Source organism: Papaver somniferum, unplaced genomic scaffold, assembly GCF_003573695.1.
Source record: "Papaver somniferum cultivar HN1 unplaced genomic scaffold, ASM357369v1 unplaced-scaffold_84, whole genome shotgun sequence".
Taxonomy (NCBI): domain Eukaryota; kingdom Viridiplantae; phylum Streptophyta; class Magnoliopsida; order Ranunculales; family Papaveraceae; genus Papaver; species Papaver somniferum.
This window is the reverse complement of record NW_020651415.1, coordinates 1049443-1121531: the sequence shown is the minus strand read 5'-3', so window position 1 is coordinate 1121531 and position 72089 is coordinate 1049443. Positions and strand designations below refer to the sequence as shown.

Here is a 72089-nt window from a genome sequence, read left to right as displayed (position 1 = left end):
TAGTCTTTTTTTCTTTTCCTATTCTGTTATGTATGGAACGCGGATAATCTCAGAAGTCGTAGAAGACCAAGCTTATGTTAAGCTTAATTTATGGTGCTATTTGGCGACTCCTTAGCGTAAGTATCCATACGTGCACACTATTACCGGAGTTGACCAATCAATCAAACTTTTATAGGTAAGTTATAACCAAATTGGTATTAGTACCAAGAAAAAAAGAAAAAAAAATGGTATTAGTATGTTTTGGTTATAAATGATCTTCTGTATCTTCACAAATCAAACCACTATCCATCATATCCAATCACTCATGGAAAAAGCTTCTGTTGTAGCTATTGGTTTTCTCTGTGTTATGCTGGTGGTTATCCAATCCGGGTAAGTACTACCAATCCAAAAATTTAACGTTAATGTCTTTCTCTTTTTAGTAGCTTACATACGCCAAATATATTTTTCTCATGTAATGTTTTCCGACATTTCTAGCTAGGCTTACCATATCGTTACACTTAACGCAATTTCTTATGCTGATTTGTGAAGATTATTTAGGAAGACGCCATATGGATTGAAGAAAACTAAACCAGAGTTCATCAGAGTTAATGGCGGTGAATTCTCTGCAGATATTGATAACTTTATACAAAAATACAGAAACCAGTATGTACCATTCTAATCTTTTTACTTTGATATATAAGTTTGTTCAAGAGGTTTTATCATTTATTTTTACTTTTACTAATCATTAAATAATTGTTTGGTGATTTGTGAAGATTATCGAGAAGATTGTTGAGGAAAAATAAAGCAGAATATGGTGATGGTTTCTTTGATAATGGTAACTCAATAGAAGAATACAGACAGCGGTATGTACAATTTGGATTTTCAGTAAACTCTGTTACTTTTTCTGAATTTCCTTTAATAATTCTTATGATTGTGCGCAGTTATGCCAGTGATAGAGGTAGTACAGGTGCGAGCGGGGACTATTATGATTATGGATTGTGTAATGGCGTGAGACACGATGGTCCATTCTCGTCCTGTGATCAGTGTGTGGATGCTTGCGCCAAGATATTTACTAAGCCATTGTGCACGTACGATTCTGTTAGCAAAGGAGCATATGTCTGCACATGTTGCATATGAAAATATAGAGTTAATGGAAGACCGCACCACATGAGTGTCATAGCTACAACAAAATATCCACAACTGCCTTTTCTCTTTAGTTGTTTAGGCTATCCATATAGGTTAGAGGAAAATTTATGTAAATTTATTTTCATATGGAAGGAATTACAACATAAAGATGTATTGAATTGCACAACTGCGGGCAACAAAGCCGACAAAAACTCATGAAAGATGTATTGAATTGCACTTTTGCCGCTTTTCTTATTTTGGAAGCTCGATAGAGATTATGACCAAATCTAGCAAACAATTGATTTAAAATTGTATCACATTACTGATTTATTATCCTACTAATTCCTGCCTTCCCAATCACATTGGCAAGAAAAAGAAAGTAAATGTACGAGAAATCATTGAATGATTAATGCACAAACCATAACTAACAAAGCACATTTAGTATGTAAATGTTTCTCTAGTTGAACAATAAAGTCTCTAAAACTAATAACACCACACCCGACCCATCACTCAAAAGTTTTATTAAGTTTTTTTAGATTGACAATCATTCAGAAGAGCTCAAGAATTGTTTTCTATATTCGGATAGCATTACTTGAAAGGTAAACACGCCAGTGACTAGGACGGACAATAGCATCAGACACTTAAGCAGATAAATGTGATGCCAAGCACGGCCTGTTTAGAATATACATCATACTCGTGCATCACTCTAATTAGCAATCTCTGGTATCCTAGACGGCTTACTGTTTGATGTATATCATTCCATTTCTGCTCCCACTCAGGGGCGGAGCCACATGGAAGGGTGGGTGTGCACTTGCCCACCCATCCCATATGGTTTCCAAGCCCAATTTTTCATATTTTAGCCGGATATATCCATTTTTACCCATTTTGCATCCCCTTAAATGTCCACCCATTTATAACTTGCCCACGCAATTCTTAAAACCTGGCTCCGCCCCTGCTCCCACTATCTTGTTAAAAAGCCTACAGAAATGGCCGAAAATGAAAATAAAAATTATCTTGCAAATGTAATAGGTATAAATATCACAGTAGAGTTGGAAGCCCACTCTAGGAAGTAATACATGATTAACCACAAGAAATTAGCTCTCCCCCCTCTTAGCTGAGAGAAGACCCTTATTTATAGACATTTCCTGAAGTGCGAATGTCAACCATGTGTCCATTCCTATTTTTCCTTATCTTGTCTCTGTCCTCACAACTGTACATGTGTACTTTAGATTCTTCTTTATGAATTGACGTGACTTGGATTGTGCAGTACTTGCCAATAGGAAAGGGTCACTATAGCGCTTCATCTAGGATATGGGGAGACTTCCCCAGTTTTGGATAGAATACTCTCTAGCATCTCCTCTTGGATATGGGGAGGCTGACATCCTCCTTTGGTGTTTTCCAGGTATGTACAGAAAACAGCAAACGAATAAGCCTATTTGTAATCTGAGGCCAAGATAAACTCAAACTTAGAGAAGACCGAGTATGTTGTAAGCTTAGTTATGCTCCACTTTGTAGGTAAATGTTGAGACGTGCGTCCCATCTTGGAACATCACCGATAAAATATACAAAGTCTACTTTAGTTTTTATGTAGATACATACCAATTTGTTATTTGCTGCTATAAATGTAGCTAACTATATATAGTATTATGAATCCGTAGGAATTTAATCATGGCAAAAATCTCTGCTCTAGTTATGGGTTTCTTCTCTGTTGTGTTGGTGGTTGTTAATACTAGCTACTAGAATGTTATTCATCTCCTTCTTATGTTACTAGCTTCCTTAGATAGATATATGGATGGATATGCAGATTCATATGTGTCTAAAGTCATTGTATATTCGTTGAATGCAGTTATGCCAATGGTGGAACTGGTGGGGGTATTATGAAAATGGATATTGTTATGAGGGCGAGATACATGTCCGAAACGCGGCATCCTGTCGTCAGTGTGTGAATAATTGCACAAGCATATCTGCTTTTGTGTCTGCATGAGAATCTGATTCCGGAACATATGTCTGCTGCTGCATATGAAGTATATATAAAGAAAGGCCACGCAAGTTTCCCGGCAACAGCAACAATGGCTTCCTTACCTTTACTGTTCACTTGTTTTTGAGTTTCATGTTGAACAGGTCGGCTTACTTACTAGTTTTATCTGCCTTCTCTGATTATCGATTGTTGTTTGAATAAAACATTAACACTACTATGCTTGGTTTTAAACTATTGTCATATAATGCTGTTATCTAAATAATGATCTCCCCCGGGTGAAAACCTGAATGATTAACCACCAACTAAGAAATATCATGATATTATTCGAATGTATATCACCCGATGTAAATATTCGAATTTTTTATCCAAAAACGTAACTAATCAGTTCGAGTCCGACTTTTTCTTTTTTACCATGTGATCACTGGGAAAATATCATTCACCCATTTGTTAACAACATCTTTATAATCAACAACATCTTTATAATCGAATAATAAGTCATTAAGAAAAAAAAAATGCTCCTACGGTACTTGCTGATTTTTTTTTCTTTTTTTCGAAGAATGTAATTTATTAAATTAAAAATTAGGTTACAACTTGACGCGGATATATAGTACCCACGAAGTCACCAAAAAAAATTTGACTTATAAAATCTGGAATTGCCTGGTCCCAAATTTTGGTTGAAAAGTTCCCCATTTGACTTCCATCTGATGCATTATTGGTCAAACCATCTGCTGCTTGATTCCCTTCTCTGTAGTTGTGGTATAGTAGTCTGATAAATCTGTTGCATCATAATCTTTATTTCTTCAATCATCCCTGAGATATGTCAAGGGGGAGGATATGGAGATGTGATGAAGTGCAGAAGGTTCTTTGAGTCTGTCTCAAAGAGAACTTTTGGCCATTTCCTTTATGTAGCTATTATTGATGCAAAAATCATAGCCCAAGTTTCTGCAGTTAAGGAAGTTGTAATTCCCAAAGGTTGAGCTAGAGCCATGACTTTTCCCGCGTTGGAGTCTCTACAAATGAAACCTTCACCCGCTAAACCGGGATGACCCCTGGTCGCTCCATCAGTGTTGATCTTAATCCAGTTCATGTTTGGGGTGAACCATCCTACCGAGATTGTTGAGATTCTTTTGGTGTTTCCTGAGTGGTTCAATATTGGAGAATCTCCCGGTAGAACTGGAGGTAAGGATTGTAGCGCCTCCTAATATTCTTTTTGTTGTTTTTGAGCCGCCCAAGCAAGGATTTCTGTTGCTGATGTTTGCTTTTGTTGGTATATATATTAAATCATTCCTAACTAACCATAATGTCCAGAATAGAAAATAGAAAAATGAAAGGACTGATGTTGGTGCTGATTGTTGAAGGATCTTGGAGATGCTTGTATGAGGTGTTAAAGCAAAAGAGAGTCAATTGTTGGGATTTGATGTGTCTGGGGTTTGAGAGAATAAAGTGTTCCAAAATATAGTTGTCGTTGGACAGTGAATTAGCAGGTGAGTTGTAGACTCCGGAGCTAAATTGCATCTGGAAAAATGTCAGAGTTGGTCAAATGGATGTGATGGAGGATATAGAAAGTTGGTAACCCTCCATTGATTGATTTCCACAAGTAAAGATGAATTTTTGGTGGACACGGTAAGGTCCACAGGAATTTGGTTTGTGGGAGGGGGGTGTGATTAGGTTGACTATGGGTTAGACATTTGTATCCCGATGAAGTAGTGTATTTTTCCGATTTTGAATGGGGCCAAATAATTTTGTCTTAGGTGTTATCTTTGGGTAGGTGGTTATTCATGATTTTCTGGGATACAAGATTGGGTAGTGTATTTATTTTTCCTGGTTTTCCAATTATGAGTGATTGGATCTATGATATCATCTACCATTTGGAACGGGTAACATTGGGTTAGATCTAGGTTTGGGGTATGTGGAATCCAGTTGGATTCTATTTGTGTTGATAGTCCATTTCCAATACGATGAAATATCAGTTGTTGCATGGTAGGGACAATTGATGCTAGTTGTCTCCGTTGGGCGCTGGAAGAAGATGGTATGTATTGATCCCCTGTAGAGTTGGTTATTGATTGAGATATTTTTCACTGAGAAGACTTCCACGGATGGAGTTAGGTTGTTCATGCAAATTCCTGATTATTTTCATGAGAAGAGCTTTGTTATGATCACTGCTTTTCCTTATGCCTAATCCTCCTTCAGATATTGTTTTTGTTACCTTGTCCCAACCTATAGGATGAAGATTTTTAACTGAAGAATCATGTCCCAGAAGAAATTCCTCGTTATACGATTTATTTGTTTGTGGACATTGACGGGTAGCTTTTGTGTTTGGATAAGGTGATTTGAGATTGGGATTAGGGAGGTTATAATGATTATTAATCTCTAGCTTGGTTTACGCATTTTGTCATCCATCCTTTAGCTTTTCGGTCTAATCTTTGTAGGAGTGGCGTAAAGGTGTGGTTAGATGCTCTTCCTTGTTTGAATTGGACTCCTAGATAGATTTGAGATTTTGATGTTTCCAGCATATCAAAGAACTGTTGAAAATTACTAACCTTTATCTAATCTAATCACGGGTAATACATGATTACTGATTTAGAAGTATTGATTACCTGTCCTGCTGTACCTACCGATTTATTCACCGCGTACCTACCGATTTATTCACCGCGTAAATATTATCAATAACTACTGCTTTCAGAAATTGAGGTTTTCAATGACATAGAAAAATGACTCAAATGGAAATTTTAAATGTTAGCAAGTAAATAGCAGTGGGTGCATATGTCTGCAAATGTTGCTTACCAAAGAGTTTCTTACCAAAGAAATTGATGAAAAGCCATACAAGTGTCACCACAAAAACAACTCCCCTTTATTTCCTTTAGTTTTCCATGGTTTTGAGTTTCATGTTGAACAGATTGTTTGACTACTTTGATCTAAGGAAAGATAAAGATGTGCGTCTTACTCACATTTAGATTCGATTAAAAGTATTTATTTTTTTTCCTTCATTTTCTCTTTCGAAATTCAGGGTTATACCTCTTCAAATTTCTGTTTTTGTCTTTGACCAATAAATTTCTATCTGAGTTTGCTACAAAAGCAAATATATCATCACCCAGCGGCTTACCACTATATTATAATGCCATCTGTACACTGAATGATTAATTACCAACTATTATGAATAAAATATGTATAAGTCTGTTAATCATTTTCTAATCAGATAGCCGCCTAATAAATCCCGAAAATCTTTGGATTAAGCTGATTAAGAGAAAACAAAATAATGTTCAGATAAACGAGGCTGAAATACAAGCACCGCCGTTTAGACCTTGATGGTAGTCGAGATTTTCCTCCAATTCTCCATTTCTCCTTGCAGTTAGTGGGAACTTTCAAAAGCAAGCTACAAGTTTTCTCTCAATCCCTTTTGGTCTCCTTTGAACTTCCATTATGCATCTTTTTCTTACTTTTTAAACGTCACGGTTTTCTTCTTTAAAATCTGGAGAAATAGCAGTGATCCAGTACATTCTCGAAGGAAATAATAAATTCGACGTATTAGACTAGACTAAAAAAAGAGCAAAATTACTCAATACCCAATGTGTCGCAGTTCATAGTAAGGTGATAAAACCGTTAAATAATACTACCTCCGTCCCACTATTAGTTGAACGAATGTAGATCAACTAATAATGGGACGGATGTAGTAATAATAAAAAATAAGCCTAATTGTAATCCGGGGCAAAGATAAGATCAAACTCATAGAAGACCGAGTATATTTTAAGTTTAATTTCTCCGCTTAGCAGAATCTTTTAGATAACAATAGAGACGTGCGTACAACACATAAACTCACAATTAAAACTAGATGAACGTTGTCATGGTGGGAGGGCCGACCGAAAAAATTGACGCAAAATTAAATTTTGCACCTACAATTTAGTTTCGTTGTAATGGCACGGAGTCGAACTTGTAAATTTTTAAAGCGAAATTGTAAATGTTAAAGCAAAGAGATGTTCAAAGCCATCTTGCATGGGCGCCATCCTGCCTTGCACCAAGTCAGTGTTGCACCATAATGGTGCAGAATCTTGCAATCCTTCCATGCATACATGCATTCCTTGCTGCATCACAACCTGAGCCACTATCCATTCTTTTCGTTGCTTCAACTGCAATCTTTCCAATTCATCCAGCTCACTTCACACCACCATTCTAGCTCAAGCCATCTAAAGTGCAAACAAACACCACCATTTCATGGATAAAGTTAGAACTTCCTAAAGACAACATAAATATAACCCCACCAAGCATAAATCAAAATGAAAAAACTATGAAATAGAGGAACCTATCGAATCCCAATAATGTCAACACACTTGGTTTATCAGTTTGATATAGCATTTCCATGCGAAAACTTGAAACAAACAGGATTGATATAAAATGTAGGCTAGTTGGATCCTCTGTATTCAAAATTATGCATGATAACATATAAAGGTTTTTCTAAAAATATAGTAATAACAAAATTCCTAGTCTGTTAAAGCAGAAAAACATTGCTTAATGCTTTCCACCACCACCACCAAGATTTGCTCCCTTAGGATGGGCACTCTTGGCCACCTTACCCTGAGTCTTCTATGTCTTGGACATTACTTCTGCTTTTCAGTTTCTAGCTTTCTTTATCATACTTGGATTTCTTAACTCTTAACTTCACTGAAAAAAGTCATAGAATAAAAAAGGATTATATGCAGAAATAGGTCTGTTCTGAACCCTCACTTTCGTTTCTAGGCCAGTTTTTTTATTTATTGCTACACTAGGCAAGTTAAACGGATTCCATCCACTATAACTGTCTCGGTCAATTTATCTCGTTGACTTGTCAAAATCTCGCCGAAATATCATATAGGGAGATCTCATAGATGTGGTGAGATTACTATACTACCCTTCCTGTACGTGTAATAGCAGAATAGAAAGAGATTGATTCTCACCTTCTTCTTCCTTCTTCTCTCTGGTTCTCTCTGGTGCATGTAAATCAATTTTTTCTTCTGCTAAAATCGAGAGACAACTTGGGGATTTTTATCATATCAAACCTAATTAACATTAATCGTGGTTGTTTATAAGAGATTGAGTCACTGGATTGAAGATTTAGTGTAGTGAAGATGTTGAGACGAAAAAGACAGTTTAAGGAGAGGTTAATCACAAACCCACTTCTGTTTTTGATGAGTTTTATCTGATTGTTATATTTATTGACTTTTTGGTGATGAAATTGGATCAGATGTAGAGGAGACTCAATTTCTTAAGAAAAATAAGGTGTTACAAAGATGAATTCATCGTCTGGTGGTGGTATAAATGAAATTGAATGAAAAAAATATCAAGTATTGGAAATGGTTCAAAAATGGTGTCTACAAAAGAGGAGGTTATAATTGTAGAAGAAAGTGTTAGAGAGATAGTTATTCATTTGGTGGTAGAATATTAAGGTGTGGTTTGAGTGTTTGGGACAGATTAGGAATATGGGTTGATGTTAAATTTGGAATTCAATGCAGGGAAGGAGATACAGGGGGTTCACGAATCACCAGCAAGTGGATTTCGTGAATCGCCAGCAAGTGCATTTCATGAATCACCAGCAAGGTGTTTGAGAAAATGCGTGAGAGACAAGTTCTTCCTGAGTTGAAATCTCTGTGCAGCAGCTGCAAACAAGGTAAAAAAAATTGAAATTGTATCGATAACAGATTTTTTCATTGATAGTCCTTTAGTCAATGCTAGCACTAATTGATGAGGCGTAAGGGTGAAAATGAATGAATTTTCTCCGTTTTGTTCTACTTCTGTAGCAGTGTATTAAGGTTGTGACGAGTCTAGGAAGAATGGGTCGAATTAGTTGAGTTTCAAGGTGACAAATCATGAAAGAAAACAAGTTTTGAGCTGTATTTGCTACCGGAAATCAACCACTACTCTCATTAATTTTATATGATGTATTGTGTGGAATTTGCAGGAATTAGTGTCTGCATATGTTTAGGAATATTTGGTTTCCCTTGAATGTGAAATTGCTCCAGGAAGGAGATAGAATGGGCTGAAGAATCCTCAGGAAGATCAAGACTGTATCACCAGCATAACGTACAGAAGGTGTTTGTGGAAGTGCCCAAGTGATCAATTTTTGGAAGATTTAAGTTCAGTTGCCATTAGTTTCTTGAACTATCATTGTCGTCAGTAAGACAATAGTTCTGGTGGGTATTTGAAATGAAATAGGAGAGGGTTTAAGATTTTGATAAGGCAAATCCAGAATATATGATTTGCATGAAAAAGTAAGGCTGACGAGCTTGTGTTGTTGAATCTGTGCAAGTGATGTAGTTGCAGTTGAAGATGGAGGTGCAATGGTTATCAGTTCTGTTTGTTTGGTGCTGCAAAAAGTAAGCTGTGGGTGTTCGTGAATAAGTTTGAGATGTTGAAGTCAAGAGTACAGGTTTAGTGCCTTGCAATTGGTTGCAGGCTAGACTTAGAAGCTGAGACGGTTCTGGTGGTTGCTGACAGGCGAAGTGGTTTGATAGAAGTCTTGAACGATCATCTACAATCACAAGATGAGTGAACCCAACGACTGAAAGGACTAACATGTCTTTTTAAGTCCTGTTAACTGCCCAAGTGGAGGTTAACTTTCCACCCTTTTTGGTCAAATAAGGCCTAGTTTTGCAATAAATAAAAAAACAGGCATAGAATTGAAAAACACAAAAAAACAGGCATATTTTTGTAAAAAGCCCAATAAAAAATCAGTAAAACAGAACCGCATCAACAAACATTAAGTTTTAATGTCAGAGATTATGCAGTTTGATTAAGAAAAGTGAATGCAACAAAATCACACCGAAGAGCAGATTCACGAGCTGCATCTCTGACTTCGGGTTTCTCGGCCCTTCTCTTTTGGATCACCTCCAGAGTAGGGATTCTTGGTTACACATCCTCTTCTTTAATGCCTCTGCAGCGATGTACTACAAGAAATAACAAAAAGGATATCAGTCACAAAAAAAAACACCGTGCGTCACATAAAAAAATTAGTAACTTGGAAATTACTTGATCGTATTGTAAGCTTCCATGATCGTTCATGCCCATGGCAGAAAATTTATAGAACGAAAGGAGAACCATAGATAATTACCTTCTTGTGTTGCCTCATGTACATGTAAGCTTTGAGGGATTCAATTTGTTTTGGAAATACCTCTTACATTTTGAGTTAACAAAAAGGAACACCTACCAAGCAACAAAACCACTACAAACTCATCACTCAAATGGACCATTACAGGAAAAAACTTTGACAATCCAGTTTCAACAAATAACAACTAATGTAATACAAATACTACACCTGGGAATCACCCCAGATAAATCTAATACCTCAGTCATGGTAAATCATTGCACCATCAACTCGACAAAGTTCAGTCTTGTTAATTCACAACAATCCAATATTAACACCAACTTTACCAGCCAAAAACCCTCATCTCTATTAGTCTAAATAGCTGTAAATCAACCAGCTCACTCCACACCACCATTTTTGGCTCATTACCAACTTCTACACAACATCTCCAACAAAATACAACTGCTAGCAACCACTCAAACTTCTATGTAATGCATTCGCAAATGGTATGCAATCATTCATTCCGTTCTTTGCCAACAAAAATTAAGTTTCAAATCCTCCTAGAACAACATCATCTTAGTTCCTGCTTTAAAACATGAACACAAACCCTTGACAGCAAGCACATAATCACCACCATGAGCATCTATAACCCAGATCCATATGCATTCTAATCCATCACATGCATTTCAGTTCAGTTCAGCTTGCAGTCACCATTGCCATCAAATTCATTAAAACCCATTTCAGTTCAACATCTCTTCTTCTCGATCGACAACTCAATCCACCACAGAATCATCTCAACCAATCACTACCACCATCAAACCTTCTCTGAAATCCAGATTTGTTCCTTTAACAACAACAACAACTTCAAACCCTAATTTCCTACTTTATCACATATCCTTACTCGATTTCAACTTCAACAAATCAACAGAACCCATCACAAATCGAACCATCAACTCCTCTATGTGAACTCAATTTCATCAAATCTTCAATTAAGTTGCAGCGCCAATCTCCACTGAGTCTCTTCTTCGTCTTAAATCGACAATTAACAATACCATCTTCATCTGCTTCTTTCAAATCAGCACCCATACCATGACAGCAACCCCTTCTTCTCTCGTTTCAGATTCAACGGCTGCTTTTCTTCCTTCTTACTTTCTCATATTCATATTCAAATAAAACCCTTTAATTCTCCTTCACTTCTTCTTAATTTGTCAGCAGAACTCATTGATTTGCTCATAACGAATTGATTTTTTTGAGAAGAAGAAAGAAAGGGGGAAAAGAAAGGGAAAAATTAAAAGCATAATGATTTATTTGGTGGTGTTGCTAGTCTTGGGATTCGAACCCAGGACCTCTAACTCATTTGTGTTTAAAAAGTTAAACCTACATGTTTTTGGTAAATCCAATTTTTTTTTTTGTGAAATTGGAAAATAAAATCATGTTCCATTTGACACAAAGTCACCATATATAGAGTCCCAACTCGCTTCGTTCGGTCGGCCTAATAAACAGAGTATACTTAGTTTTTATATAGATAAATTTACCAAACGAAACAACCATTGGTATTCGTTTTGTTGCTATAAATATGCCTTCCTATCTGATATGAATCAGTAGGAATTAATCATGGCGAGAAGTTTTTATGTAGTCATATGATTCTTCTTTGTTGCGTGAAGGATTGACCACCAACTAAGGAATTTTAAAATCCGCCTAAATTTGCAGCAGAAATATCAGATATTATCCGAAAATACTTAACCGATATAATGTTTTCAAAAAATTTATCCAGAAATGTATTTAGCTGTTCTGTTCACCGAATTGGAGCGTAAATATCACTTACCCCGTTTCTGGTCGAACAGTAAAGTCGTTAGGAAAAAAAATACTACTATGCTAGTATGTTTATATGCGGCAAGTAAAACTGAATTGTGTACATCCAATTATGGATGTTGGCCAACCATCGTGGCCGAGCCAGGAATTTAAACTGGAGGGGGATAAAAATGTAGATGAGATTTGGGCGGACTAAATGCTTGATATATAAGGTGGGATAAATATAAGGTGGTGTTTGGCAGCTTTGACATCCTAATTTAAGTTGGATTATCCATTAAATAACCGTATATTGTGTTTGTACGGGTGTTTATTCCATGTCAAGATAAGAATAGTGTATCCTATCTAAATTTTAGAAGGCTAAAAAGGTGGGATTTTAGAATTCCATATAAATCCTGGAATACCTTAATCCTTTCCTGGATTAAACAATTATTTTTATAACCAACTATTTTATTTAAATTTTTCTTATGTTCAAAACCATAAATTTATATGGTTTAAATTTTTATTTTATTTTTAATTAGTTAATTTAGTTTGTATACAAGTCTCTGGACAAACAACAAATTACATTAGCCCACAATGGAAAACAAATACCATTTAAAATAATCATTATCATAATAATCTTGGATAAATCATGAAATACCCTAACCAGGGCAACGTATTTCATATCCAAGTTGCCAAACAGACCCTAAAAGAAAAGTTTCAGGGTTTTCCAAACGTTTTAGAGTAGTTATTTTGTGGGTGGGGGGCTAGAGCTAGGGTTTCATTTGCCCGTTTACAACACAATAGCAGAAAAACACTAACAGATCACCGTTGTCACAGTAGAGAGGACCGACCGAGAAAAACAACACACCGGTATGCGTAAGGGTCTTATAAAGTTAAAATTGATATGCATCCAATTTATGGTAGTTTACATAAATTTCTCCCATTTTTTATGCTTCTAGTGTGGTGATTTGCATAAATTTATCCCATGTGTTGCGTATTTTTTGTGGTGTTTGCATCAATTTCCTCATGTATTATCCATCTTTTGTGGTGCTTTGCATAATGGCTTTGCATCAAATTTTAAAAGTCACCATCGAATTTTCGCAGAAACACTAAATTTTATATTGTTGTTTGTACTCGTTCTGTAGAATTTTTAAAATCCTTTCCAATGCACGGCTTTTCAAATATATTATATTAAGGTTTAGTTGTCAATTATATCCCTGAAAAATAGGATGTATAGACTTATAATAATTAGACTAAAATGAGGGACATTTTAGGCTTTTCATGTCCCAAAGACTGCCACCAAATTCATTTCTATTTTTTTTATCAAATTAAGAATTTGTGTTAGATTTCATTTGATAAAAAAATGGCCATAAAAAAGACTTCCTCTATACGGACCCTTCGAGCCCTCCGTTCGATCGGCCCAATTAATCGATCATCTTATAATATAAAATGCCTAAAAGAAGAACAATCCTAAGGAACCAATTATCAGGGAGAAAAGTTTATTCCGAAAAATGAATTACAAAAGAGGAGAATTCATTTAACATTGGAAAATGATTCATCCTTTGGAAAATGCGATCAAAAATCGATTACAATAAAATAAAATTACTTAGCAAAATAAACCGGTTAAATTAGCAGCTCATCTAACAAAATGAGTTGTTATTCCAGAGTTGATTATCTAAAATGAACTACAAAATTAACTTTTCTTATCAACCGAAATGAACAGTCATCCAACAGCTCATAAGATAAAATTTAGTCACAGCCAATATTATGAATCGTGAGGCTGCTTGCTCGAGCACATCTAGTACTTCAACTGCATGCGTATTATTCGATTCTGCAAACTCAGAATATGTCTGCACATGTCGCGGATGAAATGTCACACAGGTGTCCAGGCAGCAACAACTTCCTTTTCTTTCCACTGTTAATTGTTATTGATTTTCATGTTGAACAAGTCCGATTTAATTGTTTGGTTGTTGTTTGAAAAACTAAATAAAAATGCGATAAAAATAATACTGTATTTTTGGGAAGTAAGGGATGGTTTTGATATGAAAAGGTTGGATACCAAGGAAAAAATGTGAAAAAAAATTTTAAACTTAAATCAGTGATATCATCATCGAATAATTTTACCACTATAAATATATTAGTCATAGTGTATATGAACGTTACCCCATAGACCAGCGGGCCGATGTCCAGACCAACACGTTACATAAATTTAGGCACGGACCATTTAGATCCTACTCGTGCTTATGCCACCTTATCTATCTCTTTCTCCACTTCTAATCCAATTTAAACAAACCTCTTCATTCTTTCTTACAAAAACTGGGAAACCACAGCACCAAGGTAAAAGTTTTCTCTCAATGGATTCCTTTTTAGTCTTCTTTCAACTCTCGTTACATGCATCTTCTTCTTACGTTGTAGATGTCACTGTTTTGTTTCAAATTTTCATAGCATAAAGTTGGGATTTTTTGTTTGGGTTATGATTATCTGAACTGATTCATTCGTGTTTCTCTGAATAGTAATAATGTGATGGGTGTTGGTTTTATGAATGTATGATGAGGGTTTTCCCAATTTATGTTTTTTAAGCAAATCAGGTTGTAGCTTGCTATCGCTTAGTAACTGTTTGTTGAAAGGTCACAAAGAATTTTTTTCTTTTTTTTGCTTGTACTATGTAATTAGTAGGTTTATTTACACACCCTCCATCTGCGTTTTCAAGTTGTGGGTAGTAGGAAATTTTAGCTTTGAAGTAGAGATAGCAGTGTATGTCAGTGCCAATGTTGGTGGTTCTGGTGGTTGTCTAAGTGAAACACTGTATCTGAGTGGATATAGCCAAGGAAACTCAATTTTGGTGTTTACATGTGTGGGTGGTAGAGAACTTTACTGTGAAATGAGGTGTTTCAGTAACCCAAAACACAAAACCACGAGAATTCGTGGCAGAGCCAGCATATGTCATGGGGGTTAATTGCCCTCAATGACAGCTTCCTTACAATGCCTATCTTCTCCTTCTAAGGTTTGATTTTTTAATCAATTGGCTAGTTTTCTCTTTTCATGAACTAAAATCCTGATTGAAGGGGATATATGAACAAAGAAGGCACCTAGCTTTAGAAGGTCAAAATAGGCTTGCTGGGCCAGCAGCCATAGAGGCAGTTTTCCATGGTCTATGTTGGCTCTGCCACTGGTTCAAGTGGTGTTGAGTTCAGTAGTAAAAACAATTCTATGAAACTTATAAAAAAAAAATTTATTGGGTTTAGGTAATGTATCCTATGGAGTGGTTTGAAGGTCTATCCGTCGAAATGTTCTCTTTGTAAAATAATACTAGCCAGGATCTTATTAAACCCAAAAATTGTTCTAATTTAAAAGAATCTGCATAGTTCAGCTATGCAAGTTTTGAGGAGCTGTGTAGTTCAGGTACGAGATTGGGTTTCATGTATTGTGTTTTTGACCTGGGTAGGAAGTGTATTGGGTATCAAGTGGAGCTCAATCACCACATTTTCTTTCTCTGTTTTGTATATGTGTGGATATCGAATTTTTGTTGCTTGGTTTACCAAATGTATGATATTCTTCTCGATATGCAGTGCGGTAGTTTTGAGCTGCTTTCTGTTTTAGAAATATTTCATGCGTTACTTCTCTGTCTTATTAAACCTATCAAAAATCATATTCGTACCTAAATGCTAAGTCGCTTTGGAGCTGGTTTCGGAGCATCCTAATATTAATATGTAAAAAAATTATTCACGTTGTTACATTTTCTAATCTTCTTGTAATCTGTTCTGATATTTCTCTGATTTCTTCTTCATTTTTTTGTAGTTAAATCTTGATACGATTCATCAGCAATGGCTTCCTCTTCTCTTCTATCTCTCTCCACATCATTCCCAACCACCAGAGTAACAGGAGTGCGTTCTCTCACTTCATCTCCATTCAAGGTAAGTACAATATCTCTCAATCTCGCTCTTCTATCCGTGTCAGGTTCTAAACTGAACATATTTCGTTTGTCGTGTAGGGAAATGTAAGTACACTCAAGACTAGTTCATCTCAATTCCCATCCCTTAGGGGTAAACAACAGCAAAAATCACTCCTCGTAAAAGCATCATCTGCTTCGATCCCTACTGCTGTAGTTTCAAGTCCAAGACTTAGGTTAGACAATTTAGGACCACAGCCAGGTTCGAGGCATAGGCAAAAGAGGAAAGGAAGGGGTATTGCAGCTGGACAAGGAAACAGTTGTGGGTTTGGTATGAGAGGTCAAAAATCAAGATCTGGACCTGGTATTAGAAGGGGTTTTGAAGGGGGGCAAATGCCTCTTTACCGTAGAGTCCCAAAATTGAGAGGAATTGCTGGAGGTATTACTTTCTTAATCTGCTTTCATGTATTACATCTTAATTTCTTTCTTGGTTCTTTGTGAATTTTGGATTATAATAAATGGGTTTTCGGATGTGAATGAATTTTTTGAAAATAATCTGTATGGAAAAACTGTCTCGTTCTACTTGGTCAAATACCGTATTTGGGCTGACTTTTTTTTACTTAAATATTGTTACAAGATGATACTAATATTCTCACTTTCGCTTCAAGGTATGAAAGCGGGTCTACCTAAGTATCTTCCTGTCAACTTAAAAGACATAGCTAGCGCTGGGTTTAAAGATGGGGAAGAGGTATCGCTAGAATCGTTGAAGTCGAAGGGTTTGATCAACCCATCTGGAAGAGAAAGAAGATTACCTTTAAAGGTATGTGAGACCTCACTATATCAGTTGCATATTTTTTCTTTGAGAACATGGGCTCTTATAAACGAATACTCTTAGAAGAAAAAAAAGGCTCAATCCAAGAAATGTTGCAGATAGTTGTCATGTAGTCTCACAGTGCTCTCACATATTGTCATTGAAAAGCCGATTTGTTTGGTGTTACACATGCAAATTGCAAAAGTGGCATCCCTATATTTATTATTCTTCAATGTCCAAGTTATGTTCTCGGGTAAATTTAAGCTTAGCTGATATGTCTTTCACTTAACAGATTCTAGGGACTGGCGATTTGGAGGGCAAGCTGATCATCAAAGCTGGTTCTTTCTCAGCATCAGCGAAAGAAAAGCTTGAAGCTGTTGGTTGCACTATGACTGTACTTCCTGGCAGAAAGAAGTGGGTAAAACCATCAGTTACCAAAAACCTAGCACGTGCTGACGCATATTTTGCCAAAAAAAGAGCTGAAGCTGGCGCTGCTGCTGAGGCGACTTCTTGAACATATTAGAAACGGCCGAACCATAAAAACCCTGTGAAGTAGAAGGATTTTTCACTCTTTCTAGTGTAAGTTCTTTTAACATAATGTTGTAATTTGATATGATTCCATCCATATGTTCACTGAATACAATCGAAATTTTTTTCAAAAAAAAATCAATTTTTTTAAGTTTTGACGATGAATTAACGTAAGTCGATTTTAGGGTTAACCAGATTAAACATCTGATATATTAACCATTAAATAAAGAACGATTTTTTGGACACTACTCAAAAATGGAAGGGGATTACTCTTCAATTTTTAGGTGGATATTAGAAGTAATAATGAGACCCCTTATCTAAGTTTCTTTTAATACCAAACTTGCGCTTGGTAATTAAATTAGTGAGTGCAATAATTAATTAGTGTTAGTGTAATGAAGACACGGGTACGACATCTGAAGAACATGTAATCGAACTCATCTGCAAGTGTAGTTCGGCAAATAGTTGTGAAGACACGGGTAGCCGAACTCAACTTTAATGGAGTTTTTGCTTTCAGAGAAAAGTTCGGCTAGGAAAAAAAATCGATGTAACCAAACTCAATATATAGGTATTCAGAGAAAAATTCGGTATGGAGAAAAAATTGCGACGTAACCGAACTAAAAGTTCGGCCAGGAAAAAAAGTTACGACGTAACCGAACTAAAAGTTCGGATGGGAAAAAAATGCGAGGTAACCGAACTTTTCTCTGAAAGAAAAAACTCCACTAAAGCTGAGTTCGGCTAGTTCGACAAACTGTTTCACATAATTCCTAACTGAACTTCTCTATGCAAATTCCATTTTCAACTCATTTTTTCAACCAAGTAATGGGTTTGTGGAATTTTTTTTAATCGAAACGATGAAGCGGAAAGAAGAGAAGAACTTTTTTAGGTTATATATATATATATATATGTAAGTTTATTAAATTAGTTTAATTTTAATTATGTTAATGATAGGTTAATCATTTCCACATTTTAGGATACCCCTTATAAATATAGGGTATACATTCCTATCACAAAGTAGTCCCCCTTCATTTTCCATTAGTCCCAAAAAAAATAAAAATGGTTCCTAAAGAATAGTTAGTCATGGGTTTTTCATTTTACTTCACAATGTCCTATTTTATCACCTAATGATAGGTCCGAAAGGCCCAAACTAGCCGGGTTACCGAGAGGGGCATTTGCCCCACCTAAAAGAGAGAGAAATAGATGTATTTGGTTTTGTAGTCAGCCGCATGTGCACCACGTAGGTGAACCCTAATGGTTTAAAAAGAAAGAAAAAAAGAAAACCCTGAACTGTGTAATCATCATCTTCTTCTCGATTTGAGGAGATCCCCAGATTTGAGATCAAACCATAAACAAAGAAAAAGATGGTATTTTTCTTTTGTTGTAATCATCCATGAATCCGGAATAGTAAGTATTCTTAACAGATTTACTCCTCTTCTGCTACAACTTGTTTTTCTTGTAAAGATTTGTTTTATTTTTATGGGAAATTGTTGTTTGGTGCTAGTAATTGTAGATCGGGATCTAGGGTTTTGATTAATACCTTTAGTTTCAATCTGGGTTCCCTTTGATTCCTTCAATTCTGTATCAACTGTGTAAAAATTGGATAGGGTTTCAAGGTTTTTTTTTTTGTTTCAATTAGTTATTATTATATGTTGATTCGTGCAATTGGGATTCAAAAACTGATCTTTCAGGTTTTTAATTGAACAGATTTTGTCAGGATTGGTGGTGGAAATATATGATTTTTTATGGTTTTGAATTATGTGTTAATGTTGCTGTTTTGCAGTGGTTATCTGTTCAAACTCTTGCTTATCGGAGATTCTAGTGGCAGTAAATCATGTATTCTTCTTTTTTTTGCTGTAAATAATCATCTTATCACATTGAATGACACTTCTGCATGAGTTATTATGTTATGTAACTTGAGAATCTCCACCTACACCATACTAGCATAATACAGATCAAAGACGTTTTCATATCATCGTTTGAGCTTCTTTTTTTTCAATATACTGCATTTAACATTTCGAATGTTTTTGTATCGGAAATGTTCTGTGATTACTTAGGAATACATCGTTTAACATTCATATCGATGATTGTAATCTACTACCTTTACCATTTTTATTTTTATTACGTAGCATGACTCTTATCTAGAATGTTTCAGGACAATCACCAGCAGTTGCTATCGTGGTGCACACGGCATTAGTTACATATAAGCAGTGTATGTGGGTGCCAGTGTTGGTGGTCTGGTAGTGCTGTAGTGCTGTAGTGAAAATAGTGTATTTCCGAGGTTCAAATGTGTGGGTAGGTGTAGGGAAGGTCTACTAGAACTCCTATTTTCCGTCTTTACATATATGTGTGGAAGAGAAATTTAACTGTGAAGTAAGGTGTTTTAGTAGTCCAGAACACAAAACCACGAGAATCTGTGGCGAAGCCAGCGTATGTCATGGGGGTTAATTGCCCCCAATGGCGTCTTCCTCCCAATGCCTATTTAGCCTTCTAAGGCATCTAGCTTCAGAAGGTCAAAATAGGCTTGGTGGGCCAGCAGCCATGGGAGGCAATTGTGCTTGCCCTGTGTTGGCTCTGCCACTGGTGCAGGTGGTTTGAGTTTTGTAGTAAGTTCTTTGATACTTTACGAATTTTTGTTGTTTTTTCTTGGGTTTAGGCAATTATCTCTTATGAATCGGTTTGAATTTCTACCCATGAAAATCTCTTTGTAAAATACTAACCAGGAACTTATCAAACCCGGAAAACTATACTAAAATTTGGAAGAATCTCGGTGCATATTGAATATTAGATAGCAGTTGGACAGTAGTACTGTAAATGCCTCCGACTTATACAGTGGTGTGTATTAGTAGTAGATCTTGGATCATTTTGTCCAGAATTGTCGAAAATGTTGGAGATCGGTTTTGGCTTTAAATGCTGAGGAGTTAGGACTATCTAATTGGGATGTACCTACCTTTTTGGTTGGTCCCTAGGTTTTCTTGGCCCATCTAGCATCATTGTTTGCACAATTCGAGTTTTCTTTGTTCAACTGTTCTTTTGCATCAAGAATAATATGTGTTCTAGTTTTAGACGCTAGTGTGGTGGTGTATGTAGATTTTGTGGAGTCCCATAGATGTGATTCATCCACCACAAATCCAATTTATAGATTTGTGGGCAACGCAATCTCACACTAAAACAGGACTAACATGGCTCGGGAAGAAATGAAATTTGTTAAGATGTTTTAAGCACAATTCTATGGATTTTTTTATTGTATATAAATGAGTGATTGTTTTAAAATTGCTGTGCTTATTGACGGTCCGGTGCTGATTAGATGTCTGCCCCATCAGCACCTAACTTTTTCATAAGCTAGAGTTTATGTAGCCTCTTTGTCTTTCGAACTTCCCTTGGACTTGATAGAGAAGAACCACAACTTGGCTTACATTCTGTCTACCTTATAGTACCCTTGCAGTGAAGCTTTTATAATTAACCGGGTTGTACAGTCTTGCTCATGCTGGAGGAGAACCAGGAGAAGAATTAATCGAGTTGTTGGGTGTTGGGAATGTTTATTATGTGAAGGTGTTTCACGTTAGGTCTGTTATCATCCCTCGAAGGCTGCTGCCTCTTAGGTCTGTTATCATCCCTCGAAGGCTGCTGCCTCTTGAAGCCTATTTTAGCCTTCTAAGGTTTGTTTTTTTTGGTCAATATATATCCTAATATCAAGGGTACTTATGAACAAAGAAGGGTACTATCCTCAGAAGGTCAAACTACGCTTTGAGGGCCAGCGCCAAAAGAATTAGTTGCATGTGGCCTATGCCGGCTTTGCCACTAGTTCATTTGGTTTCGAGTTTAGTAGTATCAGTTGTTTAAATCTTGTGAATTTTTAGTTTTCTCTTGGGTTTAGGCAATTAAACAAGAAGAACTAGGAGAGAAATTAAACGAGTTGTTGGGTGTCGGAAAGGTTTATTATGTGAACTGAGGAGTTCACGTAGGGTCTGTTAATATACCTCGAAGGCTGCTGTCTCTTGAGGTCTATTTAAGCCTTCTAAGGTTTTATTTTCTTGGTCAATATATGTACCCTAATTTCAAGGGTATACTTATGAATGAAGAAGAGAACTATCCTCAGAAGGTCAAAATAGGCTTTGAGGGCCAGCGCCAAAAGAATTTGTTGCCTGTGGCCTATGGCGTCTCTGGCACTAGTTCAATTGGTTTTGAGTTTAGTAGTATCAGTTGTTTAATTATGAATTTTTCGTTTTTCTCTTGGGTGTAGGCAATTACACAAGAAGAACTAGGAGAAGAATTAAACGAGTTGTTATGTGAAGTGAGGAGTTCATGTAAGGTCTGTCAATATCCCTCGAAGGCTGCTGCCTCTTAAGGTCTATTTTAGCCTTCTAAGGTTTGAGTTTTTTGCTCAATATATGTACCCTAATTTCAAGGGTATACTTATGAATTATACTTATGAACAAAGAAGTGAATTAGCCGCAGAAGGTTAAAATAGGTTTTGAGGGCCAGCACCAAAAGAATTAGTTGCATGTGGCCTAAATAGGAAATAGTTTTTGGTTTTCTGTTCTGCCACTAGTTCAATTGGTTTTAGGTTTTGGTTTTCCTCTTGGATTTGGACAATTACAAAAATTTCTCTGTGTAAAATACCAACCAGGATCCTATCATAGTTCAGCTATGCAACTTTGAGGAGTTGTGTATAGTTCAGGTGTGATATATAGTGTTTTTTACCTGGGCAGGAAGTTTATTGTTTCAAAGTGCTGGACATTCTAAGTTCCTTCGGATATCACCAGATGTCAAGAAACTATGTCATATACACCAATGTCTGTAACAATTCAATTATTTTTACTGTATAAATGATGTTTGTTTTCGGATGGCTGTGCTTATTGACGGTCCGGTGCTCTGATTAGATATCTCCCCCATCAGCACCTAACTTCCCTTTGATTTGATAGGGAAGAAACACAACCTGGCTTACATTCCGTCTAATCTTATATGGGCATATATAGTACCTCTAACTTCGATGATCTTAGACTTTTACGTTCTATTAGACTTTTGTAATTGACAAAAATTGCTTTTTCCAGCATCTATCAAATTATGCAAACAATGATGCTAGTAATTACCCCCGTCTTGTTTTACTGCTTCGATGTTCTGTTATATAAAAAGGTTAACATCTCCCTTCAGATTAGTGGGCTCACGAAGTCATAGTTTTTGGCATAATTATCCAGGAACATTAATATGTCTATATGTCTGACCTAACTTGAAATTCGCCTGTTGTGGTCATGCAGTGGGACACTGGTGGACAAGAACGTTTCAGAATGATCACCGGCAGTTACTACGGTGGAGTACACGGCATTATAGTAAGTTACATATAAGCAGTGTATGTGGGTGCCAATGTTGGTAAATACTATATTTCCGAGGTTCGAATGTATGAGTGGGTGTAGGCAAGGTCTATTGAAACTCCTTACTTTCAGTCTCTACAATGTATGTGTGGAAGAGAAATTCAACTGTGAAGTAAGGTGTTTCAGTAGCCCAGGACACAAATCCACGAGAATCCATGGCGGAGCCAGCATATGTCATGGGGATTAATTGCCACCAATGGCTGCTTCCTTCCATTGCTTATTTAGCCTTCTGAGGCTTGATTCAAGGGAATCTATGAACAAAGAAGACATCTAGCTTTAGAAGGTCAAAATAAGCTGTGTGGGCCAGCAGCCAGGGGAGGCAATTGCGCATGCCCTGTGTTGGCTCTGCCACTGGTGCAGCTGGTTTTGGCAATTTTCAGTTTGTAGATCTACCCATCAAAAATGATATCTTTGTAAAATACTAACCAGGAACTTATCAAACCCGAAAAACTATACCTAAATTATAGAAGAATCTGAGGAGTCCGCTATGAAAGTTTTGAGGAGTTGTATTGTTCAGGTATGCTATACGAGTTCATGTATCGTGTTTTTGCTATGCGAGTTCATGTATCGTGTTTATGATATGGGTAGGGAAGTGTATATTGGGTATAAAGCGGAGGGCAATCACCATTTTTTTTTTAAATTATTTTTGTGTGAAGGGAAATTGAACTTTTCTTGCTTGATTTACCAAATTTAGGATGATATTTCTTTCTTTGAATTGTACAGAAAAGTTGTTCTCTTACAAAACTGAAATTGTAGTTACGGTCATTGACAAGATCAAAGCTATAGACAGATAAAGTCGTGCAAAAATGAAATCGTGAGTAGAAAATTCTCCGTACCTTTTATGTGAAATGTGAAACTGGATTTTCTTCACCCACAATTGCATTTTCTTCTTCGGCACATGTATGGTGGTAGTGGTAGAGAATTTTAACTGTGAGGTAAGGTGGTGTTTCAGTAGCCTGAAAAACATACAGTGAGGTACTGGTCAAGTAATTTAGAATCCCTACTAGTTGACGATTGACTGCTTCCTCCCAATGCCTTTTGCCTCCTAGGGCTTGATTTTTGGTCAATCCTTGGCTAGTTAGCACATGTCATGGGGGTTAATTGCATGGCCCCCATTGGCTGCTTCCTCCCAATGCCTATTTTGCCTCCTAGGGCTTGATTTTTGGTCAATCCTTGGCTAGTTTTCTTTTCTCCGTTAATTTAAACCCCAATTCAAGGGAATATATGAACAAAGAAGGCATCTAGCTTTTGTAAGGTCAAAATAGGCTTGGGGGCAATTGCCTGTGTTGGCTCCGCCACTGATTCAACTGGTTTTGAGTTCAGTGAAATGTTGAATTCCAAAAAAACAAATTTGTTTTTATCTTGGGCTAATGTGTCGGTTTGAATTTACTTACCAAAATATCCTCTTTTTAAAATTTGTAATATACTTACCAGGAACCTATCAAACTCGAACTATAATTAGATCTGTAATGCTAAGTTGACTGTGGAAATTTCTCGGGGAAAATTCCGGGAGACAGCCTCTGGGACTCATCTGGAAAAAACAGGGAGTTCCACTGGGGCTGTGTTTTTGCCACATGGGCCCCAGGGGCTGTCTCTCTCGGGATTTTCCCTAAGAGATTCCCACGGTATGTAAGGAATTATTGTAGAATAAGAAAATCGACTTGTTAAATGCAGTATTTTGTTTGAATTTGTTGTGCTTTAATATTGTATTGTGCCAAGATGATACTAATGTTCTCACTTTCGCTTAAAGGAATGAAAGCGAGTTTGCCGAAGTATCTATGGTTGGTTTATAGATGGGGAAGAGGTATTGCTAGCATCATTGAAGTCATAGGGTTTGATCAACCTATCTGGAAGAGAAATTAGATTATCTTTAAAGGTACCTGTGACCTTACTATATCACTTGCATTTTTCTTCTCTGAGATATGGGTTCTTACAACCGAATCCTCTTAGAGGACACGAAGTGTCAATCCTGGGAATGTTGCAGATAGTTATCATGTAGCCTCACAATGCTCTCACATGTTGTCATTGAAAAGCTGAATGATTTGGCGTGTTGTGCATGCAAATTGGAAATACAAATTGGAAATCCTGGGATATATTTACTATTATTATTCTTCAAGGTCCAAATTGTGTTCTGGGGAAACTTAAGCTTTGCTGATGTCTTTCTCTAAACAGATTCTAGGAACTGGCGATTTGAGTAACAAGCTGATCATTAAAGATGGTTCTCTTTCAGCATCAGGGAAAGATAAGCTTGAAGCTGTTGGTTGCACTATAACAATTTCTCCTCATCAATACACTTTGGTTAATTGAAGACCTAGGAAATTTGAGCTTTGCAGATGTCTTTCACTAAACAGATTCTAGGAACTGGTTGTATAGGGTTAATTCTACAAAATTGAAGCTTGCAGAAGTGAACTTCCCCGAACCACCCTTGAAAAATTGTTGAAGTCGAAACAGATTCTGAAAACACAGTGGATGTATCACAAAGGCCAATTCAACATTATATGGTGGATTCATAATTTTATTAGAAGTCTTGTTTCAGTTTTCAGCAAAGTAGGAGTCGGAAATGTTATTACGTCCCAAAAGAAAAAAAAAAGGTGGCAGACATTTCCATCTAATGTAGTTAGGACTGAAAAGCTCATTAAAGAATGGGTTGATTCGCTACTTGCATTAGTTTTCAATTCCTAATAGACACGGAAGGAGCGATTTCATCCCAATGAATTTAATTTTCCTATCGAAAGAGGAAAAAAAAAACGATCAACAATGAGTGTGGTAGCTCAAAAGTAACAAATTTATGATCACGATAACAATTAGTTGCATTCCATTCTTTGAATGTTCATGCTTCCAATCAAGTCGTTCGATGTAGGTATGTATCAATGGCGCATTGGACATGCCTAAGAAAATTCGACGTAGGTATGTATCAATGGCGCATTGGGCATGCCTAGGAAAGTAATCTATACAGGTATTCAAGTTAACGGAGCTTTCATAAGCTTAAGGAAAGTACGACATGAGCCTAATTGATGCACTCTTGGCACGAGCAAGAACAGTGCATGTTTCAGCTATGCCTAAGCTAAGAAAGGAAGCTCGAAGTAGGCTAACAATGGCTTATGCGCAAGTTCAAGGATTATATTATGCCAGGAAAGAACTTGAAAGCTATTGATGTATAGCACCCCGAAGCTAACAGCTGACTAATCCAAGAGATTAACTAAATAACGAGGTACTAAGAATCTAAAACATTTACTTAAACATTTAATTAAGAAATCTGCTATAAAATTTATCCCAAAATTAGCCCCGTTCTGAAATACGTATATACAAGAACTCCTCTCAAACGATACATATACGATAGTCATTTGGTTTACAGATAGAATATACAACATAATAAACATAACCGAAGTTAACCAACTAACAGACTCGACACCTCAAAGCTTTCACAACGCAACTCTGATCTGTCTCTGAAACTGAAAGTGGGAATGGGTGAGCACATCATCCCTAAAAGGGGTGCCCAGTAAAAATAACATTTAACTTTCAAGTAATCATTGGAAATGTTTTGAAAAAAATTCATGTTTTCCCTAACACTAAAATACAACCAATTCACAGAGGTAAACAATCATGTATATGGAACTAACTCCTTCCAAACAATTTATATAATATGGTAACTCGTCCTGCACCTAGATAGCTATATGGTGACTCGTCCCGCACCTAGTCATTGCATAAATAGGTATAAATGAAGGAGCAGTATCCTATATACCACAGATGGAAATTCTCATTTCCAAACAATCAAATGGAAATTCTTATTTCCCAAACAATTCATAAAGACGAACAAAGCACTACGATTCCTTTCCAAGCAATGGAAAGATTAAAAGAAATAACATAATTTTCGTAATTCAAAGTTAAACAATGCATGGAAAGCACAACCAAACAATGCATGAATTTGTTAAACATGAACTTTTGTAAAAGAAACAATATTGGTTACAAAAGAGTTAAATATAGATTCTCACCTCTTTTGATGACAAGCCACGCCTACCTCGAGATCCATGATCCACTGGTTCATCATTTGAATCGATCGTTGTTAATATAGACTAACTTTTAATCACACAAGAATTCTAAGAATCTAGCCAAAATGGCTCATACAAGAATCATACAAGTCTATCTAATGGTTCTAAGCCCATTTATGACTTTCCACCTTTTCATTCTCCATTTTTATCATAGCTAAGGTTTACTAATTCAATTAGGTTGGTTCTACAATCCATTAAATAAGTCTTAACAATATCTACAACTTTGTAGAAGGAATCAAAGGCTAACTCGGACCATAAGGGTCTGAAATATCAAACTAAGAATACAAGATACTAAGCCCAAGTTCTCTAAACAGGCCCATTAAGTTAGGGTCCAGACCTCTGAGTCAACTAACAGTCTTTAACGGTCAACATACGGTCAGAGGATGTAAACTAATAGTCAATGTCTAAGTCAAGGTCAAAGTCAATGGTCAACTGAGTCAAATCGGTCAAGGTCCACTGAGTCAAGTCTGGTCACTGAGTTAACTCAATCAGTCATCTAAGTCAGCTAAACAATTTGAGTCAGCTAAACTGACTAGGATGACTAACATGCATGCCCTCTATTTCATCTTCACTTCTATTCTACCAGGCTAAAACACAAATATCAAATAATTCATTTAAAAACAACTTCACAATTCAATCTCAAATACAAAATCTATTACCTTAATCTGCAGTTGCAAGCTTTCACAAAGTACATTGCTAGAACAGCATTACAATCAACTTTATCTCATTCTCTACCCTCATCCCAAAGTCTCAACCACATAATCTTCTTTTGCTGGATCAAACACCTTATAGTTCAATCCACTAACTGCAGGTCATCTACAAAACTTATACACATCCATTCTCTACTCAATTCTAACAACAGTGAATTACCACACATCTCAGATTCATCTTCTTTTTATAACCACCATTAACTCAGCTTCTACTAAATTCATTTCACCCTCTTAACTGAACTGTCAAACTACTCATTAAACCACAAACACACACATAACAACTATCATTAAAATAACCCCAGCCACTTTGTTTACCACAACAGCCTCCAACAAACCATTTCTATTCATTTCCCACTTGCACTTTTTGCAACACAAACCAATACTAGTTCTCATATATTAGACCATGTATTACCTCAATCTATATCAATTCCATTGGTAATACAGATACAAACCCAATCCATAAGTATAGCTTCAATCTTTATTCATTACCTCTATCTTCTTAGACATACAATGCAACACGATTCTCTTATTCAGTTTCACTAAAATCCAATACAAACCTCCGTAATCAAACTCATATCATTACTCACAGCATCAACACATTCTCATGATAAAACATCCAACTCAAGCCTCTTCCCTGCATCCAACAGCACCACCAAGTTGAGCTATATCATCACATTAGACGAATGTCTACCAATCCCGTTAACCACGACTTCAGTATAATTACATCTCAATTCATCTAATATTTCAACTCCAGTAATCATGTAATTACACTAAGCCATCTGCCAGTTAACTTAAATTGCATCTCAAAACAGTATCAACAACTAAACAGTTTCATCTCCATCACATTCTCCATTTATCTAACTCAACTATGAACCCATTATAATCACATAACTTTAATATAAGAACCAAATAACTTTGCTAAGTTAACTGAAATGAAAAATTACCTCAGAATGATCTTACTCGAGTAATCATCTCAAAACTATAAACACCCAACAACCTTCATCACCATCTTTGATTTACGTAGGAACCCTAATTCACCGATTCTTCATCAGCAACATCTATAACTGATAAATTAACACAAAACCCATCATCAATCATCCCTCTGAATATCAATTCTATCTTCTCTGGGTTTAATATCTTCGAACTCATCTCTGAATCAACTCAGAAACCCTAATATCAAATTCAGATCACTCTTCAACCTTATATTTTAATTCGTAATAAACCCAACTTAATTGAATCCTCTAAACCGTCGTCTTCATCTTCTAATTCAACAACAGATAAAAACATCATCACTACTACTACTCCAAGTTCTTCTCTACCTCTTATCGATAACAAATCTTCCATTTGATCTGTCGAATTCGCCAGAGAAAGAAGAGCGAGAGAAAAAGAGAAAAGAGAAGAAGAAAGAAGAAAAAACAAGATAAGAAAGAATAAGAAAGAAGATATGAAATAATGCATCAAGATTAGCCTTTATGGTTTTAAACCCTTCGAAGAACAAGGGTAAGTTGGAATGATGTGGAAGCTAAGTTTTAAGGTAACATTCCTCCTAAGCATGCTTGCAAAAGAAAATAGACGTGTATTTTCCTGATGCGAAGATGAGTTTTAAGGTCCGGTTAGTAGCATCAAATCGGCGTATCAGGGAGTTATGGCATGTGCAGGGTGGTGCGTTAGGCGTAATTTTCCGGTCTGTCACATAAGTGGTGACGAATGTTGTTATTGCTTCGGCAACATGGAAATACAGGGGCAACAAGGTTCTTCAGAATATTACACCTGATCCTGACAAAGTTGGTTCATAAAATTATTGAGATCATTTGCTAAAATCAAACAAGTAGTAAGGCTGGTATCTACTCAAGATAGGTTGAACATTTGGTGGTATGCTCCAGTAAATGGAGTCTTAAATGTTAATTACGATGGTTTGTTTCATGAATTAACTAAACATGGTGGTATATGCAAGACTAATTCTACGAAATTTTGCGTGGAAATCCAAATGAGAAAAATGTGCTTTCTCCAAAATGAAGCACTAAGTCCGGAATATTTAGGATTTCTTGGAGGTAGGATTCATAGAAAATGGGCTTAAAAACTGAAGATGGCAGCAGTGAACTTCGAAACAAATTCTGAAGTCCCAGTGGATGCATTCAATGAAATGCCAATTCAACATTATCTGGCAGATTCATAATTTTACTATAGATGTTATTTCAATTTTTCAGCAAATTAGAACTTGGAAATGTTATTACATCCCAAAACAGAAAAATAATGAGGCAGATATTCTATCTAATATGGCTAAGAATGAAAAGCTGACTAAAGAATGGGTTTGGTTCTCCACTTGTAATAGTTCTCAACTCTTGATAGACATGGAAGCAGTTGTTTCATCTTAATGAATTCAATTTTCTTACTCTTTTTTTTCTTCTAATTAATAGGTTGGTTTTGTTTTTAGAGAAAATTAAGGAAATTAAGATAACTAATCATTGAAAGCGGTCCTCATGACACTTTTCAATAAAAGAAGTGAAGTGAAATGGTCCCATGACACTTGTCATCAAAAGAAGAAAAGTGAAATGGTCCACATGACACTTGTCATCAAAAAATAATAAGAGAAAAGTGGTCCCAGAAAACTAAAGTAACATTTGACTTTTCCAATTAGGAAACCTGCCAATTTTTTTGAAACATCTATTTATATAAACCAGCCTATTATTTAGGAACGAAGGGAGTAATAATAAGAAAGAAAAAAAATGATTGCGGTAGCCCAAACATAATGAGTCTACAAATCATGATCAAATTCCCTTCGCAGATGCAAGATTTCCATCATAAATATCTATCTACAGGTGACCCGATATCTTCCATCATGATTCAGTGATTTTAAATTTTCACTCTGATCCTAAATCTACAACTATGACTCAAATTTTTCAACATAGTCCTAAATATGATCCATAATCTTCTAACGCATTTTCCGTTATGACTTATATTCGCTCCATAACCTAAATCATATCTCATGTTCCGAATATACACTGTGATCCAAAATCTACCACAGTGACCCAAATTTTTTACTATATGGTCCTGTATCTATGTTCAGGATGTCCCATAATTTACATTGTGACACGCAGTCTGTACGAACAACTGAAAGTCTGAAATACCAAGAAAATTGGAAAATACTCTCAGTCTATTCCTTTTTTACATAAAAAAAAAGATCTTATTGATGTGTCACTGACGCCACGAAATTAGTCCCTGGTATTCAGCCAAGGACCCGTCAGGAGCTTTAACGGGTTCATCACTTTTCGATCAAGGGCTTAGGCAGGTTCCTATGGGGATGGATAACCCACCCATTTTCCATGCTAGCTGGCCTGAAAAACTGGCCGAGCTACTATGGTAAAAACGTTAAGCGATTGAGTCTCCACCGTTCCGTTGATTTTAAACCTCAAACGGCTCGTTCTCCGAGAACCGAGAATCGAAACCCTTTTCTAGTAGCAAGTAACAGGTAGGGTAGGAGACAATGTTAACTCCCAAAATAGGACATAGTTTTTACGCTGGATTGCCCAAGCCTTGCACAACCCACGCTATGATGGGCAAAAATCCTTGACGCTTACCGCGCCGCTCTTTTTGTTTTTGGCCCGATGAAGAGTTGATTACCGTGTTTAAGGATTTACGAATTCTCGACCCTTAACGCGGAGAAAAAACTCCCATCCGACCCGGGTTACAGGGATACGGGGATTCGCCTTCACAATCCTGCCTACTGTAGGGATACAGGGTAAATTCCCTTTCCTCAACGACTCTTTCTCCACCGCTATAAAAATGTGACATTCACACCAAAAAATTACACAAAATTTTTTACAAAAAAAATTCTATCTTTATCTATCTAATTCTTCACATGGCAAAGTTTGAATCCCAACTTGACTTGGCTACCCAACTTGATTTTTCCGGAGTGGTACTTGAAGCCGCCATTATTAAGATATGTGAAGGTTATAAAGAAATAGGTAAAAACCAAAGAAGTCTACAAGTTTTGGATATTAACCAAATCAAACCTCCAACTAAGAAAAAACAAAGAAAGTTCAAGGGAAGGAAAATTTGAAGGCAAAGAAGAAGATCAACAAAGGAAACTCCGTTCATGAGCGCATTGATTGGAAGTTTGGTGAAATGAAGAAGATAAACAAGATGAAGAACATTGTCCCAAATTTTTACTTCTAAAGTCTTTATTGTAATAAGTTATTCATTATCTAGATGAATGAAGAGGCACTAATGTAAATTAAAATTTTAAACTTTTAATGAAGGATGCACTAGTTTTATATTAATAATATCTTAAAATTAAAAAATTTGATATAAATGATAGATGCATCATATTTGGGCAGCTAATCTAAATTGGTCATATTTGGACAACACCCTGAAGATAAGATAACAACCATCAACTTGAAAATATTTTTTCACTCTGTTGCGCCATTCGAGCTGACACATTTGCCCCACATCAAATGCGGATTGGCCATTTCGTCGGTTTCGATAGCCTTTAATAAGTGCAACAACAAACAACTTCACATCATTGTTGATTATTCCGAAGCGATGATTTAATCCATTTGCATTTTGATTATTGAGGTTCAATATTTCTTCCTGAAATCTCTGAAATATGCGACTCCATACCATCTCTTGATGTTGGTGTTGTCCATCATTGGTCATATCTTGTATAACAAAAACATAATTCCTGCAAATGGATTGATCTTCAGATATGTTAAATTTGCGAGCTCGAACACGAACATACATATTGGATTTGTGGAGTGAAAGAATGGAGATTGAAGAAATGGTCTGAGTTGAAATGAAATTTGATATTGTATTTATAGGATGATGAAATTATGACCATTAGATGAGATGATAAAAACAGTCGAGTCTAAACCGTTGGCTCTGGAGGTTACACCTATCGATTTTTTCTACACCGAACGGTCGAGCTTATCATCAACTTGATGAATTAATTTTAGGACCTGGCCTGGCCAGTTTGCTAGTTTACCAGCTCCACAGTGAGGAGTTTGCCACACCGGCCTTAGATGTGTGGTGGGTGGGGGGACTTGCCCAAGAAAAAAGAAGGAAAAAAGAAGTTGTATATAAAATTGGTTTTATAGTTAGCTGCACGTAGTTATACCGTGTACGAAACACCGACGCACTTTCTGTCTTTCTCTCTTAAAAACTCCCCCTTTTCATCTTCTTTCTTCTTCTTCTTCTCAATTTGAGAAGACCCCAAATTTGAGATCACACCAGAAACAGAAGAAAGTACAGATTTTTTTCTTTCTTTATCAGCCATGAATCCAGAATAGTAAGTAGTCTTAACAGATTTACTCCTTTTCTTCAACTTTTTTTTTCTTGCATAGATTAGTTTTTATTGGTGTTTTGGTTTTGGAATTGTTGTTTGATTGTAGTAATTGTAGATCGGGATCTAGGGTTTTGACCAGAACATCTTATTTCAATCTGGGTTTCTTCGATTTAGGTTAGATTACTTGAATTGTGTGTTAATTGTATAAACATCCGATTTTTAGGGTTTTTAATTTGAGCGAATTTGATCATAATTTAGAATGATCTAGGGTTGGGAAAAGTATATAGCTTTAGTTTCAAATTTGGGTCTTTTTTTTTGTTTCAGTTTATTGAGGATTGTATGTTGAATTATGAAATTGGGATTCAGAAACTGATTTTTAGGCTTTCAATTTTGACTGGATTGGGATTAGAATTGTGTGTTTTCAGGGTTTTTAATTGTGTTTTGTTGTTTTGCAGTGATTATCTGTTCAAGCTCTTGCTTATTGGAGATTCCGGTGTCGGTAAATCATGTCTTCTTTTGAGGTTTGCTGTAAGTAATCATCTAAACGCATTGAATTGTACTTCTGCATGAATTATTGTGTATTTTGAGAATTTTAACCTCACACTTGGGCCATACTAGCATAATACGGATAGACTGTTGCAAATTTGGGTTCCTTTTCAGCTGTTTTTTCTTATCGGCTGACTGGCTCTTACAAAGTGGCAAACACTTGTCTCATCTCTCTGTTATCACCGGAGATTACTTAGAATAGAAATTATAGAACGTTCAAGACCAAGTGTGCAACAATTCTATATTAGCTGCGTGAGATCTTTACCATTTGTATTTTTGTTTCACAGGATGATTCTTATCTAGAGAGTTACATCAGTACTATCGGGGTTGACTTCGTAAGTACTTTTAATGTCAACCAGGAATTTGATTTTGTTTAAGTTGTGTGTATGTGCAGATTTTGTAATATCACGTATTTTGTTTTGTAGAAAATCCGGACAGTGGAACAGGATGGGAAGACCATTAAGCTTCAGATTGTGAGTTCCTTCTTCCGTTGATAATTGTTTTCTACTGTTTGTAAATTGCATGGTTTTCACCGTGCAATGTAAACATTGAAGGATGTGTTGTTGTTACACTGCTCTTGAATATTACATAGCAGTTGGACAGTGATACTGTAAATGCCGAAAATTTATACATTGTTGTGTATTAGTCGTAGATTGTGGATCGTTTTGTGTAGAATTGTCTGAATTGTTAAAGATCAGTTTTGACTCTAAATGCGGAGGAGTTTGGACTATCTAATTGGGATTTACCTTTTTCCTTGGTCCCTAGGCTTTTTCTTGGTCCGTTTAGTATTATACTTGTGTCGTAATGTTAACATTTCCTGTAAGGTTATTGGGCTCAGTCATAGATTTCTGGCACGTTATATTATCTGGGAACATTTGTATCTCTGAGCTAACTTTTGAAATTTTTCGTTTGTGGTCATGCAGTGGGACACAGCTGGACAAGAACGTTTCAGGACGATCACTAGCAGTTACTACCGTGGTGCACATGGCATTATAGTGAGTTACATGTAACCTTTATCGATGCTTTACCCCACCTCAAACAAGTTACTTACCGTTAATTTTTCCAGGTAGTGTATGATGTCACTGACCAGGAGAGCTTCAACAATGTGAAGCAATGGCTAAATGAAATTGATCGATATGCTAGTGAGAGTGTCAATAAACTTTTGGTTGGAAACAAATGTGATCTCACAGCAAACAGGGCCGTCTCTTATGAGACCGGCAAGGTAATTTAAATCCAACCCTTAACTGTTGAGTTGGTGTCCGATACATGTGTGTTCTTTTCCTTTAATCAATCCTGATAGATCATATGACTCATGTTATCTTCTCCTTTTTATGAAATGATATAGGCTCAGTTGGCATAATCTTTGTATGTTCTTTGTGGTGGTTGTCTTCTTCCCCCCTGTCTTGTGATCAATAAGAGTTAGAGTGAAAAATAATCAAGTCTTCCATGTCCAGTCTTGAGAGATTGTTGCTATTTGCATGCACTTGTTGTTGCAAGTGTGTAAGGCTGAGTATTTGCGGGTGAAAAGACTGCTCTCTTACCCGACTGTCACAGGTCCAAATGTGGTTCAGGGAACTCTTTCCACCCGTACGTATTCACCCTTACTCACTTGCAACAAGTGCACTCACCTAAATCTTTAGGTACTTATGAAGTCTTTTCTTCTTTCCTCTCTCTGTCTTAAGGCACCCCATACCGCATTAGCGGTTTGCCATGCTACTAACTCACAGAATCAGCACCAAAGCAGCAAGTCACTTACACTATGTAGTGCCTATCACGCAAAATACTAAATGCAGGCTGCATCCCAGCTTTTGAAATGGTTATCGATCCTGTGAACTAAACATGTTGTCTCAAAATTGTGGTTATATAGATGTTTTTACGTTTTGTTTGTTTGGGATGCTGCCTCTTACCCTTGTATTTTACTCTCGCATGATTGAGCAACATGTTTTAACTTGGTTTTGTTTCTGTCGCTGTTAATTAAGGCACTTGCTGATGAAATTGGGATTCCATTCCTGGAAACAAGTGCAAAGAATGCCACTAACGTCGAACAAGCTTTCATGGCCATGGCTTCTGAAATCAAAAACAGGTATATACAGATGCAACAACTATAGTTGCCAGTAGTACTTGCTCTCGTAATTTGAACAATTCTCTGTCCATTCATTCTAAACGTTTGCACCCTAATCATACAGGATGGCAAGCCAACCAGCAATGAACAACGCAAGACCTCCAACAGTCCAAATCAAAGGACAACCACTGAACCAGAGCAGTGGGTGTTGCTCCTCTTAGATGAAGAACAAAGTATTACAATGCAATACGCCAATACCTCTCTCCCATCTTCTACTGCACGCATGTAAAACTAGCTAGCTAGTAGGTTTCGTTGTTTCTCTTATTCGTTGTCAAGGCACTTAAAACCAAGTTTCTCTTTGTGATTTGTTGTTTCTTATTGTCATTGTAATTTCATTCTTTTCTCTTTACTTTCTATACTATTTCATTTAAACATTGGGGGCCTGTACAAATCAGGAATATGATCTTATTCAATAGCAGCATTCTTTCTTTGTGTTTATATTCGTTTGGTTACATATCTTCTTGTAATTTTTTTAGTGGAAGTGAAGAAAACCCTGTAACATCCGTAATATTTTCCTGAACTTGCCGAATTCGGAATTTCAGATTTCTGTAGTGAATAATTCTCAGGGATCATCTGGATTGAAACTGTTTTCCACTGGGAGTCTCTGCTATGTGAATGAGATCTCCCATCACGTTCAGATGTGAGTTGAACAGAACGATCTTTCTCTCCTTCCACAGCATTATTTTCTGAAACCGACATAATTTTTATAACAGACGCTCAACAAAAAAAAAAAAAACGTCAGACCAAAATCTCGTGTCTTTGTTCATATATCTTGATTGAATCTTACAGGTAGTGATCCATCCCATAGCCCCAAATTACGGGTATCCACCTCCGATCCTATGCTGTCTGGATTAAGCTCTTGCTGTTCCTCATAGAGCAACACTACCGTCAGAAATTTATGATGTCCAATAGGGAAATTTATGTGTATGGTCATTCGTTTGTAGAAGTCAATCAAGTCATGCAGATGAACCCAATAGGGATCTCCCCCTAATTTGTGAACTTTTTAAAAAGAATTGCTTTTTATTGTTTTACATACAACCTGTCCTTGTCTTAATTGGTGGACTATTTATCAGCTTAATGTGAAGCAACTCCATGGATGGATTTAGATGAATCGTGCTGGAAAATGGCCTTTAGACAAGTAGCAAAACCTGCACCTTGAGGTAAGACGGCTTTTCAGTTTTTAGTTTATTCGATAAATACAATCTCTTTGTACTGAAACTCCCTGTTTAGCATCTTGGATTGACTAAACAACTTCATAATTGGAAAAACGGGAAATTACATGCTTACAGCAACTTGGATTATTTAAACTATGCATTTACGAATGGTTCCAATGTGAGTTGTATAACCAATTAAACATCGCCAGCTATTCCTTATTGAACTGTGATTATTGAGTTTTCTACACAACATCCATCTTACACAAACAACTAGCTACTTGAGATTAATACTTAAGTTGCTTTCTTGTTTCTTCATTTTGTTCAATTTCTCTTCTTCACACAATGGAAGATATACTTATGAGCGGTGCCACAGGAATCCTGAAGAAACTGGCTGGTGTTGTTTCCAAAGACATTGGTTTGGCTTTGGATGTCAAAGATGACTTGAAGAAGCTTAAAACTATGTTGGAAATCGTTATGGCTGTGATGGCCGACGCCGAAAAAAGGCAAGGAAAGGAAGAACTTGTAAGACTTTGGTTGAGAAGGTTCAAGGATATCGCATATGATGCTGATGACGTGATCGATAAGTTCTCCTATGAGGGCATGCGCTGCGTTGACATAGAGGATAGCTCGATGTGAAAGCACATGACAGTTGATAAGTTATGGTGGGATATTCTGACGATACTTCTGGAAGATATCGAATTATGCTACAGATACCTTTGTATATATGCTTACCATATAAGCTAATGTATTCTGGATATTTTAGGTATTAAGTATCAATCAACATTGAATGTGATTGAATCCAATTGTAACACAGCTGTACACATATGTAATATCATTCCATTATAAGTACGATTTCTGTGACTCTTCAAAAGAGCATAGAGAACCATTATTTTACACTCGAAGCATAAGGTCCTGAAATTCGCTTCATCTTCAAACCCTTCACTTAAATTTCGTCTAAAAATGGGTAAAAAGATAAAAGAGATCAACGAAAGATGAAACGAAATTACCGAAGATATGGAGAGTTTTTAGTTGGAAACTACTGCACCTATTCCTGATGGTGAAAGTATCGAACAACTGGACCGACAAGACGCATCCCATGTTATCGAGTCAGAAATTGTAGGAAGGGAGTATGATGAATCCCAGATAATTAAACTTTTAACAACCAATACCTCATCATCATTTGCCAATTATAATCAGTTGCACAACTGGTTTACAATAAGGAGTTGGTAAAGAAATCTTTTGAGTTAACAATGTCGGTCCATGTGTCTGAAATTTTTGATATTGAAATCATCTTAGTAAATATTATGGAGTCCATTACTGAAACTAAGTTTCAGAGGGTTTCGAATTTCTAAGTATTAGTAAAAAATGTCCAAGAAAAGTTAAAAGGGAAGAAGTACCTGCTAGTACTTTACGACATGTGGAATGAAAACTCAGAGCAATGGGAGAACCTCAAATCTGTGTTGCTCGATGGTGCTTCAGGGAGTAAAATATTAATCACTACCCGTAATGACCAAGTTGCATCTATTGTTAGGGGGAGTATTCCTCCTTACAATTTGGATCAATTAGAAGACGATGCATGTTGGTCTATTATCAAGCAAAAAGCCTTCTCTCCTGGTGGAGAAGTTGATGCTCCAAATATGTCAGACATAGGAAAACAAATAGCAAAACAATGCGGTGGTTTACCACTTGCTGCAAAATTTCTTGGAAGTTTATTGCACCTAAAAAAGAAAGAAAGTGATTGGATATCAATTAGGGATGATGATATCTGGAATACTCCAGATAACAAAAGAAAAATCTTATCAGTATTAAAATTAAGTTATAATAAAACAATCTGATGTGAAAAGTAAAAGATCGGTAGAAGACACTGGACGTGATTATTTCAGAAATCTGGCGTGGAACTCATTTTTCCATGATTTCGGGAGGAACGAATTAGGCGACGTAGAGACCTGCAAGATGCATGATCTTGTGCACGATCTTGCAGGAGATGTTTGTGGAAAGAATGAATTGGTATCTCTCAAGGAAAGTGAGTTGGAAGATGTTTCTGAAGTTCGTCGGTTACGGTTAGAACTGGATGAAAAAATATCAACAACATCTTTGAAAAACTTAAGTAATGCAAAGAAGTTGCGAACGATTTTTCTTCTTCAAGGTTCTAAAAATGACCCTTTTATATTCACAAAAATAAACATTTGCGTGTATTACATGTGGGTCAGTCTGCAGATCCTGACTACCTAGAGTTGCAAGCTTAAACACTTGAGGTACCTTCACCTTTATTGTCTTGATCTAAGTGAAGTTATTTATGATCAGTCCATCAGTAAACTTTATAATCTAGAGCCGTTGGTATTGACTAATATGAATATTGGTGTTCAAAATCTTCTTCAAAAACATTCAATCTTTAAAAAATTTAAGACATCTTGAAGTCTCGTGGTCGTATATGGAAGAACTACCTGATTCTGTCACAAGTCTTTGTAATTTGCAAACGTTGGATCTCAATCATTGCGAGTTAAGAGCTTTACCTGAGTCGGCCACTGGTTTAAAGAATCTAAAATCTCTTGATATTTCTTTTAACCCTATTGAAAAACTACCTGCTTTCATCATTAACCTTCACAATTTGCAGACACTAAATGTCAGTAGCTGCGAGAATTTAAAATCCTTACCTGAGTGTGTGAAAATTCTTCATAATCTGGAGGTATTAGATCTCAAAGATTGCTTACTGATAAAAACACTACCTAAGGATCTTGGGGAGTTAATTCATTTAAGATACCTTAGCCTATCTAATACTGACATCACAGTATTCCCCGAGTCTTGTGCTAACCTCGTGAATATTGAGCATGTGTTTTTTCTTCTTGTAAGCTTCCCAAAGAGATGAATAATTGGACAAACCTGAGAAAATTTTATTCCTTGGATTCAATATTAGTGGGTATGGGGAAACTAGTTCGCCTTGAAGAACTGACTTACCAGGTGACGGAAAAGATGATAAACGAGACTGATCATAACGAGGGTATGGAAGAGTTAGGAAACCTAAACTTTTTTGACAAGCTAACTATCTTTCTTCTTGGTAATGTTAAAGATCCAAATGATGCTGAGAGGGCAAATATTAAGGGAAAGCAAAACTTTCGTGAGTTGACTCTACTTTGGGGAACGGTAGAAGAGTCCTCGGACACGATGTGGGACGAGAAGTCGTGTAATTTTCAAGTATTTGAAGCCCTCGAACCTCATACTGGTTTGAAGGATTTGGAAATTATCGGGTTTTTGGGGTGTAACCTACCCACGTGGATGTGTGTTCCATCTTGTCTTCCATATCTGGAAAGCTTGAAACTGAGAAACTTCCGGCAGCTATTGGGCAGCTCCCACGTCTTAGGTATCTTGATCTGGACAGATTGTCTTTCGAGTGTTTGGATATTGTTGGATTTCCTTCTTTCACCAATCTTTTTCTTACTGATATGTTCGATCTAGAAGATATTTTTGATTCACATCCTTGTCTTCAACAACTGGGGATAAATGAATGTGAAATTCTGACAGAGGTTCCTTCATTTCCTTCTCTGCGAACGTTGAAGTTAGACAATATTGATCTCCAGTTAGTAAGCTCAGTTGGGAGAACCCATACCTCTCTTACAAGTCTTTCTTTCAAAAATGTAGAGGAGCTCATATACTTCCCAGCAAATATACTCCAAAACAATTGTAATCTTCAATATCTGGAGATTTTAGAGTGCAATCAGCTTCAGGGATTTCGAGTAAATGAAGACGATGACAGTGACGACGAGGTTACTCTGTTAAGCTCAGAAGTCTACACCATCTCTCTTCAGGAATTGGTTTTCAGAGATTGCGCAGCTCTAAAGTTTCTTCCAGAATTACGAGGGTGGACTTCTCTTCAGAAATTAACCATCTTCAATTGCCCACAAGTGAAGGAGTCTTTAACTTATGATCTCAAATCTCTCTCTCCTATCTGGAAGGACTGTATGTTGATTTTATTCAAAAGGACGAGCAGGAGGAGCCAGAAGATTTATCTGACCTGATTAATTTGTTGGAATAGCAGGCACTCTCTCTTTCTCCCTACCTCTTTATAATTTCATTTTTGGTTCCTCAAATATAAATTTCTGTTACCATCTTCAAAGGTTTTAACTGATAATTCGTCAATATTTCTGGCTTCCGAGTTGATTTGATTTGTTGATTTAGTATGGGTGGTGTGTTCTGCTAAGATAATGTCATTTAACTAAATTAGAGTCGAATACATTTTTTTTTCTTCCAATACTTCCATGATTTACTTTTGTTCGTGTTGTAGGTGTAGGAACGGCTAAGGAGAGACATAAAAGTGATACGACGTATATATGAATTTATGTTCTGTCATTGATTTCAATCCCATGCTCGATCTCTTCTAGTGCAGCTTGCAGGTATGTACCTGGATTGCTTATCTTTTCTTTTTGTGTCTCCTGAGTCCTGATTATTTGACGCATGCTTGTTTTGTATGCTATCATCCTGCAGCTGAAAACAAGTGGATAACATGCAAAATTAGGTATCCCAGAGCAGCTAAAAGGATATGAAATGCCAAATAAAACTCGAGTATTCTTACACCATTATTTGAGTGAGGATGAAGTTCATTCGTCCATGCCTCTTTCCCTTATTTGTATCATTGGTTTTTCTGCTAAATTTCCGTGTCCTGTATGTTTTTCTGTCTCATCAGTAAAGTAAGGTTTTCTGTGAAAAGAAGTTGGGTTTGAGTGTTCCACTATGCTACCAGTTCTTTCTTCCGCTGTGAATCACCATTAAAGATGGGTCATTTTCATTAATCCCCTGTAAATGTTTAACCAAGTCAACCAAGTTACTTACTGTTAATTTTCCAGGTAGTGTATGATGCGACTGACCAGGAGAGCATCAACAATGTGGAGCAATGGCTAAATGAAATTGATCGATATGCTAGTGAGAGTGTCAATAAACTTTTGGTTGGATACAAATGTAGTTCGGTCTTATGAGACTGGCAAGATAATTGCAATCCAACCTATGACTGTTGAGTTGGTGTTGGGTACATACATGTTTAGAAACAATATTGTGCAAGTTTCCATTAGTCAATCCTGACGGATCAATAGATCAACTATCACGCAAAATGCTAGATGCAGTCTGCATCCTGGATTTTGAAATGGTTATCATTTATCAATATCGCAAACTAGACATGCTTTTTCAAAATAGTGGTTATCTAGATGTCATTGCAGTTTGTTTGTTTACGTTGCTGCATCTTTCTCCTTGTATTTGACTCCTGCATGATTGAGCAACATATTACATATGTATCGCGAACATATAAACCACCAATTTAATATATACCAATATATTAAGTCACACGCACTTGTGGTACGTGTGATGAATCATCACCCGGGAAACATATAATCTCCGCCTCACTTGGGTGGGCATAACATCGGTCTGGCCCTGTTATTCTCCACTTACTAAAGGTGAAAATTTAAGAATCCGAATTTATCATCCAATATGAGGTAGTGCCAGTCCGTTTTGTTAATTTATTGTCCACTTACTAAAGGTGAAAATTCGTCGAGCAAGTGTATACTGAATTAAAAAAACCAAAGAAACATCATCATGGGCTATATAAACCACAACATCTTCATTCTCTTCACCAAACTACAGATATTGATAAATCATCAGTCCGTCTCTGTACCTGAATTTCTAATTTTTTCTTAGGAGGAAGCAACAGATTGTAATGGCTCAAATTCATAAGGTTGAAGGTCAATTTGTAGCGAAGACCCATGCTGATAAGTTATACAACATGATTACTCGTGGTGCACCAACTCTTCCAAAATATGTTCCTCAATTAGTTCACAAGTGTCAAGTTCTCCCCGAAGAAGGAGAAATTCGTCCGGGTAGTATCTATGTTTGGGACTACGCAGTCGGTACGTAAATAATTAATTCTTCTGGGTAGTATTTTAGGAGCCACGTTGTCCACATATCATGGTATTTATATTATACGATGTCCATATATTGGGAGGCTATATAGCCATTTCGAGTAAGTGACCTCCCATGGAAGCAAAACCTGCATGGGATTTGTCTGTCCCAGCTATTATAATATATAGGCACATACTTAAATAACCCAGTTACACTGATATATAACTAGTAGAGAGCATGCGATGTACATATATTTTTATTTGTCGGTGTATTTCAAGTATAAAATTTGTCAAATTTACCCATTTTGTTGCCTGGTAAACAGTCTTAGTCGATCTTAATTCATGATAACAGGCGCCACAGAGGGCATATTATCTCCCGTCAGGACGAAAAACAAGGTAATAGCGGTGGATCACAAAAATATGTCAATAACTCAAACAATGTTTGAAGGACACTTTACAAGTGATTACCCAAGTTTTGATGTCACTATTGATGTTACTCCAATCCACGGAGGAGGGAATAATAAAACCATGGTGAAATGGTCATTCAAGTATGAGAAAGAGAATGAACATGTTCCTGCACCAACTTCCTTCATAAAGTTCTTTGAAGTATTTTTCAAAGAGTTGGATGCTAAAATGCTAGAGCACGAAACTTAGAAAGAAATTGGTCGAGATCATGACTAGCTTTACAAAATATTGAATCATATATGCATGTTTCCATGGTCAAGCAATAACGCAATGCTATATATTTCTAGAATGTAACGGTGTGTACGTGTTTGTATTTGTATTTGATGTCTAAATATATAAGACATTTAAATAAAGTTATAACAATCTAGTTAAGTCATTCTCAAGTAGTTTGTCTGGTGACCAGAAGCCCAAGTAATTTTGTTTTGCTTCAAACAGAATGTACTTTTTGTTTACACAAACTATCCTTGAATTTAGTTTCCAATCAAATTTTTGACTTTTTGATTTATTGTGTAAATAAAGGTATCCAAATTTTCCACGTGTATCTTTACAATATTGTTTTGCTAGATTTTTTGTTAAGTAGATAAAGGATAGAATTAGGAAAATTTCCAACTGTTTAACTAGATTTTTTGTTAACTTCGTATTTTACCTCAAAAAATAAAACCTTTATTAGGATTTGGAAGGGGAGGTTTTTAACTTCAATACGGGTCAAGGGGAAAACACATCGCCAAAACTGTGAGATTGTGTGAATATACCCATGTGAGTGGATGCTCCCTGTATAGAAATATTTACATAGGATGCAAGAACACTTGAGGGAACTTCACCATACTTCAGGTAATTCTCGACGATCCAATATTATTTTTTTTGTTTTGTTTCCAAAATTATACAACGCGTATATTCTCTTGCATCAGTAAAGGGTTCGGCTAGTTGATGATAGCCCTTTTAAGCCGAACTCTCTTCTGAGACTCCAACTTTGATGAGTTCGGCTTGTTAGTGATATCAATTTCAAGCCGAACACTCTACTGAGAGATTAAATTTGATAGGTTCGGCTTATTTATGATATATTTTTAAGCCGAAACTTATATGTTCCAAATTTACTTTCCTTTTCATCTTGTCACTTCATATCCTATTTTAATTTTAGATGTAGGTGTGGGTATATGACCATTTCTCGATTTGGAATTGTCCAAACAACTTGAAAAATATGTCGATTGGGTTGATACACTTCCAACATCCGCACGGTACAAGTTTGAGGACGAGATCAAAAGGAATACAAATCAGTTATATATGACTCCAATCTTGTAATTCATGAATCCTCCATTAACAAGAAATCATATATGACTCCAATCTTGGCATTCATGAATACTCCCTTAATTGCTCTCCTTATATAGTTAGGTAGAGGTGTCTGATGCAATTGATTCAAGTTTTCAGTCATGCATTTGTATCTTGATGCTGCGGTTAACAACCCGAATCAGTGGTGAAGCCAGAAAATTTTTGTTGGGTACCAAGGTTCCATAGTAGAGGCACAATGCACATTTGGACAGTCAATTTATTAATGTGAAAATAATCAGGAACACCCATCTTCGTAGCAAGATCATCTTTGAGGGAAGGAGAGGAGTTTGACGATTTTTTTATTTCTTCGAACACTTTTTCTCTTCACAGACCTATCTGAATTATCAGTCATCCATATAACATTGTTCTTTTTACGATTGTATGTAGAAGTTGTGTTATATTCATAATCAGGAATTGGCCCATCACAACATTTTTCCTGATTGTGAAATGAATTTCTAATTGTACACTGAGAAGCAGGTTTTATTACTTCTTTAGACATCAATATAAAAATGTTATGAAGTTTTTCATTCCGTAAGAGAAGATGACATCTTTTTTCGATATGACCCTTTTTTCCGCAATAATAACAATGGATCAGAATGTTTTTAACTATTCTCAAATGAGCATTCCTTGAAGATTGAAAACCAGTGATATTTGTTGCTGAAAGAGGTTTAAAAGTTTCACTACCAGTGATATTCTCATATTGAGAAAGGTTTTTACCATGACCCAAATTTATCTTACCAGTACTTGGAGCATCTATACCTTAATAGCCCATACCACGTGTATCACGATGTTCCCAACATGAAAGATAATTTTGTAGAGCTAGAATTGAATCTTTTCATATTTTATTACAGAGATTTAACCTTATCGAGAGCAGCAGAAAGGTCAGTCTTCAATTATTTTTCTGGGGAGAGAAAACAAATTTCTCTATCATTGAAACAAGTTTGTTGAGAGTCATACCTTGCTTTGCTTTCTGCAAGTCTTTTTTCAACACAAAGAGATTTCGACGAAGAGTTTCACAACGTACATCGTCCTCGCGATGTTTAAGAAGAGATTGCAATAAAATATAACCACAATCATACCCCTTAAAGAGTTTTCTCATTTTTCTGTTTTCTAGACAAAGAGGAGTCAAAAACTCAGCCAAACAAGATGTTGCCTTCTTTTTCTTTAGGAGATGATCACAAAGATTGATGTACTGTGAGACTTCCTCATCAACATCATGTACCTATTTTGAATCACTTTCATCAGAAAGTTCATCCAAATGTTCATCTAAGCATGCTTTCCAGTTATACACAGATTTAGATGACAGAGAAGACGTGAGAGATTTATCAGGAAAAACAAGAATTTGGACCAAGTCAGAATGTTTATGAACTGATGATGCGTTGTAAGAGATATTATCGTCCATAGTCAGATCGCTATAAGCACAGAGTTATGAGGTCTTAAAGGAGTTTGCATGCTCTGATAACAATTGAAAAAGCAAGGTCAAACAACCACGCCCAATATTTCGTTTTGGCAATCTGTATGGTCAAACTGAGAAATATTTTCTAGATAATCAACTAGACAGTTAGACTCAATCTTTAAAAAAGTATATCAAAGAGTTATATCTCAATTTCTCAATTCAATCAGCAATCAAACAAATAGGAATTTGCGAGCCCGATTGCATAAGAGAAATAACTTAGACGGTATGTCGGCATCACAAACCAATATCCAAGTGTCAATCAATTCAATCGATAACCCAAAGGACGGATTCAAGAACTGATTGAACTTAGCCTACAACCTGTGATATTTCAATTATATAAACAAACATAATGCGGAAAGGAAATAAGACCAGAAATTTTGTTAACGAGGAACCGCAAATGCTGAAAAACTCCGGGACCTAGTCCATCTTTGAACACTACATTGTATTGAGTATCTACAGACACTGTCCTACTACCAATGCACTTCAGACTGGAATGTAGTTGAGCCCTAACCAATCTCACACTGATCAAGGTACATTTATACTCCGTACGTTTCAGAACCCCAGCAGGATTCTACGCAGTTGATTCCCTTAACTGATCTCATCCGCAACTAACAATTGCTACGACCCAAAGTCGAAGACTTGATAAACCAATATGTCTCACACAGAAAGTCAATTGATATAGATAAATATGTCTCCCACAGAAATACCTATGAGTTTTGTTACGGCTTATGATAAATCAAGGTGCACAAGAACCAATAAACCGTACTTATATTCTCGAAGAAACAAAAGAAAAAGATGATGGGTAATGAAGATTCTTCACGAAGAAACAAAAGAAAAAGATAAAAAATTATGCGAAAGGTAGGTTTCACAAAAATAAAATCAGGGTTTCACTCTATGTTGACAAAAAAAAGAATCGAAATCATTTGATTTCATCATGCAAATACATATTTAACAAAATCAAATATTAGGGATTCAAATTTTATTACCTGGACATCCCTTTCTCCTTTCCATTCGACGCCATGGATGAGATATCTTCTTTCATCTATAATTGATTCAATTAAATCATCAACTACACCCACTGTCCTATTGATTCAATCGAATCGCCTTTTCGGAAACATAGCAGAGGAGAAGAAGAAGAGTATCGGCTGGAAAAATAAAGAGAGTGGGTATCCAAAAAGCGGAATACTTTATCAAAGTTCCCCAAAATCTTCCATCTCATGAGTTTCTATCTGGATTACATTACTTGGCTTTCTTACTAGGATTCCCTGAAACATGACGTACTGAAAACTGAAGAGTAAATGTGATATATACGTGCATGAACCGCATTGGGACATTGTCAGGTCCGGCAATTTTGATGAAACCTGTTTTGAGACATACATTTATCTAAGTTCGGCTGAAAAGTTATTAGCCGAACCAAGTCAAAAACATAGGTTATCAGCAGAACCTTGAGCATGGCTCACAAAATTTGAGTACGCCTCAAAATATGTTTCATTTTGATTGATTAATTCAAGCCCACGGGAGGAAACTCCATTTGGGATCCTATATTTCATTGGGTTTTTCAAATTTCAGGTAATGAAGTAAGTATATACTGTAATCTGTATATACACGTCTAGTAAAGACATTTGTAATGATGAAGCCCATTATAAAACTTGCAAGTCTTGAAGTCCAGCATGAAAAAGCAAACAATGCAGATATATGTTAGTCAATCACAACAAGAGTCACATTGAACCAAATTCTGGCGAACCAGTGTCCTTAATACGACATGCATCTCTTATTTTGCGGACATGGCACTACAAAGGAAATAGAAGATGAAACCATTTGGAACCTCACTCAAGACGGTAAAGTCACTGTAAAATCTCTATACAACAAGTAAAACATCGACATAACAATCAACTCAACGAAATGGACTTTTATCCGGAAATTGAAGGTCTCCCCCTCGATTAAGATGTTTATCTGGAAAATGGCTCATGCTATAGCGAAAGAATATCTGCAATATTTGCGAACATGAACACGACCTGTCGGTTATGTCATATGCACAATGAATTTTTAACTCGTATCTCTCTTGATTGTAATTTTGCAGCTCAAGTTTGGAATCACCTAAACTTTAGAATTACACATGTAAAACAAAATGCTATAACTTGTCATGATTGGTTAAATAGTCTATTTAATTCGAAGAGCAGAGACGGGGAATACCTGGGTCGTGCGGAATTTTGTAGTACAATTTCACGGCATATCTGGAAACTGGAAAGCCAGATGAAACAAGAGCATGAGTAACAAAGACCAAAACAGCTGGGTTACTACCAAACAATAGTGAAAGACATAAATGATTCTTTATATGTGAATAATAACAACTATGATCTCTCTCAAACTCTCTTCTACAATCCTATGCAGGATGAAAATCTAAAAATATCTATCAGTTTCAACAGCTATCCAGGTTTCATTAGCATGTTACCAGATATCTGGTAGTGCGACTCGACAATGAGACTATCAAAACTTTGACAGATGATGCAGGTACATATAGAAAAGCTAGAGGAGAATACTCAGGGGTGGAATTCAAGAGAACTCTTTGCGCAGAATGGACGCTAAACTGCTTTCCAGTGGGCAACTGACATCACATGGGTAACTTCAGCAACGAAGCAAAACTCTTGGTAAAGTTGGTTAATCCACATTCTTCGTAGTAATCGCGAGTCTTTCCCCTGGATCTTTCTGAATATTCAGGCATTATTGGTCATATAGCAGTTCCATTTTAAAAGAAGATGGTCATATGCAAATTGGTTACAGAATCCATTGAAAGAAGACTGGAGGTGTAAAAAATATTTTTCTATTTTATTAATACAAAAGTTAGGTGAGCAAAACTCATAACAAAATAAACAAAGAGACAACACTAGTCACTAGTACAGCTTACAAATGTATATTCTTGCTTCTTCAACCACCTATATCTACTGGCTTTTTCCGTATATCCATCTTTTCTGTCGAACCAGTCAGTACCAATTTTGAACACAAACCACCAAGAGAAAGTAAAACACAAACAGCCTAGACTAGATGGATCACCGTATCCGCTTGCGACCATTTCTAAAGAAACCAAGAGAAGAAAAAAAAATTGTCTGTGCAATGGTCGCTTACTATTTTTCTCACATTTTATAAGAGATTGCTTTCCTCTTTCATTAATTAGAACAGCAGTTTCTCTGGCTTGAATTTCCTGATGCATCAGCAACGTTAATGGTGGTACCTTGGCCAGGGAGTCCGGCTGATGCAGCTGCTTCCTGGGCTGCCAATGCCTTCTTGCTTACAATGTGATAGATTTCTGTCAAAATAGTCTGAAAAGCCTTCTCTATGTTTAGTGCCTCCAATGCCGACGTCTCAAGAAATGAGAGTCCTTCCTTTTCAGCTATAACTTGAGCATCATCCTCATTTACTGCCCTGAGATGTTTCAAATCTGATTTATTACCAGCCAGCAGAATTACAATGTTCGAGTCAGCGTGATCCCTAAGTTCACGGAGCCACCTTTGCACATTGTCAAAGGTTTGCCTCTTTGTTGTATCATAGACCAAGAGTGCTCCCACAGCTCCTCTGTAGTAAGCACTGGTGATTGCTCGATACCTTTCTTGACCTGCTGTATCCCATATCTGAGCCTTAATTGTCTTTCCATCCACCTGTTTCAAATTACAAAACCAAACACCATGTCAGCTCTGAACCTTGTACTGCATATAAATCACAAGCAGTAGAACTAATTACATTTCAAAATCCAGCTACAACTCTATCCAATTAAGCAAAAATAAAAATAAAATTGGGTATTAACTCTAAAATAATAGGACGCTTAATCATTTAACGTTTATCATCTAGTCTATCTATATCTTTCCCTGGTACCTCTCCTCATCTAACCAAACAAAAGATGGCGAAATCTGTTGATGATTGAAATAGCTATATTATCTCTATGTGGAATACAGAAATCAAAATTTCAGCCGAACTCCTTCCCAATCGTATATGAAGCTATCGAAATAAAGCACAGAAAAAGCTTGATTCCACATAATTTTGATCCTTCCTCAGTTGACCTTAACTCTAAATCCTATCCAAACTTGCTGATTTAGAAATTAGGAATGGAAACCTTAATACAAATGGTAAAGATATCTCCAGACGTAAATATATGTAAATGAAACATGTATATAAAGAGGCAATGACATTGTTAATGTTCTTCGAACATTGTTGAAGATTCATGAGTACCCGACTTCATCGATTCAATATCACCAACAATTTTTTAATTTTTTTCAATCTCAAGCTCAACAAATTGGTTGATACAACAACCTCTAATCGAATCTAAACCCCTAATTTTGAAATGTTTAACAAAGAAAAACTTAATCAATTTGGTATTAGACAAATTCACAGGAACTAAAATCAATGTAAGATCAAAACTCCCAAATTATTACTTAAATTAAGAGAAATTGTAATTACCTGCAAAGTTCTGGTAGCAAATTCAACACCAATAGTTGATTTAGATTCCAAACAAAACTCATTCCTTGTAAATCTGGAAAGAATATTAGATTTCCCAACACCTGAATCACCAATCAATACGATCTTGAATAAATAATCATATTCCTGATCTACCTTCGCCATACCTTTCTTCTCCTTAATTCACAAAACCTGCATTTCAAAATAAAAAAAAATCAAGAAATTGACACAAAAAATCCTAATCATCTTCAGATCTCATCAAAACAAAACCCTAACCCTAAATCAAACATACCAGAAATGCAAATCAGAGCGAGCAAAATTGAACCAATCGATTTGTGTGAAGAAGAAAGAAAGGATAATGAGACGATTATTTGAGGAAATTGCGGGAGATTAATTTATTTATATAAGTTAATAAATACTTTTTGGGGAATGGATGGTGAAGTTAACTCAGAGGCGCACGTTAATTTGATTGAGTCGGCAAAGAGACAGGGTGGATGCCAACTGTGTTTGTTGTTGGACTTATTTATATATGCTTTCAAAGCTTCTACTGGTGATGATTAGATACTTGGTCATTCATCATTGTTAAATTGCAACTTAAGTGTTGTTCCATGATTATCCGACCCTACTAAGGCTGGGCACTGTGATTATCACCGATTAGATTTTCTTTGGCATCATCCAATAACGAAAATTGAAAATTATGCCTAAAATGAAAATATCAGTTTTTTTGAAACGGATGGAGCACTTCGTTTTATTAGTTGCAACAGAAAATTAGTTAATTATACATCCTTAGTGGTGGTTTGCATAATTATTATGCATTTCATTTTCAAAAATTGTGCCTAAAAGGATAAACACCTACGAATTTTTCGTAAAAACTCTAAATTTGATAATGTTGTTTGTACTCATTGCGTAGATTTCTTCAAAAGCTTTCCAACGAGATAAAATTTGTAAAATTTCAAGGCACGGATTTTTAGATATATTATATTTTAGTTTGTTTTCCAATTATATTCCTGAAAAATATAGGATAGTTAAAGAGTTAAAGTAATTAGACTAAAGGGGAGGGGCGGTCGCGTCATTTCAAATGGGACACCAAATTTTGGTTGCCAGCACCAAACAAAATTCAATCTTTTTGCTTCAATTTGGAAAAAAAAAGTCACGTGCCACATTGACACAAAGTCACCATATATAAAGTTCTTCCTCGTTTTACTCGGGCGGCCTAATTAAACAGGGGTCCATTATTATATGATACTTGTAGCTGAAAAGTTAGGGGAAAAGAAGTATTTTTGGATTATCTCAACCATGTCATGTAAATTTTTAAGTTTATTTTTATATGCAAAGGCCTTCAAAAAGGCTAATGGTCCTCCTTAACAAAAGACCTAAGCCAAACATGAGGGACATACCAGTACATAGACGACTTGTTGTTTTTCCCACTTAGCTAGTTCATGAGCAACAAAGTTACAAGTTCTAGGTTGGAAAGAGAAAATACAGTCAATAAAAGAAGAAGCAAAAAGTTGAATGTCTTTAAAGATTGCATCAGTTCTAGGAGATTCAGCCTAGAACTTTCTTCAAAAAAACCTAGATAGCTCTAGCTTCAGCCTCTTCAGCAGATTCCACGTCAAAAACAATAAAATAGCAGAAAGAAGCCTTACTGGAGAAGTCCCTCATCACATAGCCTGCACCATTATGCATAGTAATGTCATCATAAGCTTCATCAGTGTTACATTTAATCCCTCCAAAAGTTGGGGGCATCCAGTAGTCACTATAGGAAATGGTATGGCAAGGAGAGAGCTCTAGTTTTCAAAGTGAGGAGCATAATCTTAACCATATGATGACAACAACATGATTCTCCTGGAGATTTCTAAAAACTAAATTGTTCCTACTAGTCCATAAAGACCACAAGACAGCAACAAACATGCAATGCATATCAATAGGATTTCTAGTAATAGGGTTCATCAACCAGAAATTCAACCAATCTATCATAGAACTAGAAGAGAAAAAATAAGTACTGGAAAAAAAAGAAGCCAGACTCCAAACATGAATAGTAAAAGGACACATAAAAAGAGAATGAATAATGGACTCACAAGGGTCAGAGCATGGATTACAAGTGATAGAATGCATATGCATACATGTTTGTAAAACAGTTTTAGAAGGAAACACATTTCTAGCAGCTTTCCAAGTAAAATGCTGAATACGGTGAGACACATTGATTTTCCAAATGCACTTCCCAATTTTATTACAAGGGGAGGGCCCAAACCCTTTAAGTCCCAACTAAGCATATTTAGAGGAATATTGACCATTCTTTGAAATCTCCCAAGCCCTCCTATCAGGAGTACACAACTGACTTAAGAAAATAGTAATGATCTTCTGAACGGAAGAATAATCAAAGTGATTGTTTAACTTATTTTAATTCCAAGATCTAGTAGTCTCATCAATGAAGTAGGAGACTTTGACACAAGGGTCAAGAGGAACTAGAGGATTAGGGGTAGCAGATAGCAAAGTATGGATCCATTTATCACACCAAGGATCAATAAACTTTCCATCTCCAACAATCCAGGAAATAAAAGACTTAATCATCTCTTTCATGGTATGTAAACATATCAAAGTCAAGAGAAGTCAGTAGGGCAAGCAACATTAAGGAATTCAGTCATAAGAAAGTATCTAGCTTTCATCACAGTACCTAGGAGGCAGTCAGGATTCTCTATGATTTTACAAGCATTCCTAGCTTGCATAGCCAAGTTATTAAGTTCATCTTTTTTAAATCTTAGACCACCTTCGGAATTATGGGAGCACAAGGCATCCCATCCCAGAAGATGGAGCTTTCTTTCCTTGAGATCTAAGGTATCTCCCCACCAGAACTGACGTAGGTGGGAAATCCATTTTCCTACAAAGATACTTAGGGATAAGAAAAGCACTCATTTGGTACAAAGGAATAACCTGTCCAACATGCTTAACCAAGGTAGTTCTAGCAGCTTGGGATAAAAGTCTATGAAGCCAAGAAGTAATTATGGCATCAACAGCTTGAAGAATACCCATATGGGTCTAAATTTTAGAGGACTGGAAAGCTATAGGGGTACCAAGGTATTTTTCTCCTAGATCTCTATTATGGATATCCAAAATGTTAGATAAATGATTCATAAGAGGGGCATGCAACTTTTTACTAAACAAAATACCCGATTTATCAAAATTTATTTCCTGACCAGAAGCCAAACAATACTTTTGAAGATAATCTTTGATAGTTTTAAAATATTTTTCAATAGTTTTGGAAAACAAGAGGGAATCATCAGCAAACAAGAGATGTGTCATGCAAGGGGCATTCTTACAAACTTTAATACCTTATACCCATCCTTTACTGGTCAGGCCATCAATATAAGCAGATAAGGCTTCAGAGCAGATAATGTAAAGGTATGGAGATAAAGGATCTCCATGTCTTAGGCCTCTTTCAGGTTTTATAAGACCAGTAGGACTATCATTAATAACACAGAGTATGAGACAGTAGAAAGACATTGATGAGTAAGATCAATCCAATGTTTAGATAAACCTATTTTATGTAAGACTTTGACAAGAAAAGAATCACTCTAATTTATATCATAAGTTTTGGGCATATCTAGTTTAATAGAAGCAATACCTTCTTTATTTTTATGATGATTAACAACATAGATAGCCTAATTGGCTAAAAGAATGTTATCAAAGATGCTTCTTTTAGGGACAAAAGCACCCTGATTTTGATAGATAATATTATCCATAAGTGGTTTAAGTCTATTAGCCAGGATTTTGGATAAAATATTATAAACAAAATTACATAAGCCTATTGGTTTAAAATGAGAAACGAGTTCATCTAGAGGGACCTTAGGGATCAAAAAAATGTTGGTAGTATTGAAATTTTAGCTAGGTGACCAGTTCTAAAACTTGTTTGGATCATGTCTATAACAGCCTACCCAATAATATCCCAGTGTTTTTGATAAAACATGCATGTGTAGCCATCAGGCCAGGAGCTTTTTTTCCACCCATTTGAAACACAAAGTTCTTAATTTCCTCAGCAGTGAGGGGGAGATTCAGATTAGAGTTATCCTCAGCAGAGAATTTGACAGGAAGATTTGTGAAAGATTCAGGTGGGATGTGTGTTGGGGTGGTTCAGTAACATTGGTGTCGGGAAGAGTATCATTAGTATCTGCATGGTTTGTGATATCTTTGTATGATGGTGGTTTATAGTTACATGTTATTAAAGTTAGTGAAATAATAAGACATCATTAACAATAGTAGAACCCCCAGAAGTATATGCGGTGTATAACACATGTGGAGGAACCACAAAAGCATAGGAATTTAGATCCAATTTTTTATTATTGTTTGCAATGAGGGAGACTACCAGAAGTTGAATACATCCAAATATAATAATGGTAGATGGGATGTATTGAAAATGGGGAGAATATACGGGGGTGCACGTGGGATCATCAGCCCCATAAGTTTGGTGAAAAATTGTATTTCCTATATGCGTTTACCGTTGGATTTAAACCAAAGACCTTCCCAATATTTACACGATATACCAGAATAATCCTAAACAAACTTCATCCTCTATTCCCGTATTAATCTCCAACTCCATGGAACTACTAAAGTGCCCTAAAATATAGGATTTTTTCTGCACAAGAATCCATCCACGTCACTTTATCCCAAAAACCTGATAGAGTATTATATAAACAACTAAAAATTAGTTAACCTCTTCATCGCTTTCATATAAGGCATGGTTTTTACTCATCAATTTTATCTAATTGATCATTTGTTTTTCGTTGGCTGTAAGTAATTTTTCTATGATAAAAATGGGTTATTTTTTTGAAAGATTCTAACAAATTGAGTACTTATTTATCGATTTGTACAAACACCATGATGTGTCGTTATTTGGTTATTGCATGGCTTAATAGTCATTGATTACTTCGTTTATATGGTTAATTAACCTATAAGAATCATTGGAGTTCTGCTCCTATTTCAGTTGTATGAATTCTTCCATGTTGTTCTGTTCATATTCAACAAAGATAGTGAAATTCCTTTCATTTCATCATCTTTAGAAATCTCTGCAAGTTAAATATGCATAATGAGTTATCACTTTGGCTCAAGTTCTATGCGACTAGGGGGAGTTATTAATGATCTTCAAGGATAGATTGTGCCCCCATTGAGATTTTGTTCTGGATTCGCTACTGCATTGAAAGGTGGTATGAAATAACAAATAGGATCTAAATGTGGATGTGATGTTCAACTCAAAGTTTGATTTGGTGAGGTGAAAATTGATTTTGGGTGTAGGGACTTTGGTATTGCTTAGAGTAGAGCTGATAGAAATAGGATTCATGTAGCTAATCAAAGTGCCCCAAAATTCAATGGTGCCTCCAAACAGGTGCAGCAATTTCTGAACCTGCATAAAATCAAAAGCCATAATCCCAATAAGCCAAAACTAGGTTTGGTGGCTTACCACTCATAATGGCAGAACCAAAGGGACTAGGGAGAGAAGGGAGATTAGGTTTGGCATATTAAGGCGATAGGTTTGAAAGGGTGCAATTAAGCCAGAACTAAAAGGTTAGACATTATTGATGATGAGTAATATTTTTCAAAGCGTCATGATAGTTCTGGGTACTATGTATGAGGTATTGAACCGACGTGCATGGTCTAGACACGACCCTTAACCAAACACCTTAAATTTGCTATGAATAGTATTGATTAAGGGTCTATAAATTGGGTTTAGAAAATGGGACGGAGGAAGTAGTAGCTAATAGTGGCACGGAGTAGATCAACTAATAGTGGGACGGAGGGAGTAGTAACTTTTATAGTCAGAAAAGGAAAAAATTAGGAGAAAGAATAGAGGTTTAGAAAATGGCAAACTCTGATAATCAAAATCTTCCTGAGAACCCTGGTAATAATCTTCCTGTAAATCCACCATTATCAGCAAAGTATCATCAAGCCAAGAATTTTGCATTCTTATTGAGTTATCATGAGATAGAAAAGTTGAGAGATAAATTACAAGAGGAGATAAACAGAAGTACACATAAAATGGCCCGTCGGAGACAAGAGGAGGAAATTAATGCCTTATTTGCTGCATGGAAGATGAAGCATTTTGCAAGAGTTGACAAGAGAAAGGAGGAGAGATCATAGAAATTGGAGAAATGCAAGGGATATGGGAGTGCAATTGAAAGTGAATCTGAGGAGTCTAAGAGTGGTTTTGAGTATCCAATGGAGGAGGTTGATACCAGTGAATAGGATTCAGATGCTGTTGAAGAGAAAGAACAAACGAAAGTATATCATGAGAGGAAGCTTCGCATGAGGTTTGAGGATGAAAGGGCCAATCCAAGGATTTTTTCCAGAACCATACGTGAAGGAAAGTCAAGTGATGACGATGAAAATCTCTTAGAGAATGAGAGTGATGAGGATGAAGATAGTGATGAGAGTTCATCATCTGATGATAGTCACGATTCTCCTGCATTGCCTGGCAGTGATTATAGTGCGCAATACGAGGAAGAGTAGAATTGGATCTATGATGGAGAAGACTTTTAGAAGTCCCTCCAGTGGTATCAATAGTAGCCAAGTGAAAAGAGTTTGAAAATGGTTAACAAGTTTTTGACAAATTGGCTATCCTGATACTTGCTCCTTGTCTTTTTGATCTTTCTGTAGATGATGGTAATGTTGAAACTCTTTTTATTCTTCTCCTGACGGTCGATTTTGTTTTGAATTTTTCTAGTATTTATTTGTTGACGTGCAGTGGTACTCACAAAAGTGATGGTGGGGTGTTTGTGGTGAATAGATTTAATGGTATATATTTTGTTATGGTTGAGGGATGTGGACCTCTAGAAAATTGATAGGTTGAAAGAAGTGTTATGTATGCTCCCGTTTACTTGTTCTTATTCAAATAGAGTCTCAGTAATGTTAATACTTTGAATGGTGCTAGTTTGTTGATCTTGAGAGTAATTGTTGATTTTCTTACTTTTGTTAACATCAGTAGTAGTGAAAGTACTATTATGAATGTAACTATTGATGACAATCTTGAAGTAAGAACTTAGAAATCCAAAGATAGAAAGTAACATGAGATTGAATTGAATAAAGTAGGGAATATTAAGAGAAGTTAGGGATTGCATTAGATAAATCTTATAATAATTCAGAGAAAAAAATTGCTTATGTCATGTTGATTGAGCAGATCTTCCTATCACTTAATTGATTATTGTTACTATAAGAAATGTGTATAATTTAATATCCATGTTTATATTCGTTACGTAGGTGTTTTAAAATGTTTTCCAACGATCCCTCGTCATAATGGTTTTGAATTTTCGGGACGGCCGAAATCTTGTGTATATTTACGATCTCAATTTTTGGATGAGACGAGTGTCTTGATTTCGGTTAGACGAGATTAAACTGAAAAACTCGTTTCGATGGCCAAAATATTATCGAGACGGATGGGTTTTCCGAAATATATTAGAATTAAGTGGCAATATGGAAATTTCATTATAGATAATCAAGCTATCTTTGAATTTCTTTATGTTGTGTGATATTATGAATCATATTACGAGGGTCGAGTTCAAGTTAGTTTATAATCCTCGGTGACTTCATTAATTAAGTACTTAATTAGAAGTATAGAATTTGGAATCAATGTCTATAAGATTCTTCTGAGGATCTCACCGAGATAAAAATGTCTACATGTGTTGGTCATGGCCAAGACGAATCCAAGACCTGAATTTCACCACATAAGTCTAACTACACATTGTTTGGCGCTAGAAAAATACAACTCCGAAGTGATTTTCTGAGCATTTAACCAATATGCATTATGCATGTCAATTAACAGACGAGCTCCACACAAAATTAATAGTGATTGGTATACTAAATTTTATCGATATGAAAGATGAAATTATTTTTTGTGGGAGATATGCTCTTAAGAACATGAAAAAATTCAAAAATATTTCATGGTCTGCATCAGTACAATCAATTACAAATTTGTTTGGCCTACTTCCCTGAAAACAACTCAAAAATCATTTTTCCAAACACTAAGATAATGGTGAACCCGGCCTGAAAATTTGTGGAGTGGCGGAGCCGAGGGTTGATTAACCCAGGCTCCATCCCCCACCCCTTCTCCCAGAATCGGTTAGTCAATCAGGGTTGACTAACCCAAGCTCAGCCCTCCCAACAAAAATATCTTCATAAGCCGTATATCCACCCTTGATATTTCCTGGCATTTAGTATTTAGTCCGCCAGTTACCCTAGTCTTTAATCCACCTAAGTCCTTTATTTCCACAAAATAATTTTTAATCCCCCGGCAATGAGTCCGCCACTGAAACCGTGGGACCCACAAAAAAAGAACATCTTCCGATTCGGGGACACCAAAATCACTATTACCGCTCATTGTGTGATCACCACAACACTTCCTAGCCGTCTTATAAGGCTGGCACATGCTAAAGCGACCGACCACTGTTGGATTCCAAGTGGAAAGTCAAAACTCAAACCAAAGGATCATTTATTCAGCTAAGAACTAGATTCTGATGATTCTGATCGTGTGTATGTCAGATCTTTTGATTGCTCATAAACTGATATCATCATCCTGATTGAGTCATTGTGGGTGGAACGTTTTCGAAACAATCGTAAGTGGATTTCGAACTAATAAGAATATCAATCAAGAGATTGTTAATTTACGAACAATAATGAAGTACTACTAATTGATTGATTGATTGTTGACAATAATTAACAATGTGAAGTTACCATTATTTACGGACCATGAAACTTAGCAATCCAACATCGGAAAAAATATCAAGGAAAACTATGAAAATGCATTAATTGGATACACGTTTCCGATGGATGCAATTGCTAAAAGAAAATCCAAAATGAAGAATCTCTCTATTCAAATATTTTGATTTTGGCAGATGGGTTGGGATGGTCACTACCATGAGTGTTAGTGATCATCCTACCTGAAAACATCATTGGTAATTGGTTGCTCACCGACCGAGGTCTTAACTAATATCCGCCGTTCCGATAAACGGATATAAGATGAAATGAATGTAAAAATGATAATATGTTTTTGGAGTATTAATCTAGAACTGGCAATGACAAAATTGAGAACCGTCAATGTTGACAAAGATTAATAATGCTTTATTCCTTATGGTTATGGGAGGGTAGAGCCCAAATTGTTTCCTAGCATTTATTTCACAACAATTGGAAGACTATTGGGCCTGACCTCATCGAGATAGTTTCATTCGTGTTACTCCTTCCCAAATGATTGTGTATATCCTTAGTAAACAATGTACTCATCCATTTAGAAAAGGAATCAGTAGCAAAGACATGGAAAACCGAAAACTGATGAGTTTATTTTTTTCTGTGGAATTTTGATTAGAATTTGCTGTGATGGATTCGAGTGCTCTGCTTATTGGTCCCTTTCTGGAGGTAAGTGTCAGCTAGCACCCTAACTACAGAATTTGAGTAGCTCTCATTGTTTAAGTGTTGTAGAATTGCAGCATCAAAAGGGTTATGTTGTTCGGTAAAGTTGAGATGCACTTACTGAGCGTACAGAAATATGGCAGGAGGCAGTGAGAATGGTTAGAGTTGTGTTCTGTTGCTGATGAGCTTGCAGTTGTGTTGGAGATTTTGGTGTTTGTTGGTGATGCTATTATGCTGTTGCAGGTGGAGTTGAGGCTTATGTTACTGCCAGGGGTTGTATTGCAGGCTTATGTTACTGCCAGGGGTTGTATTGCAAAATTCGTTCCCAAGCCTACTTTAACGACAAGTCTAAAGAAAACTTGCCTCAAGAAAACACCACTAGACCAATCAATTCCTAAACCATAATAAAGATTAAATCACAATTTAATCCATGATTAGCAGATAGTATATGAACGACAAGGAAAAAAAAGATGAATCAATACTTACAATATGTTGCATTCCCTACATGAGCCTGCAATGCAATAACAATATCATCATCATCACAGTAACAGAAATTCAATTCAATTGATTGAAGAAAATTACCTCTTACAATTAACCAATCTTCACTGCAAGCTCAGTTCAGATTCAAATCCATCCCTGAGTTCTTCTCATGAAACCCTATATTTTCGATCACTAAATCCTTGTCCCTTGCTCGTAACAGTGAAAACATATCTGTCATCCACAAACCCAAAATTAGTGTTTGATAACCTAATTTTGAATCTCACTGATTTCACTTCTCTTCAATCAGAATAGAACCCTAACCAATTCATAACTCTACAATACCATCTCCTTCATCATTCATGCAGTTCATCAACTAATTTCCTTTTCAAATCCAGAAACCCTAACTAAGTCGTTTGAATCAACTGAACACAATCCTCACCACCAGTAATCATTCCTTAATGTTCCTCTAATATTTTCCGACCTCAAAATTATCTCTCAGACTCTCTGGGATTAAAGAACAGGGGAGATGAGGAGAAGAAAGAGGACGAATAAGAGAAAATAAAATCTTCCGTCGGGTTTGGATAAAACCAAAGTGAATCAAAATAAACCGAAATCAGTCACAAATGAAATTGGTATAACAAGGAAAAGAGGAAAATATAAGAGAAAACCTTACCTCATAATCGAGATAATCATAATTTTAAATGATGAAAATGTCCCCAACTGGAAATCGCAAGCCTAAAAACCAAATATCTCTCCGAGAAAAAAAAAATCTCCAACTTCACAAATTTTATTAAATCATTTCCATTTTGTTTCAAATCTATTGGATTTGGTTTGAATCTTTAAGATCCTCCGGTAAGATTTGGATACAATTAGTAGTTAGTTTGTATTATTAGATAAATAAATTAAACAAATTGTTGTTTCACGCAACAATTCTTAGTTTTTTTTACATGTTTATATATACTTTTTTTTTTCTGATATGGCTTCTTCATGCTATTCAGATTTGTTTGCTGATAGCCATTATGGCATTTATTGGTGGAGTTGCTGAATCGTTATCAAATATGTTATGAAAGACCACGATATACTTCGGAAATTAATACCGATATTGATCGTGATAGTGTCAATTTGGATTATTACTTCTCCACAGTGAAAGCATCTAACATATATGATGTTGATGATGAAAAATCAAAGGATCAGGAATCAAAATGTTTTGAATCAATAACCGTTAGAAGGGTGTCAATTTCGTCGACAAAATGCAAAATTGTACAATTTTGGTTTTTCGTTTCTTTATATTCCAAAATCTGTAAATTTAGTACTAGTTATTTCTTTATGTTTTCTACTGATGTAATTGATATTGATGTTATCTGATTCCTGGAATGGTGATTCTCCACCATTATGTATCCCTTCGAACCTCAGTTTTAATGAGGTAATTTAATAAATTATGAGTTGTTCAAGCCCAACTTTCCATCAAAAAAAGAAAATGTCCCCAACTGCTGATGTCTGTCAAGTGGCAAACATGCTCAAATCCTGCAGCATTTGCTAATTATACATCTTAGTACTACTAAGGGATGTCTTATTTGGTTTAAACACCCAATCCATGGTTTAGGGAACTCTCTTTACGGTTATAAGCATATGATGCTACAATCGCACGCCCATACTTCAAAAGTTAAATGGGTTGGATCATGCTCAAATCTCAAGGAAGATAATGAATTCTGGTTGTTATGGAAATATCTCGTGTTTCGATCTTTAAGAGTTTCGATTATGTTTCTCCTAAACCTCTGTTTTGCTTTTTTATGGAAATATCTCGTGTTTCGATCCCCTAAAGCAATGTTTTTGTCCCTATTTCCAGAATTTTTCTTTTATACCATTTAGATAGGTCTCGTCTCAAATTTGCTAGTTCAGTTATCTTATTCAGATAGTTATTCATACTATTAGTCTTATCCATGTCCTTCTTTATCTTCTGAATATTACTATGGATGTTTCCAAAGCTAGTTCTGTTCCAAAGTTTCATAATGTGTTTGACGTTATCAAGTTTCTTATTTACTTAATGAGCTGAGGAACCTTTTATGTTTTTGTTCCAACTATCCTGAATTAATGGCTTACAGTCCTCATGCTTGATTCATTCCCCAAAGTATTTGTAAGGTGTCGGCTCATCATCCCACTGGTTATATGTATTCAGTTTTACTGTAACATGATCAGAAGTAAGAGGTCCTAAATGGGTAATGCTATAATTAGGAATTTTTTTATTCCGTTTGTCATGTACTATAGCTCTATCTAATAGTTGTTCAATATTTTGAGTGCCCTGTCTATGGTTATTCCATGTGAAAGTATAGCTCGTGAAACCTAAATCCATAAGGTTGCAGTCATTTATTAAGTTGTTGAAAGCTCTGGCCTCATTCCTCCTCAAAGGATATCTACTTCTTTTTTCATCTTCATGAAGACAACGTTTAAATATCCTATGATTATCCATGGTTTATTTATTGTTTCTGTCATTTGACTTATAATGTTCCATGGCTGAAGTTTAAATCTTCTATATGGACTCCCATAAAAACAAGTAAGAGTCCAACTAATATCATTATGATGATTTGTAACGGTAGCATTTATACAGTAATAAGAAAAATCCTCAATTTGTAACTTAACATTGATTTTCCAAATAAGACAAAGGCCTCCAGCAATACCTCTAGGGGGAACTAAGAAATAATTTTGAATATTTACTTGTTTCATGATGTTTTCCATCTCTTTGTGCTGCTGTTTTGTTTTTGAAAGGAATAGAATGTCTGAATTATTTTTATTCAAAATATCTAGCAATCTGTTTTTGGTCTATAGTTTTCTTAACCCTTGACAATTCCATGAAATCATAATTATAAATTGCCAGAAATATGAAATATCTGGATAACAAAATTATACTAATACTATGCATACACTAAAACTTCCAACAATATGAGACAATGGCGTATTCAACAATTCGTAAGATTGGGTTCCAAAAAGTGTAATTTCTCAAGCAAGTAGTGACCACATGAATATTACCCAACAGTTTTTCAAAATTAACTAAATAATTTTTTCCAGAGAGGTTAGATATCAAGCATGCTATGGGCATACAATTCAAGGTTTCAGCATGTGGCAGATAAACTGAGATGTTAATTTTAAGAGAATAAGGAGTCCAGGTTATAAATACCTCCATTACTTTAAGATTGAGATCCAGATTAACCACATCAAAGCTATAGTTAATAGAATTTTCTAGCACAAGAAAAACTTTTGCCCCACCAGCTGATTTACCTCATCTACCTCGAAAAGAGTCGGTAAAATGGTTTGATAATTTCTTTAAAACCCTGTTTTTCTTTTGTTGTTTCCATCTTTTTTCCAATTGTAGCAAATAGTACATGAAATCAAATAATTAAGCATCATAGTTGAGAGAGATTCTACTTTTCGTTTGCAAGATTTACGGCCAGTTGTAAGTTGCGATTAGCAATTGCGCTGTGTTCAAGCATGCGAAGTAAGCATGTGGTCGGGAACACTAGGACTATTAAATACACCCAAGTCAAACTTCGGTCTAAGTCTTCCTTTTTTTTCCACCCCTTCAGCCCAAGTTAACCTATACCTGCCTGATCGAGAAGAACTCCATTACGTTTTTCTTTTTTTCTCCGCCACACTCTTTCATCTCCTCTCTATCTCTGCGTGAAGAACATCTTTAAAACAACTGAAATCAATAGCCAGGTATAGTCGTTCGCGTCATTCTTTCGTATCAGTTTTGAGATTTTGATTTTGATTTCTAGAGATTTTGATTTCTAGGTTTCATTTGTGAATTTGTTTTTTTCGATTTCTGTTTTTCAAATTTTCTTTCTCTTACGGTTTTAGGGTTTCGGGCATCTCTACCAAGTGAAGATGTTGATTATTCTAAAGATAAATCTCGTGTTCAAGTATTAGTCTATTAGATCTCCCCGTCTTTTGTAGTTCAGGATTTGTATTTTCAATTTGCGTTTTTAATTTTTTTTTTGTTAGATAAACTGTCGTGTTTATGAAAAGGTCTAAACGCAAGTGAATTTCATTCTTGATAATATTGAATCTATAAAGGTATTTTACTGTGTACTTAATTGATTCTCTATAAGTGATTAGTTAAGTTGACTTTGTGGGGATGGAATGTAGGTCTAGTTATAAGTTATCAATAAGTTCTTTTTTATGTACAAAGGGAACGGGTTTGCATGAATTTGTTGTTTTTCATGTTTATGTTGGTGTGGTATGTGTGAATTTTTAGAATATAAAATAAAAAGTAGATCCCCAACTGGATTCATAGCTAAAATGTGAGATTATCTAATTGGTAGTGCATGTTTTGATCTGTGAAGTTTTAATGAATTTTTTTTTCAATGTTTGTGTTGGTTAACAACAGCTCTGGACAACTGATTGAAGCCGATGCGGTGAATTCATTATTTTAAATGCATTAATATTCTTGAAGAATATGAAGTAACCAATGAAGAGAACATCGACTCAGAGGTTGAGGAAGATGGTGAAGATGACATGGGAGGGAAGTAGTTGCACCTTCTGAATATCCTTTTCTTTTTCTCCCTTTTCGCGCTTGTAAATTCTTTACCAGTTCTTTGTACGTTAGATGTTTCTTAGTCTTTCAGATGTTTTCTTCAATATGAATTCTTAAGCATTTGAGGCTTTTTTCTTTAATGTAAATTCTTCTTGTGTTATACCTGCACTTAATCAAAAATGAAAAGCGAAGTGTTGTTCTTTCTAACAGTTAGAATTAATCCAGTGATAATAATATATTGCATAAATCTATCACATGAAGGTGAAGAACATATTTATATCTATATTCAAATTCCCATTCTTGCCTCTGTTTGTCCCCTACATATATGATCGAACTTCGCAGTTCGTGCAGCATCCATAGTTCGGGCTTTTAATATACGAGCGTCAATATTCGCTTTTTTGAAGTCATAAGTTCTGTATTATACCTGAATGTCGCCTTTTTCTTGTATCTTAAATAGATTTTTCCTGAGTTATTATGTCTTGCTATTATCTTCGTGCTTTGACATTTTTTTTCTTTGATTTTCTTGTGTGTTAACTTCGTCTCTGTTTTATCGTGCGGTTTTATAGTAGCTTGTTTCCCTCCAAAATAATGATAGCAGCGTTTTTATGATTTTGTTTATGTTTCTCATGAGGTCTTATTGATCCCCCTAATTAGAGGTCTTATTTTTCCTTAATGTATTATTTGTGATTGTGCGACGAAGTCGCATGCGGTCTTTCATGCAATGACCCATTGATTTCTTCTTATCATTTCTCGTATTATTATCGCTGCAGGATTTATTGATGCGCCAATACGACATGCCCATACTCTCCTTTGAGTTATAGCCCCATAATATTAATGTCTTTTGATGCAATTCAGCTGCCTAATGGAGGGTGCCGTCCTTATATTACCCCTAAATGCCCCCTTAAGGAAGCTTTCCGCTATCGGGTTAGGGTGGGCTCTTCCCATCCAGTGATGCAACAATCAGTCGTGTTCGCGTCCACTTATCCCTCCACCGATATGGATTATGGTTACGAGACCGCACCCTAAGTGGGGTTTCTTGAGAACCGAGTGTATCATAGTCAGGACTTGCCAAGAGTGTCCAGGTACGCTCCAGACGTCCCAGGAACTCTTGACTCAACCGTGTACTCCGGCGTCCTAATCGAGTTTCTACACTCCTTAGGAGAGACTTTCTCACCTTAGTCTTTCAACCAAGGCGCCTCTCCTGGATGGGCTTTCATTTCACCCCAATTCTCCATGACTCAGGTTCCAAGGTCGGTGTAGCTTTCACCTAAGTCATGCTAACTAGATTTCCTCCAATTATGACGAGCGTTAGGTCTTATTATTGCCTATTGTTGTTATGCGAACTAGGGTGCGCGCCACAATTGGATCCCTAGCCTCCCTAATTAAAGGTTTTAGCTTCTGTTTCCTTCTATTAAGGTATTATTTTTGCCTTTTTCTTATAAGTTTTTTGATATGTATAAAGAAGAAGAATTTCAAATTTTCATTCATACGCTTGATTAGTACAATAATGATGTCTTCTTTCTTCATTTATTCACTTACATAATAACTAATTATTGCAAAATACCCTTCCACTTGTTCACTTCCTTCATCCTTTTTGTTTATTAGATTCGCATACAAACTATTTCTTCTATTGTGTCACGATTGTCGCATGGTTCATATTTTTTCAAGTATATTTGATTCCAAGGTTGTTTAACTTGTTCTCCTTCCTTATTTTCTATCAACTCATACGTTCCATTTCCAATAACTTTGTTAACCATGTATTGTCCATCCCATGCGTTCTCCAATTTTCCTTTACCATTTTTTCGATAGGGAGGTTTCTGTCTCAACACCAACTCTCCTATCTGGAATTCATTTTTTTTGACGCATTTGCAATATTCATTTTCTTGTGTGAAAGTTGTCTCCTTAGCAAAAGTATTGTTTATTTCTCCACCCTTGGTCACAACATAGACTATTAATCTTTCACTTCGCCTGGCTTCTTCTATATCCTTTTTCCAGTCTCTTCGCTTATGCGCACGTTCCTCACTTTTGTCAACATCAATCTTATTACAGGTTTTTGCCTCCGTTGGATCTCCTCTTATTACTCCGTCGCTTTGAGGTAAGGAAATTTGATACATTGATGAAAAGATGAAGTCACTCCCAGAATGTTGTATAACCATGTTTTCCCTATCAATGCATTCTATGGAGACTCTACATCAACCACGCATAATACTATTTCTGTGGTTATGCTCTTGAGAGGAATTCACATGGTTATTTCTCTTTCAGCATATTGGCTGATCCATTGAAACCATAAATCTTGTAAGTCGATGGAATGAGGTTTTCATCTCTGCCACCCGTTGTCTTGTAAGTATGGTAAAACAATATATCAACTGAGTTACCAGGATCTATCAATATCATGTTTATTTCCCATGCATCTGCGCCATCATCTTCCTCTTATTCAATCCTTGCTTTTTGGTTGATTTGAAGTTTTACAACTAATGTACTCTCATGCAATTCTCCGCCTCCTGTACTTCTTCCGCATTGAAGGAGATGGGTTGTTTCTTCCAATCTTACAGTGGTAATATCTTTGCCAAGTTGAGTAATTCTTTTCCATCCTTGCCTCTTGCATAAACTCGACTTAAGACATTATCGTGGAAGTCTTCTATGCTTCTGAAATATTGTATTATTGAGTTACAATATAAATTCTTTGCTTTCTCTCCAACTTCAATCAAGTACGTCTTATTTCCTGCTTCCACTCCCAGTGTCAGCCCTTCTGGTGGAGGTGGTAAATTTTGCTGCCGTGGCACTACAAAATGGTTTAATTTTCCCTGATTGATCATTCTTAATATACTTTTCTGCATATTCCGACAGTTACTGGTAGTTTGACCATGGAAACGATGATAAGCACAAAATTATCTACTTCTTCTTCCTGGTAGTGGTTCATGACCCGCATTTGGTTGTTCCGGTATGTCTTCCACTAAGCTTATCGCTTTCCAGATTTTGTTTATTGCAGTATTTAGATGCGGCATCTTTATCTCTTTCCAAATTGTTCTATTCGCTCCTGGGTCTTCATTATAATATTGCTTTTGTCCTTCGGAACTATCTCCTTGGTTTTCAAGCCTTGGAATCTTGTTATTGCCTGCATTATTATTGTATTGTCGTTCTCTGTATTCTCTTTTAAACATCTCTTGATCTCTACTGCCCATGGCTACTAGCTTATGCTTATCTCCCATCACCATCTTTTCTTGACTTCCTTGGGATGTGCTTTCAACTGCATTTTTTGTCTTTGAAATTAGACTCGCATTCCCTTCATTTGCATTTGTAACCGCGACTGGGTAAGACTCCATTTCTCTTTGCTTTTCCTCGAGAGCGATGTACTCTTCTTGGTACTCGCGTAGCTCTGTCATGGTTATTGTATCTTTTATACTGAATATCTGCGTATACAACAAATCTGTAGGAAAAAGTGCGTTAAGGAAAGCTAATATAAGGTTGCTTTCATCCACTCTTCCGGCCATTTCACTACACATGCTCCTCCAACGCATGTCTAAGTTGCGCAAGCTCTCATTGATATTTCTGCTTAAGATGAACACCTTATGTTTTCCTGGTCGTAACATGTTGTTGCTGATGTATGCTCCTAAGAATATAGTCTATAGATGATTGAATGATGTGATTGTTCCCATGGGAAATCCTTCAAAACATTGTAGAGCTTTTCTTGTTAGACTTGCCAGAAAATATTTGCATAAGACTGCGTCATTATCCTCTCACTGTAATATAGATATGTTGTACGCCTTCATGTGCTGCACTGTACATGTGGTTCCATCAAAAATATTATTAACACACAAGTAAAGTGCATTTAGTTGGTACTCCTGCCATTATGTATCTGCCTTGCAAATGGTGTTTTTCCTGCTTCCTCTATTGCTTTATCTAATTTTCGTCTATTTTCATCTCTCCTTGTTGTCATCATTGCTCTTACTTCTGCTAACTCTCTTAAGATTATTTCATTCATGGTTTGGTCTGCATCTTGACGCATAGATCTTTTCAATCTTGCTTTCCTTACCCTGTTCTCATGCCTATTTTAACGCATCGCCTTTTGCAGTTCTCTTTCTTCCGCCTCTCTCTTCTTCTTCTACGTCTGTCTCTTTCATTCCTTGCATGTATCTGTGCGGCATTATTCCTTTCTTCCTCTTCTGCACGATCACGTTGATTTCGCAACATTTCTTTGCCGTGTAATGTCATTCTCCCCTGCTCTGCATCAGTGTCCTCTCCCTGATCATAATATGTGTGATGATGTTCGCCCTGTTGCTCAAGTTGATTGCCTTTTTGCGATAGTATTCGCCTTGTTGTGCGTATCGATCATCATCTAGATGTTTCTTTATGAGATGATTGCCTCGATGCCCCTGTATATTATCGTGTACCTGAAAATTCTTATCTAAAATCCGCTTTTCTCTAGTATCCCTGCGGCTCGATCAACTGTGCCTTGACGTGCTCCTACTCGTTCTTGATCCCGAGCTCGCACGTGTTTCCTTGATGTGGTTCGTGACCTATGCTCTCTTGTAACCTTGTATTCTCTTCTCTTAGCTCATCATTCTGACGCGTTAAGTTCGCACATGCTTCTTATTTTCTTCTCATTTCTGCGACTAATCTTTGCCGGAGCTCCTCTATTGTGATGTTCTCTTCGTTTTCTTCTAATGGTCCTTCATCTCCGGTTCTTTGCTCATTTTCGTCCACCGCATTTGTATCTGTAGTATGAACACTTACCTCATCATAGTTGCGGGTGTTATTCTCCTCCTGGACATGTTTGATTTGAGATTGGACTTGCTTTCCTAGGTTGTTTCTTTCTTCCATCCTTGATGATTCATCGGCCTCACCTCTTCTCCTTCCTGCGATTCTTCTACTCCTTCTAGTTGTTATCATATGTTCTGATGTGGATGCTTGTCTCACAATCTGTTCTTCCTAGAACAAGTTCTTATCTTGACAAAAGAAAGAGTACCTCTTTAAAGAGCTGAAAATGTTACTAATTAAAATTGTTTTTCTGAGATGAAAACTTTAGTTTGCGATTTTCAGATCTAAAACTTCTAAAACTCTCAAAGATTGTTAATAAAACGGTCTAAAACTATGAATAATTTCAAGATTATTTTTAAAAGATTTAACCAACAGGGTATAGCATCCGAGCTGATTTCTAGCGCCAAAATATAGTTGCAGCAAATCCTAGAGCTACACCCTTATGATAATCTACCAAATAATATAACAAACCATAATGAAATACTCAAGAACTTTTGTTAAAATAAGTACAAAGATGTGAGAAAACTCTAAATTGGGAAGAAAATAACTTTTCTCTCCTAAATTCCTTGTCTAAGCTCACCCGAAAAGATCTCTCCCCTTTACAAAGGCACTTGGCTACTTGTATAAGAGTTTACATAGTGGAGGGCAACTAATAAAACCCTTAAATTCGGATCTGACATGCGTTAATGTCGCTTAGACTTTATCATTATCACACGGATTCTTCACTGCCGGGTAGATCTTCACACTATAATCGTGACTTCATTGACGTAATCTGGTTTGTCATCTTGGATATGTCGTATGCGTTCATGTTTTCTTACTACTAAGGAGTTACTTCGCATACTAAATGAGTGTGCGGTATTTTGTACCCACAAATTTCTTGATAATTTAAAATAAATTGATGAACAGACCAAGTAAACAATCTACAAGAAGGCAAAGATTGCATACCTAGTAAACAATGGGAGATGGGACATTAAATTAAAGAATCTAGCATCATCAGCAGCAAATGAGCAACTATCAAACCTTATGGACTACTTAGGAGCTCCTCCTACACTAACAGACGCAGAGGATCAACTTACTTATCAATCAGGCATCTATACAGCAAAGGAGGGATATCAACACATTATGAAGACACTAAACCCAGACCCTCCAGAATTTGGGTATGTATGGAGGAAACATGTGCCACCTAAAGCTCAAGTCTTAGTATGGTTGGCAGTTAAAAATGCAATACCAACCGTAGACAACTTAAACCATAGAGGATACAATATTGAAGAAACTAACTGTTGTTTTTGTAATGTTGATACGAAGACAGTTGATCACCTTCTATTGAATTGTCATTTCTCACAGGAAATTTGGAATTATTTCTCATCAAGGATAGAACAACAATGGACACACATGCAATCAATCCAAGAGCAGTTCCAGGGATGGAAATGCAAAGAAGAAAGGAAAATAAAGAGGAAAGTTTGGCCAGTATTATCTTTTATCGTGTCATGGTCCATCTGGTCTGAAAGAAATAGAAGAGTGATGGAAAAGAAGCGGGAAAGAGATAAGGAGGATATTATCATTGAAATCAAACGCAGGATATTTCAGTGGGGAGCACTTAAAAAATTGGTTTAAATTTTCCTCCTTTAGAGCGTCCACAGTGGACGATTAAACCCAAATATTTAGTTTTTTGAACAGATATAGTGGAACGTATTATCGATCAAATTTTGATCGACGACTAAAACTCAGAGTATATTTGGTCTGGGACCAAGATTAAACCCAAATATAGTCGAGCGTTGGTATACTTCATGCCCCACCACCAGGCGGACGTATAGTGCACGTCCCACATCAGACGGACGTATATTCCACGCCCCACATCAGGCGTTGGTATAGTCTACGCTCCACATGGGGCGTACGTAAAGTCTACGCCCCATTTTTTTTTTAATTTTGTATGGGGCGGGCATTATACCCCCGGCCCATTCTTTGTATTCAAAACAATTTTAGTGGGGCGGGCTTTATACCTCCGCCCATTTCTTTCATTTTTTTCTTTTAGAATCTCCCTAATCAGGCGTTGGTATAGTCTACGCCCCACACCAGGCGAACGTATAATGTACGTCTGACCAAATTTAGTCTTTCCACCGTAGCGTTATACACCATATCAAACCCAAAATTTGGTCTTTTTTCCCCTCTTTGATCTTTGGTTATACTCGCACCACTGCAGTTGCTGTCAGGGACTTGATTACGCATTGGAAAATTATAATGAACTATAATATGACATAGTGAATTATGGGCTTAATGGTAGACCCAAGTTGTAATTTTTCTCATTAATAAAATTTTATCCTTTTTTTATCAAAAAAAGAAAAACAGATGAACAGATAAACTGGATCAAAATGTTTAATTATTAATCTTATCGTCTAGTATTTTGTTGAAGTTTTTGATTGTCAGTGATTATTTTAGACCACTGTTAATTGCTAGTATTTTGTACCGAAAATCAATCATGCATTCATTAATGAAATTACAATCCTCCGATAGGTACAATCACCTTTTGAAGTAAAACGAGCACATAAAGAAACAAGGGGAATGATCTACCTATCTTATACTATAATAAAGAAAAGGTCGACTTTTCGACCGGGTGTTGATTTTACATGGACCCTAATAAATTTACTACAATACCCCGGTCTTAAATCTTAACGTAACAGAATCAATAAGGAGCTTCACGACATTAGAGGTTGTCCTGAACTGAAGGATATTACATGGCTGATCTATGGTCAGAATCTCAGAGAACTTATTTTGGAAAATTTGGATGGATTGGATGTCTAATATCTAATGGATTTGCTGCGGAAGAGAAGTTAATAAAAACGTTTTCCACATTGAACTATTTGGTATTGCGCTCTCTAAAAAATCTAAAAAAGGTATGTGATCATAATGTGAAATTCTTTCTCTTAGAAAAGATTTGTGTGGTGGGATGCCCAGAATTGAAGAATCTACCATTTAACGCCAATAGC

The 72089-nt window shown here is 36.2% G+C and overlaps 5 protein-coding genes across 5 annotated transcripts; 4 read left to right on the top strand and 1 right to left on the bottom strand.

Moving 5' to 3' along the window:
* Positions 1 to 14170: 14170 nt before the first annotated feature.
* On the top strand, positions 14171 to 17290 carry LOC113345825 (50S ribosomal protein L15, chloroplastic-like). Its single transcript, XM_026589495.1, has 5 exons — positions 14171 to 14261; positions 15723 to 15838; positions 15916 to 16252; positions 16482 to 16633; positions 16917 to 17290. The coding sequence occupies exons 2-5, from the start codon at positions 15749 to 15751 to the stop codon at positions 17136 to 17138; spliced, it is 801 nt and encodes a 266-aa protein (XP_026445280.1). The 5' UTR covers positions 14171 to 14261; positions 15723 to 15748; the 3' UTR covers positions 17139 to 17290.
* Positions 17291 to 32381: 15091 nt separating this feature from the next.
* LOC113345924 (ras-related protein RIC1-like) lies at positions 32382 to 35664 on the top strand. The gene is made up of 8 exons (XM_026589565.1): positions 32382 to 32561; positions 33014 to 33086; positions 33392 to 33439; positions 33530 to 33577; positions 34028 to 34099; positions 34171 to 34326; positions 35084 to 35187; positions 35291 to 35664. The coding sequence occupies exons 1-8, from the start codon at positions 32548 to 32550 to the stop codon at positions 35385 to 35387; spliced, it is 612 nt and encodes a 203-aa protein (XP_026445350.1). The 5' UTR covers positions 32382 to 32547; the 3' UTR covers positions 35388 to 35664.
* A 2131-nt stretch (positions 35665 to 37795) lies between these two features.
* Positions 37796 to 40393, top strand: LOC113345888 (disease resistance protein RGA2-like). Its single transcript, XM_026589541.1, has 4 exons — positions 37796 to 38182; positions 38995 to 39225; positions 39339 to 39572; positions 39689 to 40393. The coding sequence occupies exons 1-4, from the start codon at positions 37796 to 37798 to the stop codon at positions 40391 to 40393; spliced, it is 1557 nt and encodes a 518-aa protein (XP_026445326.1).
* Positions 40394 to 41980: 1587 nt separating this feature from the next.
* LOC113345954 (MLP-like protein 423) lies at positions 41981 to 43107 on the top strand. Its single transcript, XM_026589591.1, has 2 exons — positions 41981 to 42268; positions 42612 to 43107. The coding sequence occupies exons 1-2, from the start codon at positions 42079 to 42081 to the stop codon at positions 42911 to 42913; spliced, it is 492 nt and encodes a 163-aa protein (XP_026445376.1). The 5' UTR covers positions 41981 to 42078; the 3' UTR covers positions 42914 to 43107.
* A 5204-nt stretch (positions 43108 to 48311) lies between these two features.
* On the bottom strand, positions 48312 to 50398 carry LOC113345934 (ras-related protein Rab2BV-like). Its single transcript, XM_026589575.1, has 3 exons — positions 50245 to 50398; positions 49956 to 50144; positions 48312 to 49159 (listed from the first exon to the last, which is right to left on the bottom strand). Exons 2-3 carry the CDS (start codon positions 50115 to 50117, stop codon positions 48671 to 48673), a joined length of 651 nt encoding a protein of 216 aa, XP_026445360.1. The 5' UTR covers positions 50118 to 50144; positions 50245 to 50398; the 3' UTR covers positions 48312 to 48670.
* Positions 50399 to 72089: the final 21691 nt, after the last annotated feature.

Excerpts from the sequence above, each read along its gene's own strand:
- LOC113345954 (XM_026589591.1), top strand. The coding sequence starts at position 42,079 with ATGGCTCAAATTCATAAGGTTGAAGGTCAATTTGTAGCGAAGACCCAT. Across the intron at positions 42,269-42,611 it reads TGTTTGGGACTACGCAGTCG|GCGCCACAGAGGGCATATTA; the intron begins GTACGTAAATAA and ends TCATGATAACAG.
- LOC113345934 (XM_026589575.1), bottom strand. The coding sequence starts at position 50,117 with ATGGCGAAGGTAGATCAGGAATATGATTATTTATTCAAGATCGTATTG. Across the intron at positions 49,160-49,955 it reads TTGCTACCAGAACTTTGCAG|GTGGATGGAAAGACAATTAA; the intron begins GTAATTACAATT and ends AATTTGAAACAG.
- LOC113345924 (XM_026589565.1), top strand. Across the intron at positions 34,100-34,170 it reads GTGGTGCACATGGCATTATA|GTAGTGTATGATGTCACTGA; the intron begins GTGAGTTACATG and ends TAATTTTTCCAG. Across the intron at positions 34,327-35,083 it reads TCTCTTATGAGACCGGCAAG|GCACTTGCTGATGAAATTGG; the intron begins GTAATTTAAATC and ends CTGTTAATTAAG.
- LOC113345825 (XM_026589495.1), top strand. The coding sequence starts at position 15,749 with ATGGCTTCCTCTTCTCTTCTATCTCTCTCCACATCATTCCCAACCACC. Across the intron at positions 15,839-15,915 it reads TCACTTCATCTCCATTCAAG|GGAAATGTAAGTACACTCAA; the intron begins GTAAGTACAATA and ends TTTGTCGTGTAG. Across the intron at positions 16,634-16,916 it reads AAAGAAGATTACCTTTAAAG|ATTCTAGGGACTGGCGATTT; the intron begins GTATGTGAGACC and ends TTCACTTAACAG.
- LOC113345888 (XM_026589541.1), top strand. The coding sequence starts at position 37,796 with ATGTGGAATGAAAACTCAGAGCAATGGGAGAACCTCAAATCTGTGTTG. Across the intron at positions 38,183-38,994 it reads ACAAAAGAAAAATCTTATCA|ACACTAAATGTCAGTAGCTG; the intron begins GTATTAAAATTA and ends CACAATTTGCAG. Across the intron at positions 39,573-39,688 it reads AGAAGTCGTGTAATTTTCAA|CTTGAAACTGAGAAACTTCC; the intron begins GTATTTGAAGCC and ends ATATCTGGAAAG.